Genomic DNA, 72,089 nt, shown 5'->3' with positions numbered 1-72,089 from the left:
TTATGGCAAACTCTATATCTGCATTTAAAAGGGGGCTTAGATGCTTTCCTTGCGTTGAAAGACATCCATGGCTACAATTACTAGGTAATGCCCAGTGATGTTGATCCAGGGATTTTATCTGATTGCCATCTGGAGTCGGGAAGGAATTTTTCCCTTTTGGGGCTAATTGGACCATGCCTTGTAAGGGTTTTTCGCCTTCCTCTGGATCAACAGGGATATGTGAGGGAGCAGGCTGGTGGTGTACTTTATACTCGGGTTGAACTCGATGAACATATGTCTTTTTTCACCCTAAATGACTATGTAACTATGTAAGAATCTTGATTAAGGGCAAAGACACAGAGCAGAGCACTTTTTGATCCATTTTCATTTTTAAACACACGCTTCCATTGACTTGCATTAAAATTGCAGTAAAATCACTACAAGAAAAATGTTACCGCAATTTAATGCAAGTCGATGGGGGCTTGTTTTAAAAATGAAAACAGATGGAAAAGCGATTTGCAGTGTGTCTCTGTCCTTATGGTGTGTCTCTGCCCTTATGGTGTGTCTCTCCCCTTATTGTGTGTCTCTGGCCCTATTGTGTGTCTCTGGCCTTATGGTGTGTCTCTGCCCTTATTGTGTGTCTCTGTCCTTATGGTGTGTCTCTGCCCTTATGGTGTGTCTCTGCCCTTATTGTGTGTCTCTGTCCTTATGGTGTGTCTCTGCCCTTATGGTGTGTCTCTCCCCTTATTGTGTGTCTCTGGCCTTATGTCTCTGGCCTTATGGTGTGTTTCTGCCCTTATGGCGTGTCTCTGCCCTTATGGTGTGTCTCTGCCCTTATGGTGTATCTCTGCCCTTATGGTGTGTCTCTGCCCTTACTGTGTGTCTCTGTCCTTATGGTGTGTCTCTGCCCTTATGGTGTGTCTCTCCCCTTATTGTGTGTCTCTGGCCTTATTGTGTGTCTCTGGCCTTGTGGTGTGTCTCTGCCCTTATGGTGTGTCTCTGGCCTTATGGTGTGTCTCTGTCCTTATGGTGTGTCTCTGCCCTTATGGCGTGTCTCTGCCCTTATGGTGTGTTTCTGCCCTTATGGTGTGTCTCTGGCCTTATGGTGTGTCTCTGTCCTTATGGTGTGTCTCTGCCCTTATGGCGTGTCTCTGCCCTTATGGTGTGTTTCTGCCCTTATGGTGTGTCTCTGCCCTTATGGTGTGTCTCTGCCCTTATTGTGTGTCTCTGTCCTTATGGTGTGTCTCTGCCCTTATGGTGTGTCTCTCCCCTTATTGTGTGTCTCTGGCCTTATTGTGTGTCTCTGGCCTTATGGTGTGTTTCTGCCCTTATGGCGTGTCTCTGCCCTTATGGTGTGTCTCTGCCCTTATGGTGTATCTCTGCCCTTATGGTGTGTCTCTGCCCTTACTGTGTATCTCTGCCCTTATGGTGTGTCTCTGCCCTTATGGTGTGTCTCTGCCCTTATGGTGTGTCTCTGCCCTTGTGGCATGTCTCTGCCCTTATTGTGTGTCTCTGCCCTTATGGTGTGTCTCTGCCCTTGTGGCGTGTCTCTGCCCTTATTGTGTGTCTCTGCCCTTATGGTGTGTCTCTCCCCTTATTGTGTATCTCTGCCCTTATGGTGTGTCTCTGCCCTTGTGGCGTGTCTCTGCCCTTATGGTGTGTCTCTGCCCTTGTGGTGTGTCTCTCCCCTTATTGTGTGTCTCTGGCCTTATTGTGTGTCTCTGCCCTTATGGTGTGTCTCTCCCCTTATTGTGTGTCTCTGGCCTTATTGTGTGTCTCTGGCCTTATGGTGTGTCTCTGCCCTTATGGTGTGTCTCTGCCCTTATGGTGTGTCTCTGGCCTTATGGTGTGTCTCTGTCCTTATGGTGTGTCTCTGCCCTTATGGCGTGTCTCTGCCCTTATGGTGTGTTTCTGCCCTTATGGTGTGTCTCTGCCCTTATGGTGTGTCTCTGCCATTATGGTGTGTCTCTGCCCTTATGGTGTGTCTCTGCCCTTATTGTGTGTCTCTGTCCTTATGGTGTGTCTCTGCCCTTATGGTGTGTCTCTGCCCTTATTGTGTGTCTCTGTCCTTATGGTGTGTCTCTGCCCTTATGGTGTGTCTCTCCCCTTATTGTGTGTCTCTGGCCTTATTGTGTGTCTCTGGCCTTATGGTGTGTTTCTGCCCTTATGGCGTGTCTCTGCCCTTATGGTGTGTCTCTGCCCTTATGGTGTATCTCTGCCCTTATGGTGTGTCTCTGCCCTTACTGTGTATCTCTGCCCTTATGGTGTGTCTCTGCCCTTATGGTGTGTCTCTGCCCTTATGGTGTGTCTCTGCCCTTGTGGCGTGTCTCTGCCCTTATTGTGTGTCTCTGCCCTTATGGTGTGTCTCTGCCCTTGTGGCGTGTCTCTGCCCTTATTGTGTGTCTCTGCCCTTATGGTGTGTCTCTCCCCTTATTGTGTATCTCTGCCCTTATGGTGTGTCTCTGCCCTTGTGGCGTGTCTCTGCCCTTATGGTGTGTCTCTGCCCTTGTGGCGTGTCTCTGCCCTTACTGTGTATCTCTGCCCTTATGGTGTGTCTCTGCCCTTATTGTGTGTCTCTGGCCTTATGGTGTGTCTCTCCCCTTATTGTGTGTCTCTGCCCTTATGGTGTGTCTCTGCCCTTATTGTGTATCTCTGCCCTTATTGTGTGTCTCTGCCCTTATGGTGTGTCTCTGCCCTTATTGTGTGTCTCTGCCCTTATGGTGTGTCTCTCCCCTTATTGTGTGTCTCTGCCCTTATGGTGTATCTCTGCCCTTACTGTGTATCTCTGCCATTATTGTGTGTCTCTCCCCTTATTGTGTGTCTCTGCCCTTATGGTGTGTCTCTGCCCTTATGGTGTGTCTCTGCCCTTATGGTGTGTCTCTCCCCTTATTGTGTGTCTCTGCCCTTATGGTGTGTCTCTGGCCTTATTGTGTGTCTCTGCCCTTATGGTGTGTCTCTCCCCTTATTGTGTGTCTCTGCCCTTATGGTGTGTCTCTGCCCTTATTGTGTGTCTCTGCCCTTATTGTGTGTCTCTGGCCTTATTGTGTGTCTCTGCCCTTATTGTGTGTCTCTGCCCTTATTGTGTGTCTCTGGCCTTATTGTGTGTCTCTGGCCTTATGATGTGTCTCTGGCCTTATTGTGTGTCTCTGCCCTTATGGTGTGTCTCTGCCCTTATTGTGTATCTCTGCCCTTATGGTGTGTCTCTGCCCTTATGGTGTGTCTCTGCCCTTATGGCGTGTCTCTCCCCTTATTGTGTGTCTCTGCCCTTATGGTGTGTCTCTGCCCTTATTGTGTATCTCTGCCCTTATTGTGTGTCTCTGCCCTTATGGTGTGTCTCTCCCCTTATTGTGTGTCTCTGCCCTTATGGTGTGTCTCTGCCTTTATGGTGTGTCTCTGGCCTTATGGCGTGTCTCTGCCCTTATGGTGTGTCTCTGCCCTTATGGTGTATCTCTGCCCTTATGGTGTGTCTCTGCCCTTACTGTGTATCTCTGCCCTTATGGTGTGTCTCTGCCCTTATGGTGTGTCTCTGCCCTTATGGTGTGTCTCTGCCCTTGTGGCGTGTCTCTGCCCTTATTGTGTGTCTCTGCCCTTATGGTGTGTCTCTGCCCTTGTGGCGTGTCTCTGCCCTTATTGTGTGTCTCTGCCCTTATTGTGTATCTCTGCCCTTATGGTGTGTCTCTGCCCTTGTGGCGTGTCTCTGCCCTTATTGTGTGTCTCTCCCCTTATTGTGTATCTCTGCCCTTATGGTGTGTCTCTGCCCTTATGGTGTGTCTCTGCCCTTATGGTGTGTCTCTGCCCTTATTGTGTGTCTCTGCCCTTATGGTGTGTCTCTGCCCTTATTGTGTGTCTCTGCCCTTATGGTGTGTCTCTGCCCTTATGGTGTGTCTCTGCCCTTATTGTGTGTCTCTCCCCTTATTGTGTATCTCTGCCCTTATGGTGTGTCTCTGCCCTTGTGGCGTGTCTCTGCCCTTATGGTGTGTCTCTGCCCTTGTGGCGTGTCTCTGCCCTTACTGTGTATCTCTGCCCTTATGGTGTGTCTCTGCCCTTATTGTGTGTCTCTGGCCTTATGGTGTGTCTCTCCCCTTATTGTGTGTCTCTGCCCTTATGGTGTGTCTCTGCCCTTATTGTGTATCTCTGCCCTTATTGTGTGTCTCTGCCCTTATGGTGTGTCTCTGCCCTTATTGTGTGTCTCTGCCCTTATGGTGTGTCTCTCCCCTTATTGTGTGTCTGTGCCCTTATGGTGTATCTCTGCCCTTACTGTGTATCTCTGCCATTATTGTGTGTCTCTCCCCTTATTGTGTGTCTCTGCCCTTATGGTGTGTCTCTGCCCTTATGGTGTGTCTCTGCCCTTATGGTGTGTCTCTCCCCTTATTGTGTGTCTCTGCCCTTATGGTGTGTCTCTGGCCTTATTGTGTGTCTCTGCCCTTATGGTGTGTCTCTCCCCTTATTGTGTGTCTCTGCCCTTATGGTGTGTCTCTGCCCTTATTGTGTGTCTCTGCCCTTATGGTGTGTCTCTGGCCTTATTGTGTGTCTCTGGCCTTATGATGTGTCTCTGGCCTTATTGTGTGTCTCTGCCCTTACGGTGTGTCTCTGCCCTTATGGTGTATCTCTGCCCTTATGGTGTGTCTCTGCCCTTACTGTGTATCTCTGCCCTTATGGTGTGTCTCTGCCCTTATGGTGTGTCTCTGCCCTTGTGGCGTGTCTCTGCCCTTATTGTGTGTCTCTGCCCTTATGGTGTGTCTCTGCCCTTATTGTGTATCTCTGCCCTTATGGTGTGTCTCTGCCCTTATGGTGTGTCTCTGCCCTTGTGGCGTGTCTCTCCCCTTATTGTGTGTCTCTGCCCTTATGGTGTGTCTCTGCCCTTATTGTGTATCTCTGCCCTTATTGTGTGTCTCTGCCCTTATGGTGTGTCTCTCCCCTTATTGTGTGTCTCTGCCCTTATGGTGTGTCTCTGCCCTTATGGTGTGTCTCTGGCCTTATTGTGTGTCTCTGGCCTTATGGTGTGTCTCTGCCCTTATTGTGTGTCTCTGCCCTTATGGTGTGTCTCTGTCCTTATGGTGTGTCTCTGCCCTTATGGTGTGTCTCTGCCCTTATTGTGTGTCTCTGCCCTTATGGTGTGTCTCTGCCCTTATGGTGTGTCTCTGGCCTTATTGTGTGTCTCTGCCCTTATGGTGTGTCTCTGCCCTTATTGTGTATCTCTGCCCTTATGGTGTGTCTCTGCCCTTGTGGCGTGTCTCTGCCCTTATGGTGTGTCTCTGCCCTTATGGTGTGTCTCTCCCCTTATTGTGTGTCTCTGCCCTTATGGTGTGTCTCTGCCCTTATTGTGTGTCTCTGCCCTTATGGTGTGTCTCTGGCCTTATTGTGTGTCTCTGGCCTTATGGTGTGTCTCTGGCCTTATTGTGTGTCTCTGCCCTTATGGTGTGTCTCTGCCCTTATTGTGTATCTCTGCCCTTATGGTGTGTCTCTGCCCTTATGGTGTGTCTCTGCCCTTGTGGCGTGTCTCTCCCCTTATTGTGTGTCTCTGCCCTTATGGTGTGTCTCTGCCCTTATTGTGTATCTCTGCCCTTATTGTGTGTCTCTGCCCTTATGGTGTGTCTCTCCCCTTATTGTGTGTCTCTGCCCTTATGGTGTGTCTCTGCCCTTATGGTGTGTCTCTGGCCTTATTGTGTGTCTCTGGCCTTATGGTGTGTCTCTGCCCTTATTGTGTGTCTCTGCCCTTATGGTGTGTCTCTGTCCTTATGGTGTGTCTCTGCCCTTATGGTGTGTCTCTGGCCTTATTGTGTGTCTCTGGCCTTATGGTGTGTCTCTGCCCTTATTGTGTGTCTCTGCCCTTATGGTGTGTCTCTCCCCTTATTGTGTGTCTCTGCCCTTATGGTGTATCTCTGCCCTTACTGTGTATCTCTGCCCTTATTGTGTGTCTCTGCCCTTATGGTGTGTCTCTGCCCTTATTGTGTGTCTCTGCCCTTATGGTGTGTCTCAGCCCTTATGGTGTGTCTCAGCCCTTATTGTGTGTCTCTGCCCTTATTGTGTGTCTCAGCCCTTATTGTGTGTCTCTGCCCTTATGGTGTGTCTCTGCCCTTATGGTGTGTCTCTGCCCTTATTGTGTGTCTCTGCCCTTATGGTGTGTATCTGGCCTTATTGTGTGTCTCTGCCCTTATTGTGTGTCTCTGCCCTTATGGTGTGTATCTGCCCTTATGGTGTGTCTCTGCCCCTATGGTGTGTCTCTGCCCTTATGGTGTGTCTCAGCCCTTATTGTGTGTCTCAGCCCTTATTGTGTGTCTCTGCCCTTATGGTGTGTATCTGGCCTTATTGTGTGTCTCTGCCCTTATGGTGTGTATCTGCCCTTATGGTGTGTCTCTGGCCTTATGGTGTGTCTCTGCCCTTATGGTGTGTCTCTGTCCTTATGGTGTGTCTCTGCCCTTATTGTGTGTCTCTGCCCTTATGGTGTGTCTCTGCCCTTATGGTGTGTCTCTGCCCTTATGGTGTGTATCTGGCCTTATTGTGTGTCTCTGCCCTTATGGTGTGTATCTGCCCTTATGGTGTGTCTCTGCCCTTATGGTGTGTCTCTGCCCTTATGGTGTGTCTCTGCCCTTATGGTGTGTATCTGGCCTTATTGTGTATCTCTGCCCTTATGGTGTGTCTCTGCCCTTATGGTGTGTCTCTGCCCTTATTGTGTGTCTCTGCCCTTATTGTGTGTCTCTGCCCTTATGGTGTGTATCTGCCCTTATGGTGTGTCTCTGCCCCTATGGTGTGTCTCTGCCCTTATGGTGTGTCTCAGCCCTTATTGTGTGTCTCAGCCCTTTTTGTGTGTCTCTGCCCTTATGGTGTGTCTCTGCCCTTATGGTGTGTCTCTGCCCTTATGGTGTGTCTCTGCCCTTATTGTGTGTCTCTGCCCTTATGGTGTGTATCTGGCCTTATTGTGTGTCTCTGCCCTTATGGTGTGTATCTGCCCTTATGGTGTGTCTCTGGCCTTATGGTGTGTCTCTGCCCTTATGTTGTGTCTCTGGCATTATGGTGTGTCTCTGCCCTTATTGTGTGTCTCAGCCCTTATGGTGTGTCTCTGCCCTTATGGTGTGTCTCTGTCCTTATGGTGTGTCTCTGCCCTTATTGTGTGTCTCTGCCCTTATTGTGTGTCTCTGCCCTTATTGTGTGTCTCTGGCCTTATTGTGTGTCTCTGCCCTTATGGTGTGTCTCTGGCCTTATGATGTGTCTCTGGCCTTATGGTGTGTCTCTGTCCTTATGGTGTGTCTCTGCCCTTATTGTGTGTCTCTGCCCTTATGGGCAGCCTCTAGGGCTGAAGACACTCCAGAGGTTCCTTGGCTTTGCCAATTATTATAGAAAATTCATCAAGGGATTCTCTTCTGTGGTGTCACCTCTCACGGAACTAACCAAGAAGGGAGCAGACACTTATAACTGGTCAGCTGAAGCGTATTCAGCCTTTTCCTCATTGAAAACGTTGTTTGTTTTGCTCCCATTCTACGGCATGTTGATGTCTCTTTTCCCTTTATTGTGGAGGTGGATGCATCAGAAGTTGGGGTTGGGACTGTACTGTCTTAACACTCTGGTCTTCAGGGCAGATTGCATCCATGCACATTTTTCTCTCGGAAGTTTTCCCCCTCCGAGTGTAACGATCAGTGTAACACAGAGAGGGTCTGATTACTGGTGAACTGCAGTCTCACCAGGAATACAGAATATACCCGATTATTGGTGATCTGCAGTATCACCGATAATCAGATATATCTACTAACCTCTGGACACCAAGGGGAACAAGTGAGTGTTTAGATGCAACAGTATACTTTGAGTATTTCACCAGAAGAATGTTCCTTCCTATGGCCTAGACTCTCCAGGAGGGAGGAGCTAGGCTAAGAGTAGGAAGGTCAGAGCGTGAGTGACACCCGAGAGGGAGGGTGTCACTAACAGGACTGGGAACTGCCTCTAACTGTAAGGCCAGTTCTCGAGGTCGGCAAGCCAGGTCGTAAACACACAGACAGATAAGGTACAGAATCAGGATGCAAGTACAGAGTCCAGGAACGAGCAGAGTTTGGCAACAGGATATCAGAAATAGCAAGGTACAAGATCAGAGTTCAGAGGAATAGTCAGGCAGGCAGAAGGTCATAACAAATAATACAAGTCAATGTCCCTAATGCTAAGGTGTGAACGCCTTGATGTCAACACTTTTGGAAACTATGCTAGAACACAGATACAGACAAGGTCTGAGTGCTACCACGTTGTGATCGCAACGGCAGACAACCAGAGAATGCCCAGCACCCAGTATATATAGTGAGGTACTCTCCAGCACCTCCCTAAGTGCTGGACCAATGGCAAGTGGTGAAAATGTCAGCTGACCGGCCTGGTCAGCTGACCCTTTTCTGGCTGTCATATAAGCTCTGCCTCTGAGCGCGCGCGCGCGTCCTTCTGAATCTGTGTGGTCTAGCAGTCCCAGCCACACCAGACATGTCTTGCAATGTGATTCTTGATTCAAGCGCGGGGACCGCCGCCCCGCTCTCTAAGGGAGCGGCGGTTTCCCCGCGTCCGGCTGCACTGTCAGCAACTCTGCCATCCGTGCAATCTGCTGCCTCCAATGCGGACTCCACCGCTCTGCCCATGCGGCATGCGGCGGTTTCTCCGCGTTGTGCCGCCATGTTGGGCGTGGAAACAGCCGCCTCACTCTGAGCCCCTGCGGCGGCTTTTCCGCGTTTCCTCACAGTACCCCCCCCCCAAGGAGTGGACTCCGGACAGCTCCTACCAGGCTTCTCAGGATGCAATGCATGGAACTCCCTTCTCAATTTGTCAGCATGCATGCGACACTCAGGTACCCATGATCTCTCCTCGACACCATACCCTTTCCAATGAACCAGATATTGTACTGAGTTCTGAACTATGCGAGAGTCTAAAATCTTTTCTACTTCGTACTCAGGTTGGTCATCAATCATCACAGGAGGAGGAGGAGTGGGACCCACATGAACTGCTGGCTTAAGCAGGGACACGTGAAAAGATCACACGCCGCGCATACTGGCAGGGAGGTCAATGGCATAAGTGACATCGTTGATCTTTCTGGTCCCTGGGAATGGACCCACATACCTGGGCCCCAACTTAGCTGAGGGCTGTTTCAAGGTCAAGTGACGTGTGGACACCCAGACTAAATCTCCTGGCAAAACCCTCCACTCCAATGAACGTCTCTTGTCAGCTTGACCTTTTTGACTTTGAAATGCCTTCTCCAAATTATTTTTCACAATCCACCATGTATCTTTAAATGATCTTTGCCAGGCCTCCAGAGCTGGAAACGGAGTGGAGGCGACTGGCAATGGGGAGAATTTAGGCAATTTCCCGGTCCCTACCTGAAATGGACAAAATCCTGAAGAGGAACTTTTTAAATTATTGTGCGCAAATTCTGCGAAGGGTAAGAACTTAACCCAATCATTCTGCGCTTCTGCAACGTAACACCTTAAAAACTGTTCCAATGATTGGTTGACTCTTTCCGTCTGACCATTGGTCTGTGGGTGGTAGCCCGACGAAAATGACAGTTCCATGCTCATTTGGTGACAGAATGCCCTCCAAAATCTGGAAACAAATTGGACTCCCCTATCTGACACGATGTTTTCCGGAATGCCATGCAATCGGAAAACGTGGATGATGAACAGATCGGCCAATTCCTGGGCCGAGGGGAGTCCTTTCAAGGGCACAAAATGGGCCATTTTACTAAAACGGTCGACCACCACCCAAATGACCGACATGCCCTCAGACTTGGGGAGCTCACCCACAAAATCCATGGACAAGTGGGTCCACGGCTCACTCGGGGTGGGCAAGGGCTGCAATTTTCCCACAGGTGCCAGTCAGTAGGGCTTACTCCTCACACACACCGCACACTCCCTAGCAAACTCTTTGCAATCGGCTGCTAGAGACGGCCACCAAGCGCATCTGGCTACCAGGTCCTGTGTTCTGGAGGCCCCAGGGTGTCCCGCATTTCTGTGTGAATGGAACATCTGCAAAATTTGAAGGCGGAATGGCAGTGGGATGAACATAACCCCTTTGGGCTTCCCTTCTGGGATGTCCTGCTGAAAAGGACCTAAAGTCTCTGTCCAATCTTCCCAAGTCTCAGTTGTAGCTAGTACCAGTTTCTGGGGAACAATGGTCTCTGGGGGGGAGGGCTGTGCTGTCTCTGGCTCAAAGCATCTAGACAGGGCATCTGCCTTAATGTTTTGCTCCCTGGGGTGTACGTAATTATAAATCTGAATCTCGAGAAGAACAATGACCATCGGGCCTGACGGGGGCTTAATCTTTTAGCTCCCTCAATGTATTCTAAATTTTTGTGGTCAGTGTAAACTGTAATCGTATGTTCAGCTCCTTCCAACCAATGACGCCATTCTTCAAAGGTCAGTTTGATGGCCAGGAGCTCCCTGTTGCCTATATCGTAGTTTCTCTCTGCCGGAGAGAACCTACGAGAGAAGTAGGCACATGGGTGTAGTCTGCCCTGTAACCCTGACCGCTGAGACAGCACAGCCCCTACCCCAACCTCTGAAGCGTCCACCTCAACAATAAAGGGATAGGAAGTATCAATGTGTCTCAGGATGGCTGCCGAGCAAAACAAATCTTTCAAAGTGGAGAATGCATGCAACGCCTCTGGAGGCCAGTGGGTAGTATCTGCCCCTTTCTTAGTGAGACAGGTGAGGGGTGCAACAACAGTGGAGTACCCCTTTATGAACCTTCTATAGTAATTGGCAAAGCCTAGAAATCTCTGAAGAGATTTTAACCCCACTGGTTGAGGCCATTCCAACACAGCAGAAACCTTGGCAGGATCCATGGACAGGCCCGAGGTGGAAATAATGTACCCTAAAAAGGTGACAGATGTTACTTCGAAAATGCATTTCTCCAACTTGGCATAAAGCATGTTCTGTCTCAGTTTATCCAATACAAATTTGACATGTGCCCTGTGCTCGGAGAGGTTGTTAGAAAAGATAAGTATATCATCTAGATATACCAACACAAACTTGCCCAAAACCTCCCTGAATACCTCATTGATCAATTCCTGAAAGACGGCCGGGGCGTTACACAGCCCGAAGGGCATCACCAGGTACTCGTAATGCCCGTCAGGCGTGTTAAAGGCCGTCTTCCATTCATCGCCCTTTCTGATCCGCACCAGGTTGTATGCACCCCGTAAATCCAACTTTGAAAAGATCTTAGCGTCGGTAATCTGTGTAAACAAGTCATCTATCAGGGGCAAAGGGTAGCGATTCTTCACTGTGATTTTATTCAGGCCCCGGTAATCAATGCAAGGCCGCAGGCCTCCGTCTTTTTTCTTAACGAAAAAGAAACCTGCGCCAGCAGGCGACCGGGAAGGGCGAATGAACCCCTTGGCCAAATTTTCACGAATGTATTCCTGCATGGCCACTTTCTCTGGTCCAGACAAATTGTAAAGATGACCCCTAGGGGGCATACAACCAGATCGGAGATCGATGGGGCAATCAAATGGGCGATGTGGAGGTAACTTATCTGCAGCCTTGGGACAGAACACATCAGAATACTCGAAGTATTGTACTGGTACCCCCTCCAACTGGATCTTGGTCTGGCCCAATGTCACTCTCCCTAAACACTGCTGAAAACAGCGATCTGACCAACTAGTTAGCTGACCGGTAGCCCAATTAATCTGTGGAGAGTGTAAGTGTAGCCATGGCATGCCAAGGATGACTGTGGAGGTGGTCATGTGTAACACAAACAACTGTAGTCTTTCTGTATGTAACACCCTTATTATTATTATTATTATTATTATTTATTTATAAAGCGCCAACATATTCTGTGGCGCTGTACAATGTAAGAAAACAAACAAGGGATACATAATGATACAGACAATGATATACATCAAATATGAACACTGATACAAGATACAGCACTGCTGATTACAACTTGATTTAACATGATGACTAAAATGTATAAATGTCTAACAGTGTGCAAGCAATTGAATTAATAACATTCCATGACACAAAAGGGTGAGAGCCCTGCCCTTGCGAGCTTACAATCTAAAGGAATGGGGTGGAAACAAGAGGTGGGGGAAGTATACAGTATATGTACAGGCAGTGCGTAATTAGGTTATTTAGTGGGTGCATGGCCTAAGCTAGATAATATGCTTGTCGGAAAAGGTGGGTTTTGAGGGAGCGTTTAAAGATTTCAAAGGTGGGAGAGTGGCGGATGTGTTGTGGAAGGGCATTCCAGAGGAGGGGTGAGGCACGTGAGAAGTCTTGTACACGTGAATGTGAGGAGGTAATTGTAGAAGAGGATAGAAGAAGCTCGTGTGCAGATCTGAGATTGCGGTTGGGTTGGTATCTGGAGACTAGTGAGGAGATGTACAGGGGAGAGATATTGTGGAGAGCTTTGTAGGTTATGGTTAAGAGTTTGAACTGAATCCTCTCATTAATTGGTAGCCAGTGAAGAGCTTGACAGAGAGGGTCAGCAGAGGAAGAGCGAGAGGAGAGATGAATGAGTCGAGCAGCAGAGTTCAGTACAGAATTGAGCGGTGTTAGTCGGTTAGTTGGAAGTCCACCAAGCAATATATTGCAATAGTCCAATTGAGATATAATAAGAGCATGTACTAACATTTTGGTTGTGTCATGGGAGAGAAAAGGTCGGATACGTGCTATGTTTTTCAGTTGGAAATGGCAGGAGCTGGTTAGGGAGTTAATGTGAGGAGTAAATGAGAGAGAAGAATCAAATATTACCCCCAAGCACCGTGCTTTGGGAACTGATGTTATAGACGTGTTGTTAACATTTATTGTAATATCAGGCAAAGGGGTGGACAGGGATGGTGGAAAGACTATTAGTTCAGTTTTATTCATATTAAGTTTTAAGAAGCGAGAGGACATGAAAGAGGAAATAGCGGACAGGCAGTCGGGAACCCGTGTGAGGAGGGAGTTAAGGTCTGGGGCCGAGAGGTATAGTTGTGTATCGTCTGCATATAGGTGGTATTGGAAACAAAATGAGCTGATTAAGTTACCAAGACCGTGCATGTAGATGGAGAAGAGGAGAGGACCGAGGACAGAGCCTTGAGGTACCCCTACAGACAGAGGATGTGAAGACGAGGCCTGATCTGAATAAGAAACAGTGAAAGACCTTCCAGACAGGTAGGAAGATATCCAGGAGAGAGAGAGGTCCTTTATTCCTATAGATGAAAGGATCTGTAGGAGTAGAGTGTGGTCGACAGTGTCGAATGCTGATGACAGATCTAGAAGGATGAGTATGGAATAATAGCCTTTGGATTTAGCTGTGAGGAGATCATTAGCTACTTTGGTGAGGGCTGTTTCTGTGGAGTGGTTTGGCCGGAAGCCAGATTGGAACTGATCGAGCAAGGAATTTGCAGATAAATACTGACTTAGTTCAGCATAAATGTGGCGTTCAAGTAATTTAGATGCAAATGGAAGAAGTGACACTGGGCGGTAGTTAGCAAGTTCGGTGGGGTCTAGAGATGGTTTTTTAAGTAGTGGTGTTACAACAGCCCTCTTGAGTGAGGATGGAAAAATTCCTGTGGAGAGGGATAGGTTAAACAGCAATGTTAGGGCAGGGATGAGGGATGTGGATAGCTGTGGAATGAGATGTGATGGGATAGGATTCAAAGAACAGGTAGTTAGATGGGATTTGGAGATAAGGGAAGAGAGCGAATGTTCGGAGAGTGGAGAGAAACTGGAAAGAGAGCAGTCAACAAGAGGAGTGGAGATGGAGTTTGATGTCTGCATGGAAAACACACTACGGATTTTTGCAATTTTATCTGTAAAGTATGTTGCAAATTCTTCAGCTGATAAGCATGAAGAAGGAGGAGGGGGGGGGGGGGGTGAACGGAGAAGGGAGTTGAAAGTACTGAACAGGCGCTTTGGATTGTGCAAGTGGGAGGATATGAGGGAGGAGAAGTATAATTGTTTTGCAGAAGAGAGAGCGGTTTTAAACTTGTTCAACTCTTTTTTGTAAGTAATGAAATCCTCATTAGTATTAGTTTTTCTCCAACGGCGTTCAGCTACCCTAGAGCACCCCTTTAGCTGTTTAGTAGCTTTGGTCAGCCAGGGTTGGCGACTGACACGGTGCGGGCGGACATTGGTGAGGGGTGCGATTTCATCCATGACTTGCGTGATTGAGCAATGATAGTGTGCAGCTGCTGAGTCAGGGTCAGTGGATGGTTGTGTGAGGAGAGGTGCCAAGGCATCAGAGACAGATTGCATGTCTATGTTGCGGTAGTTCCGGCGTGTATATGAGCGTGGTTGAGGCAGGGTGGTAGGAAGAGAGGAGGAGAGAGAGAAGTTTAGTAGGTTATGATCAGAGAGCGGGAGAGGAGAATTAGTGAAATCAGTGATAGAACAGAGACGAGTGAATATGAGGTCAAGTGTATGACCATTAGAGTGAGTTGGAGCAGTGGACCACTGAGACAGGCCGTAGGAGGAAGTAAGTGACAGAAGTTTAGTGGCGGCAGAATTGTTGGTGTCAACATGAATGTTAAAGTCGCCCATAATGATGGTAGGGATATCGGAGGACAGGAACTGGAGGAGCCATGCAGAGAAGTGATCTAGAAAGAAGGAAGCAGGGCCAGGAGGGCGGTAGATTATTGCGATCTGGAGGTTAGAGGGAGAGTATAGACGGACTGCATGGACTTCAAAGGAAGGTAGAGAAAGAGAAGGAATGGGGGTGAGTGGCTTGAAGGAGCATCTATCAGAGAAAAGAATGCCCACACCACCGCCATGTTTATTCCCACTTCTAGGCGTGTGACTAAAGTGGAATCCCCCATAAGAGAGGGCGGCAGGTGAGACCGTGTCAGAAGGCGTCAGCCATGTTTCTGTGACCCCAAAGAAGGTGAAGGCGTTGGAATTGAAAAGGTCATGGATGAAAGGAAGTTTGTTGCAGACTGAGCGGGCATTCCACAGAGCAGCAGAGATAGGTGGGGGAGGAGGGGGGAGAAGAGGAATATTAATAAGGTTGTGGCAGTTTCGGTGTGCATGTGGTTGGCTGTTTGCAGTGCGATTAGTGTGGAAGAGTGAGGAGTGAGCCGGCAGAGAGGGTCCGGGGTTTGGTGAAATGTCACCTGCAGCAAGGAGTAATAGGAGGCAGAGAGAGCGGAGGATAGGGTGGGATTTAGATTTATGGGTAGTTGGAGTATGAAATGTATAGCGCGTTTGTATGAATAAGAAAGCTTCGTGAGAAGCAACCTGTGGAGATGATAAAAGAGAGGGAGAAATGTAGAGCGTGTTGCTGACAGCAGGAGGATGCAGTGAGTGTACAGATTTGAGAATAGCAGGGGAAAGCAGGCTAATCATGAAGAGCAGAGACAACATTATTGCACTAACCGTGAATAAGATTGCCAAAGTCTTGTGTCTGTTCCTTCTGGTCTCTGCTGACTTAATTCTGGTGTAATTCGGTCATTCTCTTTGTACTTAGAAACCGGTGTACTTTGAAATACCGGTGCATAAATCGACCAAGGTCTAATCGACTTAGAGTTGCATTTATATAGTAAGCCTGATAAGCCTATGCTTAGCAGGCCTGATTGTAGCCTGACTGATGCAGGTGAGGGAATGAGCTCAGCCTGTAGCAGATCACAGTAACTCAGGTAATTAAGCAGGAAGCTGCTTGATTGTCTATAGGTGTTGGGGCCAAATTAGCATGGAGCCAGAGGAGAGCAGACTAATTCATGGAATATACAAAGGCAGTCACTTAGCTATAGTAAAATGCAAAGTATTACAGCACTTCAGAATATTCACAGATTGCAGTAAAATCGATAATTCACATAAGCACAGATCATACCATAAGAGTTAGATTGCGTTCACAGAAGGATTGCAGTAAAATCGATAATTCACATAAGCGCAGATCATACCTGTAACACAAAAACATGATGTCAGTCCAGAGAAGTAGATTGAGGGTAGAGGTGCATGGTGAATGTCTTAATTCTGGTGTAATTCGGTCGTTCTCTTTGTACTTAGAAACCGGTGTACTTTGAAATACCGGTGCATAAATCGACCAAGGTCTAATCGACTTAGAGTTGCATTTATAAAGTAAGCCTGATAAGCCTATGCTTAGCAGGCCTGATTGTAGCCTGACTGATGCAGGTGAGGGAATGAGCTCATAGTAACTTTGACCTCTGGTGTCTGGGACAGCGGATGATTACTTTGCAGGGGGGAATCATCTACTGCCGTTACCTGAATGGGTGGTTTTACTGGGGTGAACGGAATGCCCAATCTCTTTGCAAATTCAAAATCCATAAAATTAGCTGCAGAGCCAGAATCAACAAAAGCCTCAGAAATCTCAGTTTTATCTTCCCATGTTACTGTACAGGGAAGGAGTAATCGTCTATCTTCTAGGGGTAAAAGCTGCGTGCCTAGGGTGCTACCCCCTACAACTCCTAGGCAGTAGCGTTTCCCGGCTTGTTGGGGCAATTACGTACTCTATGACCCCCCTCTGCGCAGTAAAGACACAGCCGTTCAGACATCCTGCGTCTTCGCTCCACTTGGGATAATTTTGACCGACCAATTTGCATTGGTTCGGGTGGAGGCGAGACAGGAGGAGGTGGAATTACTGGCGGCGCAGCGTAGGACACCATTCTTACATGACTACTACCCCGGGTCTGTTTCTGATAGCGCAGTCTGCGGTCGACGCGAATGGCCGATGAAATAGCCTCATCAACTGTCTTAGGTTCAGGCAAACTTAGCATGAGATCTGAAACCTCGTCTGACAATCCTGATAAGAAACAATCTAATAGGGCATAGGTGTCCCATCTGGCTGAAAATGACCACCTCCTAAATTCGGCTGCGTAGTCTTCGACCGGACCCTTGCCTTGACGCAATAACTTGAGCTTCCACTCAGAGGTCGCGACAAGGTCTGGGTCGTCGTAAATTACTGCCATGGCTTTAAAAAATTCATCCACAGAAGAGAGGGCTACATCTCCAGTGGGCAAACTGTACGCCCACGTCTGAGAATCGCCTGATAACAAAGTTTTAATAAATGTGACCCTTTGGGCCATAGTTCCTTAAGATCGGGGTTTCAACTCAAAGTAAGATAACACTCTACTTCTAAAATTTCGGAAGTCTGATCTGTGACCAGAAAATTTCTCAGGTACAGGCAAACGCATATCAGAGCTAGGAGGGGATCGCACCTCATCTACTGACGTCTGGAGGGTTTGTATAGACCCTGATAGGGCATCAATTAAGGCTTTGTGATTACCCAGCACTTGGTTGATGTTATCCACCGAAGTGGCAAGTGCGCCCAGACGGTCAGTGCGTGCGTCCATATTGTATTGGTCTGCCGTTCTGTAACGATCTGTGTAACACAGAGAGGGTCTGATTACCGGTGAACTGCAGTCTCACCAGGAATACAGAATATACCCGATTATTGGTGATCTGCAGTATCACCGATAATCAAATATATCTACTAACCTCTGGACACCAAGGAGAACAAGTGAGTGTTTAGATGCAACAGTATACTTTGATTATTTCACCAGAAGAATGTTCCTTCCTATGGCCTAGACTCTCCAGGAGGGAGGAGCTAGGCTAAGAGTAGGAAGGTCAGAGCGTGAGTGACACCCGAGAGGGAGGGTGTCACTAACAGGACTGGGAACTGCCTCTAACTGTAAGGCCAGTTCTCGAGGTCGGCAAGCCAGGTCGTAAATAGTGTTGGGCGAACAGTGTTCGCCACTGTTCGGGTTCTGCAGAACATCACCCTGTTCGGGTGATGTTCGAGTTCGACCGAACACCTGATGGTGTTCGGCCAAACCGTTCACGTGGTTCGGACCCGAACGTGCTCTGATTGGCCGAACGGGTCACGTGGTTCGGGTAAATAAATACCCGATCCACGTCATTTCTCCGCCATTTGTCTGTGGGTTTAGCTTTGGGTATGCAGGCAGGGTAGTTCTCTCTCCAGCCAGGCTAGCCAGGGTCCCCCCAGTCATTGTGTCGCTGCTGGGAACAGTAGTACACTGCTCACCCACACTATATAGCATTGTGTTTACTGCCACTCTGTGTACACCGTTCACCCACCACTGTATGGCATTGTGTTTACTGCCACTCTGTGTCTCTGCTGGGAACAGTAGTACACCGCTCATCCACCACTGTATAGCATTGTGCTCTGTGTCGCTGCTGGGAACAGTAGTACACCGCTCACCCACCCACCACTGTATAGCATTGTGCTCTGTGTCGCTGCTGGGAATAGTAGTACACCGCTCACCCACCACTGTATAGCATTGTGCTCTGTGTCGCTGCTGGGAACAATAGTACACCACTTACCCACCACTGTATAGCATTGTGATCTGTGTCGCTGCTGGGAACAGTAGTACACCGCTCACCCACCACTGTATAGCATTGTGCTCTGTGTCGCTGCTGGGAACAGTAGTACACCGCTCACCCACCACTGTATAGCATTGTGCTCTGTGTCGCTGCTGGGAACAGTAGTACACCGCTCACCCACCACTGTATAGCATTGTGCTCTGTGTCGCTGCTGGGAACAGTAGTACACCGCTCACCCACCACTGTATAGCATTGTGCTCTGTGTCGCTGCTGGGAACAGTAGTACACCGCTCACCCACACTATATAGCATTGTGTTTACTGCCACTCTGTGTACACCGCTCACCCACCACTGTATAGCATTGTGTTTACTGCCACTCTGTGTCTCTGCTGGGAACAGTAGTACACCGCTCACCCACCACTGTATAGCATTTCTGTACTGCCACTGTACTGCTGCCAGTCAGCGTGTACTTTAAGGATAAGTGAAATGAAGAAGAAATCCTGTGAAAGAGGGAGGGGCAAGGGAAGAGGTGTTTCCCCTGACGGTTCACGTACAGGCCACAGTGGAGCACCGAAGAAAACCCACTCAATACCGCCCATGTTGTCCAGGAAATCAACCCTCACAAATCCAAAAGAACAGGACCAGATAATTAATTGGATGACCTCTCAAGCGTCCAGCAGTGGGTTAAGCAGCACCAGCACATCACGCACGAGGTCCGGGTCCTCATCCAGTTACAAGGAGCCAGTGGGCACAAAGCTGACACAACCGGCAGTGACACCACGCACACAACTGCCAAATAACCAGTCCGAAGAATTTCCTCAGGACACAATGGGGTATTCGCAGGAGCTATTCCCAGCCCAACAAACTTCCACCTTTCAAAGGTCAATGGAACAGCCAGAAATGTTGTGCCCAGATTCACAACCATTTACTGTGGGAAATGCACCGTGCACTGAAATGCAAGGCGAGTCCGAGGACTTTGAAACCCAAATCCCAGAGCAAGTTGGGCAGGAGGGGTTTCAATTGCAGGAGGTCGGCCGACAAGATCTGGAAGACGACGTTGGAGTGAGCTGCGCAGAGGTTGTTCTGGGGAGCTCTACTCCACGGCGGCGGCCCACTATCACATATGACGAGTTTGAGGAGATGGAAGAGGAGGGTTTGGACAATGTGGACACAGACCCAGAATTTGTATGTGAAGGAGAACATCGCCGTCGTAGAAGCACAGATGAGTCTGTTGAAGAACCCACTGCTGCACAAGTTCGCCTTGTGCCACAAGGTAGGCGGCGCGAAATTTCAGGCACCACAAGCGTGGAAGTTCAAGTGAGACGCAAAAGAGGCGCAAACAGAAATCGCCAGGAAGGCAGGTGCTCCAAAGTCTGGCCTTTCTTTGAAGACTGCAGTGAGGATGGTACCATGGTGATTTGCAAGGTGTGCAAGACCCGCCTGAGCAGGGGGAAATATATTAACAACCTCTCCACCACCAGCATGACCCGCCACATGGTATCCAAACATCCCACTCTGTGGGCAAACGCGGCAGGACAGGGTACCAGCAACACTGCCTCCCTTGGGGTCACCAGACTCACCACCAGACCTTCCTCAGCAGCAGCAGAAGCCCAGCCATTGCGTGGTTCACAACAACATTCACAAACATCAGACGACGCTGACACTGTCACTTTCCGGAATAGTGCTCTTGAGGTCTCCCAGTCTTCATCAAACACAACAACCAACAGCCCTTCAGTGTGCAGCCCTACGGTTCAGTTGTCTGTCTCGGAGATGTTGGAGCACAAGAGGAAATTGCCAGCAAATGACCCCCGGGCCGTGGCACTAACAGCCAGCATAGCCAAGCTTCTGGCCTGCGAAATGCTGCCATATCGAGTGGTGGAGACAAACAGCTTCAAGGGCATGATGTCAGTGGCCATCCCACGTTACGTGGTTCCCAGCCGCTACCACTTTGCGCGCTCTGCAGTGCCTGAGTTGCATGAGCACGTGGTCAGCAAAATAACCCGAAGCTTGAAGAATGCCGTTGCCTGCAAGGTTCACCTCACCACTGACACCTGGGCGAGTGCGTTCGGCCAGGGTCGATACATCTCCTTTACCGCGCACTGGGTGAACCTTGTGGAGCCTGGCAGCGATTCCTCACCTGCTACGGCGCGGGTGTTGCCCACGCTGCAAACAGCTGCACCGCCGTCCCTCCCACTGGATAACAACAGCAGCACCTACCTCTCTGACTCCTTCTCCTCCAACACATCTCAAAGCTGTACCTCATCCGGAAATGCTAACCCAGCAGCAGTAGGATCGTGGAAGCAGTGCAGCACAGCTGTTGGCATGCGTCAGCAAGCGTTGCTGAAGCTGATCTGCCTTGGGGATAAACAGCACACAGGGGAGGAAATTTGGAGGGGAATAAAGGAACAGACGGATTTGTGGCTGGCACCGCTGGACCTGAAACCGGGCATGGTTGTGTGTGATAATGGGAGTAATCTCATTCGCGCTTTAAGGTTGGCTAAGCTGACACACATCCCTTGCCTGGCGCACGTGATGAACCTAGTAGTTCAGCGGTTCCTGAGGACATACCCAGGTGTGGCCGATCTTCTGTTGAAGGTGCGACGAGTGGCCAAACATTGTAGAAATTCCAGTACTGCTTCGGGGGCACTCGCCAAGATGCAGGAGCGCTTCAATCTCCCCCACCATCGCTTGCTGTGTGATGTCCCTACGCGCTGGAATTCTACGCTGCACATGCTAGCCCGCTTTTGCGAGCAGAAGAGTGCAGTGGTCCAGTACATGACGGCGCAGTACCGAGGCGCATCCGGACAGCTGCCAAGCTTCTGTGGATCCGATTGGGCCAACATGTTGGACCTCTGCCAAGTCCTCCAAAATTTTGAGCAATCCATGTTGCTTGTGAGCAGTGACAACTCTTCAGTCAGCATTACCATACCACTGCTGTGTTTACTGAAGAAGTCAGTGTTGAAAATCAAGGAAACAGCCGTCATGATGCAACTGGGGGAATCTGAAGGAGAAAACAATCAGCGTGATGATACCAACATCAGGCCATCTGCCTCAGGAAACGCTGGCCCCAGCAGCTATGACGAAAAAGAGGAGGAGGAACAGCTGGAGTTGGAGCAGGAATTTCATGCCACCACTGACGAGGGCCAGAGCGGTGCACGTTGGACTTCCACAATTCAGCGCGAATGGTTAGCAGAAGCAGACCAGGAAGAAGGTGGCAACTATGATGCATCACAACTATCACAACGCTCACAAGAGGATGATGAGGATTCTGGTAGGACTCTGGCACACATGGCTCAATTCATGCTAGACTGCATTGAACGCGACCCACGCATTGTGCGCATTCTGGACAACACCAATTACTGGGTTTATACCCTTCTGGATCCACGGTACAAACACAATGTTCCAAAACTGCTTGAAGAAAGAGTCAGACAGGTCAAAATGGAAGAATACCAGCAGGCCCTTGTGGAGACTTTAGAGAGGAGATTGACATCCTCCACTGGCGCACGGAAGGGGTTGTTCCGAGTGTCTAGAACCCTCCCCCGGGCCAGGGGCGTAGCTTGGTGGGGGCATTGTTTTGTTTCTATTAAATCTCCTCTCTCTGCCTGAGATTCTGCCGAGAGTGCAGTGCCAGAGCACGTCATTACGTGCTGCACGCAGCTTACATGTGCAGGGATGAGGTCACAGGAGCCCCGGGAAGTTTGAGTCAGGTCTGGCTGGAATAGATCACGCTGGGACTTGGAGTGCTGATGATCGGACTGGCACGAGCATACAGGTGCCTGATTGGTGGAGAGCCGACTCCCATGTCTCCCCGAGTGTCTCTTTCTTTCCTCTTCCGCCCCCCCTATACAGATGCTGCCTCTTCTCTCATTGCCGTAGTAGCATCGAGTAGCTGTCACATCATGCTGCCTAGCGCGGGTGGCTTGAATACAGCATATGAAGCAGCCAGCCAGAACGGGACAGGGACTCTCTGCTCACATGCCAGGCATTCCTTTGTGTGAGCCAACTCCAGAGATTCATTCACCTCTCTTCAGCTCAACTTTTTTCATTAACTCCTTCACTGCTGGTAAGGAGTTAAGATATTTGCACAGCTCACTTTGTGTTTATGGTGGGGGCAGGAGTGTTACTGGGGGGGGGGGGGAGTTAGGGGATTACTGTTACTGGGAGGGTTACTGTTATTGGGGGGGGAAGGGGGGGAGGAGATGGGGGGAAATTACTGTAGCTGAGAGGGTCTCATGGTCCATAACATACTGTACGTGTACTTGTGCGATAAAATGCTAAATGCTGGAAGAATCCTGCAGGGACAGGGGTCAGACAGTCAGGAATGGAATCACAGAATGTATGTATGACATATACACATACTGTACATACATTCTCTTTCGCTTACTGACCCTGTCTCTGATGCTTCAGGCTTAAAGCTTTTAGCATTTTATCACACATGCAGCAAGTCAATATCCCAGTATCTGGGGGAGGGAGGGGGGTAGGAAGCTCTATACAGTGGCTGGATAGAGTACTGGTTAAGGACTCTACCTCTAACAGGAGACCTGGGTTCAAATAAATCTTTGCTCGTCCTGTTCAGTAAGCCTGCACCTGTTAAGTAGGAGACCCAAATAACATGTCCCAGTGCCTGCAGCTCTGGCGCTTTGAGTCCGACAGGAGAAAAATGTGATATAAATGTTCTCTGTCATGTCTCTGTATTTATAGCACTGACATCTTCTGCAGCACTTTACGGAGTACATAGTCATGTCACTGACTGTCCTCAGAGAAGCTCAGAATCTAATCCTACCACTGTCATAGTCTAATGTCATCCCATATTATTATGTATTTATATAGCACTGACATCTCCTGCAGCACTTTACAGAGTACATAGTCATGTCACTGACTGTCCTCAGAGGAGCTCACAATCTAATCCCTACCATAGCCATAGTCTAATGTCCTACCATATTATTATTATGTATTTATATAGCACTGACATCTCCTGCAGCACATTACATAGCACATAGTCATGTCACTGACTCTCCCCAGAGGAGCTCACAATCTAATCCTGTCATAGTCTAATGTCCTACCATATTATTATTATTATTATTATTATTATTATTATGTATATAGTACTGACATCTTCTGCAGCCCTTTACAAAGTACATAGTCATGTCACTGATTGTCCTCAGAGGAGCTCACACTCTAATACTACCATAGTCATAGTCTAATTTTTTACCATATTATTTTGTATTTGCATAGCTGCACTGATGACCACGCTCACATTCTGATGCCGGGCCATGCCCCTTTTTGCTCTTTGCCACCATGGGGGGCGCATAAACTGTCTTTGTCCCCGGGTGTTGAAAGCCCTAGCTACGCCTCTGCCCCGGGCCCCCTGCATCGAGACAGTATGTGTGTGCGGCGAGGTCTCACGCTTGCGGGTGCCTTGCTTGCTGCGGGTGGCGGGCGTACGGGCACCAGGCAGACCTGCGGGGGAAGAGAAGACTTTCCACTTATGGTGCCTGGATCCTGCGCAGCTTCTATGTACTTCCTGTCCCGGTCGGCGTCTGTCACTATGGTAACAGTGTCCCCTGTGATGACGTAACCGCATGTCATCACAGGGGAAGCTCTTACCGATGGGACGTGCGCCGGGAGAGGCTGAAGATAGAAGTTGTGTGCGGGATGAAGGCAGGTAAGTGGAAACGCCTCGCTTCCCCCCGCCTAACCTAACCAACCTATACTGGGACATAGACCTATCTAATCTATACTGGGGACATATACCTATCTAATCTATACTGAGGGCATATACCTATCTAACCTATACTGGGGCCATATTCCTATCTAAGCTATACTGGGTCCATATTCCTATCTAAGCTATACTGGGGGACATATACTTATCTAATCTATACTGGGGCATATACCTATCTATCTAATCTACACTGGGGGGGGGGAGTGCAATTTAGCCTAGAAACTGCTAGTATTTGGCTCCACCCACACCATGTTTTGGCCACGCCCACACACCGCTTTCAGGAATCCCCCCTTGGAAATCCTGGATTTGCCCCTGTCCTCCCCCTCCTCTAGCCAGTTGTACGCCGACAGACTGACTTCCGCAAACCCAGGACGACCAGGAGGGCAGCAAACAACACAAGCCGCAGCTAGTGCCCAAAAGGGAATGGTATCGGCAGTGTCCTTGAAGTGGGAAAATTTTCTGACACCCATGCAGCAGCCCACAGAACAGCAAGCGTGCAGATCCACCTCCAACACCGATTGCCTGGAGAAGATGGTCAAGGACTACATGTCAGATGGCGTAGCTGTGTTGAACAATCCATCTGCACCCTTCAACTATTGGGTATCGAAGCTAGACACCTGGCACGAACTGGCAATGTACGCAATAGAGGTGCTGGCTTGCCCGGCAGCCAGCGTTATGTCGGAACGCTGTTTCAGTGCTGCCGGAGGCATCGTCACAGATCGGCGTATCCGCCTCTCCACAGAAAATGCAGACCTTCTGACTCAAATTAAAATGAATCAATCCTGGATTGGAAACGACTACGCAACACTCCCGGACCCCAACCAAGTAACATGAACAATGAACATCTGTGATGGGTTAGCGTTTCCGGTCCCTGTTTATTGAACCTCTCATCTGTATTACATTTATGACTGCATGGCGACAAAATGCAAATTGCTATCCGCACGCTTCTTGTCCTCATGCAAGGCCTGGGTTGTTGTGTCTCAAAGTGTGGCCTTCTCCTCCTGCGCCGCCCTCCTCCTGTTCCATCACGTGTGCTGCTGCTGGGTTAGCGTTACCGGTCCCTTTTCCTGGAACCTCTTATCTGTATTACATTTATGACTACATGGCGACAAAATGCAAATTGCTATCCGCACGCTTCTTGTCCTCATGCAAGGCCTGGGTTGTTGTGTCTCAAAGCGTGGCCTTCTCCTCCTGCGCCGCCCTCCTCCTGTTCCATCACGTGTGCTGCTGCTGGGTTAGCGTTACCGGTCCCTTTTCCTGGAACCTCTTATCTGTATTACATTTATGACTGCATGCCGACAAAATGCAAATTGCTATCCGCACGCTTCTTGTCCTCATGCAAGGCCAGGGTTGTTGTGTCTCAAAGTGTGGCCTTCTCCTCCTGCGCGCCCTCCTCCTGTTCCATCACGTGTGCTGCTGCTGGGTTAGCGTTACCGGTCCCTTTTCCTGGAACCTCTTATCTGTATTACATTTATGACTGCATGGCGACAAAAAGCATGTTACCTGTGCAAAGAAAACAGACATTTCCCGCATTTAAAAGACAGTTTTCCCTTTGAAACTTTAAAATCGATTTTCTCAAAAACTATAAGCTCTTTTTGCTAATTTTTTCCCCTCTTGTACCCACTCCCAAGGTGCACATACCCTGTAAATTTGGGGTATGTAGCATGTAAGGAGGCTTTACAAAGCATGAAAGTTCGGGTCCCCATTGGCTTCCATTATGTTCGGAGTTCGGCTCGAACACCCGAACATCACGGCCATGTTCGGCCTGTTGGGCCCGAACCCGAACATCTAGATGTTCGCCCAACACTAGTCGTAAACACACAGACAGATAAGGTACAGAATCAGGATGCAAGTACAGAGTCCAGGAACGAGCAGAGCTTGGCAACAGGATATCAGAAATAACAAGGTACAAGATCAGAGTTCAGAGGAATAGTCAGGCAGGCAGAAGGTCATAACAAATAATACAATTCAATGTTCCTAATGCTAAGGTGTGAACGCCTTGATGTCAACACCTTTGGAAACTATGCTAGAACACAGATACAGACAAGGTCTGAGTGCTACCACGTTGTGATCGCAACGGCAGACAACCAGAGAATGCCCAGCACCCAGTATATATAGTGAGGTACTCTCCAGCGCCTCCCTAAGTGCTGGACCAATGGCAAGTGGTGAAAATGTCAGCTGACCGGCCTGGTCAGCTGACCCTTTTCTGGCAGTCATATAAGCTCTGCCTCTGAGCACGTGCGTGCGTCCTTCTGAATCTGTGTGGACTAGCAGTCCCAGCCACACCAGACATATCTTGCAATGTGATTCTTGATTCAAGCGCGGGGACCGCCGCCCCGCTCTCTAAGGGAGCGGCGGTTTCCCCGCGTCCGGCTGCACTGTCAGCAACTCTGCCATCTGTGCAATCTGCCGACTCCAACGCGGACTCCACCGCTCTGCCCATGCGGCATGCAGCGGTTTCTCCGCGTTGTGCCGCCATGTTGGACGCGGAAACAGCCGCCTCACTCTGAGCCCCTGCGGCGGCTTTTCCGCGTTTTCTCACACCGAGAGAAATTATGATATTGGAAACCGAGAGTTATTGGCCATTAAACTCGCGTTTGAGGAATGGCGTCATTGGCTCGAAGGGGCAGAACATATGATTACGGCCTATACTGACCACAAGAATTTAGAATATATTGACGGGGCCAAGAGACTTAGCCCCGACAAGCTCGCTGGTCTTTATTCTTCTCAAGGTTCAGATTCATAATTACCTACAAACCAGGAAGTAAAAACATCAAGGCAGATGCCCTGTCTAGATGTTTTGAGCCCGAGACAGTGCAGCCACCAACTCCTGAGAATATCCTGCCCGCGAAAGTTGTCTTAGCAGTCACCGACACATGGGAGGATTGGTTGTCTACTCTGGGTCCCTATCAACAGGACATCCCCGAGGGGAAACCAGAGGGGGTTCTGTTTGTGCCACTTGCAACTGTTACAGTTGTTTCATGGGCATAAGAATGCAGGGCATCCAGAGGTGGCTAGAACGCAGGATTTGCTTGCTAGATGCGTCTGGTGGCCGTCCCTGGTCTCAGATTGTAAGGAGTTTGTCAGAGATTGTTCAGTCTGTGCCAGAAATAAACCATCCAGACAGGCTCCGGTGGGTACGCTCCAGTCATTGCCAGTGCCAGAGCAGCCATGGACCCATCTATCCATGGACTTTGTGGGCGAAATTCCTAGATCTGAGGGTAAAACTGTCATCTGGGTGGTAGTCGACAGGTTCAGCAAAATGGCTCATTTTATCCCATTGGACGAATTTCCTTCAGCTCAGGAACTGGCTGATCTCTTCATTCATCACATTTTTGGGTTGCATGGGATACCAGAAAATGTGGTGTCAGATAGGGGAGTCCAATTCATGTCCAAGTTTTGGAGAGCATTTTGTCATCATCTGGGAATGAACCTGTCATTCTCATTAGGCTACCACCCAGACTAATGGGCAAACCGAAAGTGTCAATCAGTCACTAGAACAGTTCCTTAGGTGCTATGTGGCCGATGCTCAGTTGGAATGGGCACAATTCCTACCATATGCGGAATTTGCTCATAACAATCTTAAAAGTTCCTCTACGGGATTCTCTCCTTTCCAGGTGGTCTTGGGGAGATCTCCTAAATTTTCCCCATTACCAGTGGTGTCCTCTTCCCTTCCTGCAATGGAAGATTGGCAGAGATCTTTTAGGGAGATCTGGACTATGGTTAAAAGAAATCTGGAAAAGGCTTTTTTAACCCAGAAAGCCCGATAAGAAGCGGTCTGCAAAATGGGTATTTGATCCTGGGGATATGGTGTGGGTTTCAACCCGGCATCTAGCGCTGAGACAGCCTTCAGCCAAGCTGGGTCCTAGATTGATAGGCCCATACCCTGTGTCCAAAAAGATTAATGATGTGACCTATTTGATCGCTTTACCATCTAATATGAAATGCAGAAAGTCTTTTCATGTATCACTTTTGAAGCCAGCTGTGCATGTGGATTCCTCTCCCCCCCTGTAGTGTTTGATGGCGAGCCTGAGTACGAGATTGAGCAGATTTTGGATTCTCGTCGGGTACGCAATTCTGTGAAGTACCTGGCTCATTGGAAAGGGTATGGGCCTGAGGAGAGATCCTGGGTGCCAGATCATAGCATGCATGCTGAGGAATTAAGGCAGAAGTTTCATAAATTACATCCTGAAAAGCCGTGTGGTACGTGTCCGGAGTCCACGCCTCAAGGGGGGGGGGGGGGTACTGTAATGAATAGCAACATGGCAGCGGCAGTGGATGGTGTTACCACCGCAGCTGCTTCTGATTCACTGCCTGCCAGTCTTCCCGCACCTCGGGCGTCTAGCACGCCGAGGACGAGTGCCTCTGCTGCTTACAGGGGTGCAGGGAGGAATAGTGCTTTGGCAGCGGCGGTGGATGGCGTTTCCACTGCAGCTGCTTCTGATTCTCTGCTTGCCAGTCTTCCCGTACCTCGGGCTTCTGATACGCCAAGGTCGAGTGTCTCTGCTGCTCACAGGGTTGCATTGGCGCATTAGGATCTTTATGCCAGGAGGAGGTGCGTCAGCTGACCGACTGGTCGGCTGACCGGCTGACGTCATCGGGTACGCTCGCCGCTGCTGATTGGGGGAAATGCGGAGGGCGTGCCTCAGGGATCTCCTCCGCTTCTTAAGCACGGCGGATTCAGTTCCAAATTGTCTGCTGTTGCGAATACTTCGTGTTAGCGCTCAGACCTTAGATATATCCGGTGTGCTTTGATCCGGGAGAAAACCGGGGATTTCACACAGTATAGGATTGAATTGATAGCCTTAATTATAATCATTTATTGTATTATCTGTTATGACTCTTGCTCGTTCTGACTATTCTTACTCTCAGTGATTTTGTGCTTCTACCCATCTGATCTGGTTGCCGACTCTGCCTGTTATAACCTTCTTGTCTCTGCTTTCTGACTTTGTACCGTATCTGCCAGTCTGTTGCCAATCTCTTCTAGTCTGACTACTCTACTCTAGTGTTGGGCGAACACCTGGATGTTCGGGTTCGGGCCGAACAGACCGAACATGGGCCAGATGTTCGGCATGTTCGGCCCGAACCCCGAACTCAATGGAAGTCAATGGGGACCCGAACATGCCGCAATACGGCCCCCTATGGGGTCGCAGGCATAAGGGGGAGCATGCCCCGATCGCGAGGGGGGGTCGGAAATTCCCCCCACGCCCTCCGCTAGCGCTCCCCCCTCTGCCCGCTTCCCCATAACAAAAGTTTGTTGAAAGTTAATACTAGTACCGGTGGCTGGCTGCTGGCAGTGGAGTGAGTGAGGAGGAGGAGTCCGCCTAGGAGAGTGACGCGTTGAGGCCGGGCAGCGGGCGGTTCAGCGGTAGTACCCTTGTGGTACTTCCGCCCTTTCTCTGACCTCACGTCCTCCACGTGATGACGCATACGAGGGTACGCGTGACGCGTACCCTCGTATGCAGAGGACGTGAGGTCAGAGAAAGGGCGGAAGTACCACAAGGGTACTACCGCTGAACCGCCCGCTGCCCGGCCTCAACGCGTCACTCTCCTAGGCGGACTCCTCCTCCTCACTCACTCCACTGCCAGGCCAGCAGCCAGCCACCGGTACTAGTATTAACTTTCAACAAACTTTTGTTATGGGGAAGCGGGCAGAGGGGGGAGCGCTAGCGGAGGGGGTGGGTGGAATTTCCGACCCCCCCCCACGATCGGGGCATGCTCCCCCCTTATGCCTGCAACCCCATAGGGGGGCCGTATTGCGGCATGTTCGGGCGAACAGGGCCCTGTTCGGCCGAACAGGGGCCCTGTTCGGCGGGCATTAAATAGTTCGGGCGAACCCGAACTAAAAAGGCCGAACACCATCAGGTGTTCGGCCGAACTCGAACATCACCCGAACAGGGTGATGTTCTGCAGAACCCGAACAGTGGCGAACACTGTTCGCCCAACACTACTCTACTCTCACCAGAGGGGCCTATTCTCTGGTGATGGGTTTGGGACTGTTAGTGCCCACCAGCTCCTCTGGTGAGGCATTGTCATACCTATCAGTACTATTGTTGCACCAAGCACTACACCTGTTACACCATCTGTATTTGCTGTCACGACAGCTTCTGATATACCAGTATTATAGGTGATTCTGCACATCACCTTATAATCAGGTATATATCTGCATTATAGGTGATACTGCAGATCACCTAATAATCAGAATTCTGTCTCTTGCTGACACAAATCACTGCACTCTGCCCTTATTGTGTGTCTCTGCCCTTATGGTGTGTCTCTGCCCTTATGGTGTGTCTCTGCCCTTATGGTTTGTCTCTGCCCTTATGGTGTGTCTCTGCCCTATGATGTGTCTCTGCCCTTATTGTGTATCTCTGCCCTTATGATGTGTCTCTGCCCTTATTGTGTGTATTTGCCCTTATTGTGTGGCTTTGCCCTTATGGTGTGTCTCTGCCCTATGATGTGTCTCTGCCCTTATGGTGTGTCTCTGTCCTTATGGTGTGTCTCTGCCCTTATTGTGTGTCTTTGCCCTTATGGTGTGTCTCTGCCCTTATTGTATGTCTCTGCCCTTATTGCATGTCTCTGCCCTTATTGCATGTCTCTGCCCTTACTGTGTGTCTCTGTCCTTATTGTGTGTCTCTGCCCTTATGGTGTGTCTCTGCCCTTATGGTGTGTCTCTGCCCTTATTGCATGTCTCTGCCCTTATGGTGTGTCTCTGCCCTTATTGTGTGTCTCTGCCCTTATGGTGTGTTTCTGCCCTTATTGCATGTCTCTGCCCTTACTGTGTGTCTCTGCCCTTATTGTGTGTCTCTGCCCCTATGGTGTGTCTCTGCCCTTATTGCATGCCTCTGCCCTTATGGTGTGTCTCTGCCCCTATGGTGTGTCTCTGCCCTTATGGTGTGTTTCTGCCCTTATTGCATGTCTCTGCCCTTACTGTGTGTCTCTGCCCTTATTGTGTGTCTCTGCTCTTACTGTGTGTCTCTGCCCCTATGGTGTGTCTCTGCCCTTATGGTGTGTTTCTGCCCTTATTGCATGTCTCTGCCCTTACTGTGTGTCTCTGCCCTTATTGTGTGTCTCTGCCCCTATGGTGTGTCTCTGCCCTTATTGCATGCCTCTGTCCTTATGGTGTGCCTCTGCCCTTATGGTGTGTCTCTGCCCTTATGGTGTGTTTCTGCCCTTATTGCATGTCTCTGCCCTTACTGTGTGTCTCTGCCCTTATTGTGTGTCTCTGCCCTTATGGTGTGTCTCTGCCCCTATGGTGTGTCTCTGCCCTTATTGCATGCCTCTGCCCTTATGGTGTGCCTCTGCCCTTATGGTGTGTCTCTGCCCTTATGGTGTGTCTCTGCCCTTATTGTGTGTCTCTGCCCTTATGGTGTGTCTCTGGCCTTATTGTGTGTCTCTGCCCTTATGGTGTGCCTCTGCCCTTATGGTGTGTCTCTGCCCTTATGGTGTGTCTCTGCCCTTATTGTGTGTCTCTGCCCTTATGGTGTGTCTCTGGTCTTATTGTGTGTCTCTGCCCTTATGGTGTGTCTCTGCCCTTATGGTGTGTCTCTGCCCTTATGGTGTGCCTCTGCCCTTATTGCATGTCTCTGCCCTTATGGTGTGTCTCTGCCCTTATGGTGTGTCTCTGCCCTTATGGTGTGTCTCTGCCCTTATTGTGTGCCTCTGCCCTTATGGTGTGCCTCTGCCCCTATTGCATGTCTCTGCCCTTATGGTGTATCTCTGCCCTTATGGTGTGTCTCTGCCCTTATGGTGTGTCTCTGCCTTTATGGTGTATCTCTGCCCTTATTGTGTGTCTCTGCCCTTATTGTGTGTCTCTGCCCTTATGGTGTGCCTCTGCCCTTATGATGTGTCTCTACCCTTATGGTGTGTCTCTGCCCTTATGGTGTGTCTCTGCCCTTATTGTGTGTCTCTGCCCTTATGGTGTGTCTCTGCCTTTATTGTGTGTCTCTGCCCTTATTGTGTGTCTCTGCCCTTATGGTGTGTCTCTGCCCTTACTGTGTGTCTCTGCCCTTATTGTGTGTCCCTGCCCTTATGGCGTGTCTCTGCCCTTACTGTGTGTCTCTGCTCTTATTGTGTGTCTCTGCCCTTATTGTGTGTCTTTGCCCTTATGGGGCTTGATTCACAAAGCGGTGCTAACCTACTTAGCACTTCTAAAGTCTTAAGACGCGCTAACCAGGGTGCTAAGTAGGTTAGCACCGGATTTCTCAATCAGATCGCGCGCTAACTTTGCGCGCGCAAAGTTTTACGCGCTCAAAGTTTTACGCGCGCTAAGTCCCATAGGCTTTAATGGGCACTTCGCGCGGAGCGCCCTGTGCTCTGTGCAGTACGAGCGTAAAGTTTTGCGCGCATAAAGTTTTGCGCGCGTAAAGTTTTATGCGCGAAAAGCTTGTTTAGACGTGCTAAGGGGGTTTTCACAGGCGTGCTAACAGTTCACCGCTTTGTGAATCAAGCCCATGGTGTGTCTCTGCCCTTATGGTGTGTATCTGTCCTTACTGTGTGTCTCTGCCCTTACTGTGTATCTCTGCCCTTATTGTGTGTCTCTGCCCTTATGGTGTGTATCTGGCCTTATGGTGTGTATCTGCCCTTTTGGAGTGTCCCTGCCCTTATGGGGCTTGATTCACAAAAGAATGCTAACTGATAGCACGGCCGTTTGTGCATGAAAATTCGCGTTTGCGCGCGAAAACGTTATTGGATCGTGTGAAAATTTGCGATCGCGCTAAACTTAAAAATTCACGCGAAAACGGCCATGCTATCAGTTACCACTACTTTGTGAATCAAGCCCTTGGTGTGTCTCTGCCCTTATTGTGTGTCTCTGCCCTTATGGGCTTCGAGTGACTCGTAGGGGAAAAAGTGTAAGGGAGGCTAGTCCTGAGTTGTCTCTCCCTAATAAATATGCTTGTTTGCGTGATTTTAGGGATTATGATTCTTGAGTAGCAATGTTGCAGCAGGATATGTCCCTCAGCAACCAAGGGACAGACTCAGTGGCGTAGCATTAGGGAGTGCAGAGGTTGTGACCACACCAGGGCCCTCCCTCAACTACAGTATTAGCTCTTTATTGGTCCGGTGCTGGTAGTAATCACTTTGATAGATGCTTTGAATAGTAGTAATCATTACCAAGCTGTTCCCCATCCCCTTCTTGTACCTCTGACACTGTGGATGTCCTTGGCAGGTTTTAGCGCTCCGTATCAGTTTGTTATGTACAGAATCCTGGAAGGTCCAACTTAAAACTTGCACCTTAGCTACACCACTGGACAATCCCAGGGTGTGGAGTCTATTGAGTATGGATTCTCAACAGCACATGCTGCAAGTGTTGATGGGCCGTCACCCCTAATGGGTGGCAGACTACTTTGCTGCCTGGTGCTCCCTATGTCACAAGCCCTAGGACTACCCCACCAGAGACAAGAATAACAGGGATAGGGAAGGCTAATAAGTACCGAAGTGCTAGGACTGACTGGACGGGACAGACTGGACGGGACAGACTAGATGGGACAGACTGGATGGGACAGACTGGGCAGGACAGACTGGACAGGACAGACTGGATGGGACAGACTGGGCAGGACAGACTGGACAGGACAGACTGGATGGGACAGACTGGGCAGGACAGACTGGATGGGACAGACAGGATGGGACAGACTGGGCAGGACAGACTGGGCAGGACAGACTGGACGGGACAGACTGGACGGGACAGACTGGACGGGACAGACTGGATGGGACACACTGGATGGGACAGACTGGGCAGGACAGACTGGGCAGGACAGACTGGATGGGAAAGACTGGGCAGGACAGACTGGATGAGACAGACTGGACAGGACAGACTGGATGGGACATACTAGATGGGACAGACTGGATGGGACAGACTGGGCAGGACAGACTGGACAGGACAGACTGGACAGGACAGACTGGACGGGACAGACTGGATGGGACAGACTGGACGGGACAGACTGGATGGGACAGACTGGAAGGGACAGACTGCACGGGACAGACTAGACGGGACAGACTGGACAGGACAGACTGGGCAGGACAGACTGAATGGAACAGACTGGGCACGACAGACTGGATGGGACAGACTGGACGGGACAGACTGGACGGGACAGACTAGATGGGACAGACTGAATGGGACAGACTGGGCAGGACAGACTGGACAGGACAGACTGGACGGGACAGACTGGACAGGACAGACTGGGCGGGACAGACTGGGCAGGACAGACTGGATGGGACAGACTGGGCAGGACAGACTGGATGGGACAGACTGGATGGGACAGACTGGGCAGGACAGACTGGGCAGGACAGACTGGGCAGGACAGGCTGGATGGGACAGACTGGGCAGGACAGGCTGGATGGGACAGACTGGGCAGGACAGACTGGGCAGGACAGACTGGATGGGACAGACTGGATGGGACAGACTGAACAGAACAGACTGGACAGGACAGACTGGATGGAACAGACTGGACAGGACAGACTGGATGGGACAGGGACTGACAGGACTCACTGGACATGGCTGAACTGATAGGGATGTACTGACAGTGTTGGACTGGCATGACAGGGCAGAGAATGGCGTGAACACAACAGAACTTGATGCAACAGTACCAAGCAGCAATAGATCTGGATTTAAATACCCTGACCTTCGCGCCAGTGCTGTGGCCACGCCCCTGTCACACGCACTAAGGAGCTAAGAGGCACGTGCACCTAGTGAGACGCCACCATGCCACCCGAGGATGCCGATCCCAGAAGACTGTTGGGGCGGCGTCCAACAGCAACTGAGGAGTTGCCGCTGGATTCCAGGAGTGGTAAGTGTGACATTTGCAGTGTGTTGTCTTTCAGATGCTCGAGATCGGCATGTAGTGACAGATTATTGGGTGGGGCTGGGGAAGACCTGGCATTCATGCTACACAGTTCTCTAAAGGTCAGAGCTCCCATAAGCATGCTGACCATTGGCATGTGTGTGAAACTGCCATTATTGCTCATTTTAGCAAGGGTTTATGGGAAATATATGATAAAAACACACGAAAAGCAGTTTATGTAATTTGTGCATTTTTTTAGACTTTAATAGTTTTGTACAGATAAAACATATTATTCTATAAATGCAATATTCCGAGAAGATTATCTGGGCAAACAGGAAAAAAAACTAAAAAAAAACTGAAAACACTGAAATTAGAAAAGTAGGACATTAATGAATTAGAGTCTAAGTTTCTGCCCCAAAAGCAGGTGTTGTAAAATGAGATTTTACAAGGTTCAAAATTAAAACAGAGCAAGGTTTATACATAAAAGAACATCTGCATGCTGCAGACTCTCGCATGGCTGCATCCACCCGCCATCTCCTCTTATACACTTCTGCATATCTCCGAGCGGAAGTGATACGTAGCCCCATCGCATCTAGAGATGAGCGTAATGACTTAATTACGATTTCGTGAAATTTCTCGTAATTAGTGTAATTACGATTATGGCTGTAAGTACATAATCGTAATGAAGAAGGATTTCGCGAAATTCCGCGTAAGCGTAATTTTCGCATTACAGTGGGTATCGTGAAGTTACGTTTGCCTTGCATGCAACCGTTTGTAAGCGTAGTTACATAACGTAATTTCGCGATAGTTCATATTACTGTAAGCGTTAATTTTCGCGTCGTTTTCGCGTTATGGTGGGTATCGCGAAATTACGTTTGCCTTGCATGCAAACGTTTGTAAGCGTAGTGTACACCCTTGAATTGCGCATGCTTAGTTTTTACATTATTTAACGCGAAAAAGCGTTTATATGCGAAAATTTGTTAGCGTTCATCTGACTACCGCTGATTCGCTTCTGATTGGCTAATGCGAACAAGTAATTTTTTATAGCTAACAAGTAATTACGAAATTCGCGAAATTATGAAGAAATGCGAAATTACGTTATGGTTTAACGCGAAATTACGTTATGGCTTAACGCGAAATTACGTTATGAACGAAACGCAAAATTACGCGTTGAAAATTACGCTTACGGTATTTTCAATCACGATTTTAATGGCAATTACGCTACCATAATTTCGCATCGTAATAGCAAATTTCGCATGCGTAATTATAGTAACGCAAAATTTCGAAAATTTCGGCTCAACCCTAATCGCATCCCTTCGGCAGCGCACAGTGCACAGCAGCGCACAGTGAGTAACTTCGGCACCGTCAGAAGACGGAACTGAAGTTACTTTTAAAACATAATAATGGAAGCCGAATTATTTCATTCCCCCACTATCCATGACGGCCTGGAGGGGGAATAGTAATTAATACAGCCGGGACTTGTGCAGCAGCAGGATCAGCCATATACCGGCTGATCCTGACCGCCCAAGTCTCCAGCGCCGCTCTCTCTCGTACGCCTTTAAGCCACCACTAAGCAAGAAAATACTAAAAATAGTTTTCACAGTACTTTTTCACCTGCTTTTTCACTCTTTCAGTTGCAAAGTGCTGAAAAGGTATTTTTAGGAGAAGATAAAAAAAGTGTCTACTAGAAAATTTTCAGGGTAGTAACGTATCATGACAGCAGCTATTCCATAAAAAAATTGAGTAGCTTCCACTTGACACCTGTGCTAATCAGATCACTCAAATGTTAATTGTTTAAGCAAAAAGGCTATGCTGTGACCAACATGTCTAGGCAACCATGATACAACAAAATGACAAATGGAGTAAGCACATGGCCCGGCCTGGTATATGAGTGATATCTCTGCAGGTCAGGACAGTGTTCCTTTGCTTCCAGATATATGCTTGGTGTGATTTGACTTCTTAAAACAGAAGGTACTTGCGATAATTCAGCTTCAAGTGAACATCTGGTTACCCACAATACACCGCTACTGAATATGCAAATTATCTCCTTATGCCTCTGTAGCCAGGTTTGCATCCAGAACTGCTGGTGTACAGCATAGAGCCATATCAATACCTGCCATGTACTGAGGAGTTCAACACACACAAGCAATAGAACACAGAGCAGTACATGCATCCAGCTACATTTAAGTGGTCAGCAGGTGCTCGTCAGCCAATCAGGATGCACTGTCATACACCCTTTACCTGCCATACCACATCTAGCAGCCATTAGCATTCAGGTGGGAGGCTTCAGTTGGACGCCATCGGGTTTTCTGGATGTGAGAGGTCCAGGCCCACCTGCACTCCCCTCCAGGTATCGCATGCTGGCCTTGGGGCCCCGGCCAGTGAGAGAGGTCCGGAGCCCCTGGCCATTGTGCGAACCAATCGTGTGTTTTTAATCGTTTTCTTTCAGCTCTAGGACATGGCAGACAGGTGAGCGGTTAGGGAGGGACCCCTGTGGGAGGGATGCCTGCACGGGGCGGTCCTGCTAGCGACTACATTCTTGCGATGGCATCCAACTGAAGCCTCCCACCTAAATGCTAATGGCTGCTAGATGTGGTATGGCAGGTAAAGGGTGTATGACAGTGCATCCTGATTGGCTGACGAGCACCTGCTGACCACTTAAATGTAGCTGGATGCATGTACTGCTGTGTTATATTGCTTGTGTGTGTTGAATTTAGCATTCAGTATGGAGGCAGTGTTGGTGGGTTTTCTGGATGTGAGAGGTCCAGAGCCTGGGTGTGAGAGGTCCAGGCCCACCTGCACCACCCTCCAGGTATCGCATGCTGGCCTTGGGGCCCCGGCCAGTGAGAGAGGTCCGGGGCCCCTGGCCATCGTGCGAACCAATCATGTGTTTTTAAATGTACTGAGGAAGACCAAAAGTTCGAAACAGGCTGTCTACATGTGGGATGGATGTGGCTCTGTAAAATTTTAAGCTATAGGCTTGCTATACACCAGCAGTTCTGTATGCAAGCCTGGCTACAGGGGCATAAAGAGATAATTTGCATATTCAGTAGTGGTGCATTGTGGGTAACAACAAATGTTGACTTGAAGCTGGATTATCGCAAGTACCTTTTGTTTTAAGAAGGCAAATCCCACCAAGCATTGCTTTCTAGTTGGAGGGCTATTCTGTCTCTTTTAGTCCCCTGTACTTCCGAGTGGTTTGGGTCACCCCAAGCTCCTTGGTTAGTCTGTCTTCCAGAAGAATGGACACTTTTGAGGATGGGGAAATTTGAACAACCATCCTAAAATGGGGAAAATGAGATGGAGTGTTCAACAACATTCCTTATCAATATACTAATGGCCTCAATTCACTAAGCTTAACTCCTATCTTTAATAACTCTTCTGAGCTCTTTTACAGTTATCACCATGATGATATAATTGTGATAACTGTAAAACAGCTCGGAAGAGTTATTAAAGACAGGATAAGGTTAGTGAATCGAGGCTAATGTTGTCTTACCTTGGCTAGTTTGCCTACATATTTTAGAGTTAGACACATCCCTTCAGCCCCACACTTAAAAATCTCATCTGCATAGTAGAACCAAATGCCTACAGTTTGACAAAAATAAGCCAATTTCCTTTACTTACAAGACGCTTTATTGTAACTGAGCCTTGTCATTAGAGGTAATATATTTCATCATTTAGCTCTTTGTGTGTTTTGAACATAACCATTTTGAATGAAGAATGATTTGATGATCTTGCGACTCTTCAAATGCTTCCCTGAAAAGTTTCAAGACTTTTATTTTCAGTGCGCGAGTCCTTATACCGTATATCAGTGGGTTCAAGAGTGGTGGAAATACCACGGGCATTATAGACATTGTAATATGAACGCCAAGGGAAAGTTGAATATCACCCAATCGGTACCTGATAACAATGAAGAAAACCCCAATTAAAAAGACGGCGAAGTTGATTAGGTGTGTCACTAGTGTGTGGAAGGCCTTCTGACGGGACTCTTTTGAGAGTTTTAAACAGGTGAGAAAAATCTTTAAGTAGGAAAATACAGTGACTACGATGGTGACAGTAAGATAGGTGGTCATTATTGTGCCTGTGAAGAATCTATTGGCAGTGGAGTCAACACAAGACAGGGTAACAATAGACATATTTTCACAAAATATATTGTTAATTTTGTCTCCACAAAGTGGAAGAATCCATATGAGAAAGAGGAGGATGGCATCGAGCGTAAAGTTGACTACCCAGCAGCCAGCAAGGATCTTTATAACCTTCTCATTTGTCATCAAAGTCTTATAGTGTAGAGGATGACACACGGCCAAATACCGGTCACAGGCCATGACGGTGAAAGTGCACATTTCATAAACGCCAAACAAACCCATGGTCAATCCTTGAACAATACAGAGAGCATGAGAGATGGTCTTTGTTAAGGAGATCAGGTCAATTATTAATTTTGGAAGGATGGCGGAAGAGCCAAAGAGTCCGTTGAGGACCAGGTTTCCGATGAGAATGTACATGGGTTCATGGAGGCTTTGTTCAGTGACCACCACATATACAATAACAGTGCTTAAAGTCATAACGAAGAAATAAACAATACCTGCTAAGGCACAGCATAAATATCTTAGTCCTTCCATCTCTGCAAGTCCTAAGAGCACCAGAGTGCTGATGTTGGTTGTGCTCACCATGTTACTAATCTTTGGGTTGAAATAGCAATTCAAATTTCTAAATAGTGAAAGCAGAAAGTTCTCTCCAGGAATTCAGCTTCCATGATGGGTAACCAGTTGGCATGATGGTCCAGTAGGTATGAACACTAGTTGTAACACTCTCACCTTGATGCTCTAGGTTCTCAGGTTAAAATCTTGAGTGCTGAGGAAGATGCCATCTCACTAAGATTATAAATGCAAAAGTTTGGATGTTTAGATGTTTGTTACTCAATCACGCAACAATGGCTGAACGGATTTGAATGAAATTTGGCACACACATAGTACATTACCAGGAATAACATATAGGATACTTTTTATCTGCATAACCAAAAAGTGGGCAGAGAACAATACAAATTTCACTGAAGAAATGTAAACTGCAGCCATTATTAGACTGTAAATGGTAGGGTTCTTAAACTTTGCACAGTTGGTCACAGGGTGACCAGGATTAATATTCAGAAATGTGGGTGGAGCCTACAAAAGCCAATCAAAATTCACCTATTGATTTTCAAGGGAAATATGTAATTGATGCCATTCATGCACTGTTAATGGCACAAGTGTCAAACATGGTTTAGTTGGTCATTGGGTGACTGGGGTTCAAATTCAGGAAAGGGGTGGAGCCAGAGACAGCCAATCAGATTTGTTTAATTTCAATGGGAAAATACAAATTATTGATGCTAAGGACCCCAAAGCTCACAGACTTGGTCATTAAGTGTTTGTGTGTTAGGGTTAGAAATAGTGGGCAGAGCCAACAACAGCCAAATACATACCTGGGCAATGCCAGGTCATCAGCTAGTTGCTATATAAATAGATAATAATAAAATTGTAGGCTAGCGGTATTAAACTATGAATGTGGTAGATATTTGATTGTGGGCTCCTCAGAGGACAGTCAGTGATATGACTCTGTACACTTGTAACTGTAACACTTTAACACTTTTGCTTTGTAAAGCGCTGCAGAATATGTTGGCGCTATATAAATAAAAAATAATAATAATAATATCCTTGTAGTCTGTAAAGTGTGAAAGATATCAGGGCTACCTGTATATACATACATAATAATAATATAGTAGGACATTAGACTATAACTATGGTAGGATTAGATCTGTGGACAGTCAGTGACATGACTATGTACTCTGTAATGTGCTGCAGAAGATGTCAGTGCTATATAAATACATAATAATAATATGGTAGGACATTAGACTATGACTATGGTAGGATTAGAGTGTGAGCTCCTCTGAGGACAGTCAGTGACATGACTATGTACTCTGTAAAGTGCTGCAGAAGAGGTCAGTGCTGTATAAATACATAATAATAATATGGTAGGACATTACACTATGACTATGGTGGGATTAGATTGTGAGCTCCTCTGAGGACAGTCAGTGACATGACTATGTACTCTGTAATGTGCTGCAGAAGATTTCACTGCTATATAAATACATAATAATATTATAGTAGGACAGTAACGGGTTCCCGACAGCTGCTACGCATATCTACGCCCCTGTGTACGTTACTTCAGCACTAGGGGTGTAGATTCATATTTGTTTGTTTACCTCGCCGTTCCCGATCGCTGTTCCCCTGCCATTCGTTTCCATCACAACCGTGCTGCTCATTGATCGGTGAGTGGGAACAGATCGTTCCCAAACCCGATCACAGTGCCTGTGATGAATGAAAGCCGACATCAGCGAAATGCCAGCATTTATTAACAAAGTGAAAGTAAACAGATATACTTACTACCTCCTTTCTGCTGTTTACAGTGCAAGGGAACAAAGTGTGGCGGCACCTTTTCTTTTTTTTTTTTTAAAACAGGTTTTGTTGAGTTTGCTCATATTAACCTCCCTGGCGGTACAATAAATCCGCCAGGGGGCAGTGCAGCACTTTTAATTTTATTTTAAAGCATGTAGCTAGCCTAGCGCTAGCTACATGCTTCCCCCCTCCCTTCGCTATCCCTCCCACCCCTCCAATCGCCGCCGGTGCTTTTACCCTGCAGGGAATCCCATTCTGAACGGGATTCCCTGTATGGGCTTCCCCGTCGTCACAGCGACGATCGCGATGACGTCATCGATGTCGTGACGTCAGCAGGTGTTCCGATCCACCCCTCAGCGCTGCCTGGCGCTATTTGGCCAGGCAGCGAAAGGGGTCTGGGGGGGGGGCGCGGCGGATAGCAGCGGCGATCGTTATGGACATACAGCTAGCAAAGTGCTAGCTGCGTGTAGCAAAAAAAAAAATTATGTAAATCAGCCCAGCAGGGCCTGAGCGGCACCCTCCGGCGGCTTACCCCGTGTCACACACGGGGTTACCGCCAAGGAGGTTAAGGCATAAAAAACAATAGTTAGCAATATCAGAAAGATACAAAAGAGACAAACTATATATTTTTTTCACCTCCCTTAACCCCCTAACCCTCCCCCCCTGAGTCACTTCTGAGAACACTTCTCCTATAATCTATAACTGACCAGTTTTAGGGATTAGTGTCTGGAAGGTACTTTAAATGTACCTGGAGCAGTCCAGATAGAAAGAGTAAACAAAATCGGCACTAGTCGCTGATGGCAAACAGGTGGGGGTTGGTGGTTAGTCTGATGTGCCTCCGGACGGTTAGATTCAACAAATCACCAGGGAAGTAAAAAGAAGAATCCGGGCACCATCAACTGCGATCCCCACACTTTATTTCATCCCCACAGATAAACAGATACAGGTGTAGAGGGCTGATCTGACAGCCGTTTCGCAAGCAAACACGTCTGCTTCCTCAGAGACAACAAGCCCCTCGTGAAATGACACATTATATACAATAGTACCAAACATAATTGCAAGGAGTAGAGGCGGCGCCCAGAGAGAGGGGGCTGGTTTACTCACCGTACTGTCATATCAGCTGATTACCGGGCATGTATCCATCCGATAGTTTGCCCCGAGCCTCCGGCGCGCACTGCAGATTAGCTCCGCCCCTTTCGGGGCAGGTACATCCGGGAGTTTCCTCCAATCTGAGCCACTCGCGTCACTCGCGTAGTGACCTCATTCTGCGTGCAACCACCGGGGGTATCAACCAGCTTACCTCCGCGTTCCATCCAGCTAGTTGCCTGGGGGATGCGTACATGACGTCGGCGGTCCCCACCTCCTCCTGCAGACAGAGAAAAAAGACACGGACATAAATATACTGAATAAATCCTTACAAAAGCAGTGTATAAATACATAACAAACACATCATTAGCATATAAGGACAAGCCTAAAAGGGAACCTTCGCGGACCTTCGCGGAAGGTTCGGTTCGCCGAAAAGTTCGCGAACCGCAATAGACTTCAATGGGGATGCGAACTTTGAAAAATAAAAAAAATTATGCTGGCCACAAAAGTGATGGAAAAGATGTTTCAAGGGGTCTAACACCTGGAGGGGGGCATGGCGGAGTGGGATACATGCCAAAAGTCCCGGGGAAAAATCTGGATGTGACGCAAAGCAGCGTTTTAAGGGCAGAAATCACATTGAATGCTAAATTGCAGGCCTAACATGCTTTCAAACATCTTACATGTGTATACATCAATCAGGGAGTGTAATTAGAGTTCTGCTTCACACTGACACACCAAACTCACTGTGTAACGCACCGCAAACAGCTGTTTGCATTGTGACGGCCATGCTGGACTGGTGCGCACTGTGGCGAGAGTGTAGGCAGTGGCGGTTTTCACGCCCATATGGTGGCCGGGCTGTGGTAGCTCAATGATAGAACAACAGTGACTGTCCAGCTGATCAAATTTGGTCTGTCCACAATGAAGCAACGACCTTATTATCTTCTTGTATGTAGGTAGGCATAGGTAGGTGTCCCAGTAGTTAGCTAGGCATAGGTAGGTGTCCTAGTAGTTAGCTAGGCATAGGTAGGAGTCCCAGTATAGGTAGGTAGGCATAGGTAGAAATCCCAGTATAGGTAGGTAGGCATAGGTAGGTGCCTCAGTAGTTAGCTAGACATAGGTAGGAGACCCAGTAGTTAGCTAGGCATAGGTAGGAGACCCAGTATAGGTAGGTAGGCATAGGTAGGTCCCCTAGTATAGGTAGGTAGGTATCCCCGTATAGGTAAGTAGGTGCCCCAGTAGTTAGGTAGGCATAGGTAGGTGTCCCAGTATAGATAGTTAGGCAGGGCCTGGCTGGCACAGTAATAACAATTACTAAGGTCCAGCTGCAACAGATAGGGCTGTATAATTCAGTGAGCAACACACACAAAAAAAAAACACACATCAGGAAAACATTAGAGCTCTCAAAAGAGCTATTGAGGGGTGCTATTTTAGCAATAACAATCAGCCAGGAGCAAGCCAAGAGCCTAACTAATCTTTCCCTAGGAGAACAAGTCTGCAGCAGCTGTCCCTAGTCTGTCTAGCAGGCACACGAGTGAGTGTAAAGGCCGGACCCTGCCTTATATAAGGGGGGGTGGGGCTCCAGGGCTTAGTGTAGCCTGAATGGCTACAATGTGCCTGCTGACTATGATGCAGAGGGTCAAAGTTGACCCTCATAGTGCATTATGGGGCTAATCGAACTTCCGCAAAAGTTCGCTTGGTCCAGGCGAACGCGAACCCCCAAAGTTCGCCTGGAACCGTTCGCCGGCGAACCGTTCGCTACATCTCTAATCTGCAGTGCATAAATTTACCGATATTAAAGGTGACTCCACCCACACATATCGATTTCCCCGGAATGAACTGGCTACAGTGAGTACAATTATGGCATTTAAAATTGCCCCTTGGTCTCAACTGTTCCTGCCAGTTCCGTTCTCGTGGGACCCGAAACTCGCAACGCACCACCGTATCACCGATCGTACGAGCTCGTCTGAACGAAATCAGTGGTCTGTCACCCAGGGCCGATCCCAGACCAGGACTCTCCCTCAAGTCAGACCAATTTTTGAGAATACTAGACCTTATTCTCTCTGACATCGGGGAAAAATCAAATACAAAGGGGGCAACCTGTTTAGTGGTCCTAGATACAGAAAAGCCTCTTTTTACACCTTTTTTATTTTTAAGTAGCTGTAAACGTTGAAGTCCATTGGCTCTATTATATGCTTGAATCAAAAGGGGTAGCGGGTAACCTCTAGCCAGCAGTCTATAACCTAATTCCCTGCTCTGTACCTCAAAATCCTCTTGCCTAGAGTTATTCCTTTTAAGTCTCAAAAATTGACTATAGGGAATAGAGTCGAGAACATGGCGTGGGTGATAACTTGAATAATGGAGTATGGAATTAGTTGCTGTTGTCTTTCTAAACCCCCTACTCAACAGCCTATCCCCCTCCGGGTAGATTACCAGATCCAGAAACTCTAAGTATATTTATGTCCGTGTCTTTTTTCTCTGTCTGCAGGAGGAGGTGGGGACCGCCGACGTCATGTACGCGTCCCCCAGGCAACTAGCTGGGTGGAACACGGAAGTAAGCTGGTTGATACCCCTGGTGGCTGCACGCAGAATGAGGTCACTACGTGAGTGACGCGAGTGGCTCAGATTGGAGGAAACTCCCGGATGTACCTGCCCCGAAAGGGGCGGAGCTAATCTGCAGTGCGCGCCGGAGGCTCGGGGCAAACTATCGGATGGATACATGCCCGGTAATCAGCTGATATGACAGTACGGTGAGTAAACCAGCCCCCTCTCTCTGGGCGCCGCCTCTACTCCTTGCAATTATGTTTGGTACTATTGTATATAATGTGTCATTTCACGAGGGGCTTGTTGTCTCTGAGGATGCAGGCGTGTTTGCTTGCGAAACGGCTGTCAGATCAGCCCTCTACACCTGTATCTGTTTATCTGTGGGGATGAAATAAAGTGTGGTGATCGCAGTTGATGGTGCCCGGATTCTTTTTTTTACTTCCCTGGTGATTTGTTGAATCTAACCGTCCGGAGGCACATCAGACTAACCACCAACCCCCACCTGTTTGCCATCAGCGACTAGTGCCGATTTTGTTTACTCTTTCTATCTGGTTTGCATACATTTATTCCGGAATCAGAGCACAGATGCAGAACCCTGGGACATCTAAGGAGGAAAGACCTGGAACGTCTGCAATTGAGACTTCAACAGGTATCACCATTGTCCAGGAAGGGAGGAGTGATTGGCAAACATTTTTGACAGATACAGTGCAAGGATCAGCGTCAAGTAAGGCGCTGGCTGTGAAGGTGGTGGAACAGAAAGTACGTAAACTGTCCGAGAAAGAGGTTCAACTATTCTAGACAGTAGCCACTTTGAAACGTTATGATGACAAACAAATTGCGGCTAGAGGTTTCAGGAAATATAGTGAGGCCATAGAATATCAAGATGATCAGGACTTCATGAAGCTTTGGCAAGCTCAACAACTTGATAACGCTTTGAAATTACAGAAAAATAGTTCTTAATAGGAGTGAAGTGGAGTATAACAAACTTGTGACGGAATTGGAGGAATCCAAGAATGAACTGAGCCAATTTACTTCACCAGAGCTCTACAAGGAGACCTTATCCAAAATTGATTCTCGTATAGGATCTCTGCAAAACAATATTAAGGAAAGGAAGCTAAGAAAATTTAGAAGGGACCAGGACGACTTCAGTAAGGGTCATATCTTTGATTGGGGACAACCACAACATACAGCAAGGAAAAGACCAGTAGGGAATAAAGGAGGCCAAAGAAAGAGCCACGGCTACTGGACAACAGAGTCAGGATCTGATACTAGCCCGGAAAGAGGAAATAAAAAACCATCTAAAACGCCTGAGAAACCAACAACACCACAAGAATGTGCTGGGGCCCCTTTAGGAGGCGAATCCGCCGAGGAAGGCGACACTCCAAGAAGGAAAATGGACAAGAGAGTGAGATGGCAACAAAGAACCCCTGGTAGGAGATATTGGAGAAAGAAGTAGAGGGTAACTACAGGGAGGATGACCTCCAAATTATTAACATCTCAGGGGTTCCTCTACTTAATGGTTGTGAATCTCTACTCAAGAAAGGTTTGAACTTTGCCCCCAAGTGTGATTTGATAGGTTTGCATTTGAGGTTGACTGGTTTAAGGCGGTTCGCAAACTGAACATCACCTCTATTTTTAATACTAACACTTCAAGCGAAAAGCATATGGACAAGGTTGTACCGGTGGCTGGAGGCCTGGGAGAATTGGGATTTATCCCGAACCCCGTAGACCTTCAAGCATTGGAGGATTTGAATTCCCTCTGGAGAGAATCTAATGGGGATGAAATGGACATCCACATGGAGTCACTAGAGGAGGAGAAACCACAATTTATTCCCTGTAAATCTACCAAAGCCTTTTTATCCACCCCTGGGTCTAAAATTGATCAATTTGACATTAAAGTCAGGAATGACCTTAAAGCCCTGATTTACCCACAGGCCAGTAATAACCTCACGCCAGTTGAATTAAGAGCCCTGAATTGGCTTAAAAGACACCCTCAACTGATTTTTAAAGAAGGCGGACAAGGGGGGCAACCTGGTGGTCATGTCCAAGGAAGGCTATATGAGGGAGGCTCTGAGGCAGTTGGAGGGACCGGATGGGTTCTATGTTAAATTGAATAGGGATCCCACTTTTCAATATAGGAGAAACCTACAGGGTCTCCTACACAGGGGGGTCGAGCAGGGATGGCTCTCCCGAAAATTGGGGGAAGGACTTTTACCGGATTATCCTAAGAAACCTGTCTGGTATTTTCTCCCTAAGGTACACAAAAATCTTGAGAACCCACCCGGCCGTCCAATTGTCTCTGCACGAGGGTCAGTCACAGAACCCCTGTCAAGGTACCTTGATTATTTGTTGAGACCATTTCTAATTAAAATTCCTTCCTATTTAGTGGACACCTTGGCAGTACTGAGATGGCTGCCTGAAGTGAAATGGAGGGACGAGTACCATCTCACATCGATTGATGTTGAAAGCCTGTATACACGGATCCCCCAGGACAAAGGAGTCGAGGTGCTGGTGGGTTTCCTCGCGGACCAGGGTAAAGACGTCGATTGGGCTAGGTACGTGGGGGATTGTCTCTCCTACGTCCTTGGCCACAATGCTTTCCTTTTTAATGGTTAAATCAATAACGGTATGCACACCTTCACAATAGCACATGTACATATAATACAGGAGGGTGCTCAGTAAATTAACCAGACCTAAAACTAGGTCTTACAGAATCCTAATAAAGAAAAATAACTGGCACACCACACAGTTGTAATGCTGAATTCGTAAATATATTGTAAGCATGAAAGTCAAGTGCAAAAAGTGGGCTTATCAAACAATCAATGAGTAGCCCAAATAGTGGCACAATGTATAACACAATATACAATACAGGCAATTACAGCAAAAGGGATCAGGAGACAATCCAATGCATGTGAACAGACAGCTGCCTAAATACAGCAATGAATCTCAATAGCAGATGTCAGCCCAACGGCAGACCACAATAGAGCACAAAAGACAGCGTAATGGCAAAGACATGGATTGTACAGTTTGCATAATAAATTACCCTGACAGCGCTGTTTCGCAGAATAGCTTTATCAAAGGGTAGAGTTAGGGTCCCCAAGGAGTGGGGACCCTAACTCTACCCTTTGATAAAGCTATTCTGCGAAACAGCGCTGTCAGGGTAATTCATTGCTGTATTTAGGCAGCTGTCTGTTCACATGCATTGGATTGTCTCCTGATCCCTTTTGCTGTAATTGCCTGTATTGTATATTGTGTTATACATTGTGCCACTATTTGGGCTACTCATTGATTGTTTGATAAGCCCACTTTTTGCACTTGACTTTCATGCTTACAATATATTTACGAATTCAGCATTACAACTGTGTGGTGTGCCAGTTATTTTTCTTTATTAGGTTCCTTTTTAATGGTGCCTGGTACAGGCAGGCCTCTGGCATGGCGATGGGGACCCCTGTGGCCCCCACCTTTGCTAATATCTTTCTGGGGGTTTGGGAAAATAAGTACATCCTTACTGATGATAATCCCTACCGCCACGCCATCGTCTCCTGGTCCAGGTACATGGACAACGTCCTCCTGGTCTGGCGGGGCAGCCAAACCCAGTTCCTGGAATTCGTGGACTGGCTTTGTTTTAATGACCTCAATATGAGATTTACAGGCGTATGGGGGGGGGGGGGGAAATCTCTAGAGTTTCTGGATCTGGTAATCTACCCGGAGGGGGATAGGCTGTTGAGTAGGGGGTTTAGAAAGACAACAGCAACTAATTCCATACTCCATTATTCAAGTTATCACCCACGCCATGTTCTCAACTCTATTCCCTATAGTTAATTTTTGAGACTTAAAAGGAATAACTCTAGGCAAGAGGATTTTGAGGTACAGAGCAGGGAATTAGGTTATAGACTGCTGGCTAGAGGTTACCCGCTACCCCTTTTGATGCAAGCATATAATAGAGCCGATGGACTTCAACGTTTACAGCTACTTAAAAATAAAAAAGGTGTAAAAAGAAGCTTTTCTGTATCTAGGACCACTAAACAGGTTGCCCCCTTTGTATTTGATTTTTCCCCGATGTCAGAGAGAATAAGGTCTAGTATTCTCAAAAATTGGTCTGACCTGAGGGAGAGTCCTGGTCTGGGATCGGCCCTGGGTGACAGACCACTGATTTCGTTCAGACGAGCTCGTACGATCGGTGATACGGTGGTGCGTTGCGAGTTTCGGGTCCCACGAGAACGGAACTGGCTGGAACAGTTGAGACCAAAGGGCAATTTTAAATGCCATAATTGTACTGACTATAGCAGTTCATTCCGGGGAAATCGATATGTGTGGGTGGAGTCACCTTTAATATCGGTGAATTTATGCACTGCAGATCAAAATTTGTAGTGTATGTGGTGGTCTGTCCCTGCGGCCGTTTCTACATTGGGGAAACTACACGACAAATGTGTACCCGCTTTCAGGAACATTATCATTCCATCGAAACCGGTAAGGGTGCTACAAGACTTATTGCCCATGTTAGGGAGTCCCATGGCAGTAATGCCAATGTTCTGAGGTTCTGTGCCCTAAAATTGGTGGATATCCCTCATAGAGGTGGGGACAGGGAAAGGAATCTTTGTAGAGAGGAGGCAAAATTGATATCAATTACAGATGCTTGTGGCAATCTGGGATTGAATGAACGTAATGAGCTGCACTGCTTTTTGGAAAAATACTAGTCTCATAGACCTCGGTTTTAGGTATGGGGCTGGACTGATCTTCTCCTGATTTCTGATGTCTAATGTATATATACCCCTTTATTTCTATATTTGTATAGTTATATGTTCTAGTTAGGAGTTAGTAGTGTTTCTTGCCTCCAACTTTTACTTTTAATTTACCGAAGGGATTGGTCAGCGAAGCTTCCTAGAGATCTGTGAGTCTATGGTACTCCTGCTGGTGGCTGGCCCGCTTCTTCCTCTGCAATTGCTTAACTTAAATTGAAATATGAGATGTTGAGAAAATTATTATTTTTTTAACTTTTCCCTTTTAGGCTTGTCCTTATATGCTAATGATGTGTTTGTTATGTATTTATACACTGCTTTTGTAAGGATTTATTCAGTATATTTATGTACGTGTCTTTTTTCTCTGTCTGCAGGAGGAGGTGGGGACTGCCGACGTCATGTACGCGTCCCCCAGGCAACTAGCTGGGTGGAACACGGAAGTAAGCTGGTTGATACCCCTGGTGGCTGCACGCAGAATGAGGTCACTACGCGAGTGACGCGAGTGGCTCAGATTGGAGGAAACTCCCGGATGTACCTGCCCCGAAAGGGGCGGAGCTAATCTGCAGTGCGCGCCGGAGGCTCGGGGCAAACTATCGGATGGATACATGCCCGGTAATCAGCTGATATGACGGTACGCTAAGTAAACCAGCCCCCTCTCTCTGGGCGCCGCCTCTACTCCTTGCAATTATGTTTGGTACTATTGTATATAATGTGTCATTTCACGAGGGGCTTGTTGTCTCTGAGGAAGCAGACGTGTTTGCTTGCGAAACGGCTGTCAGATCAGCACTCTACACCTGTATCTGTTTATCTGTGGGGATGAAATTAAGTGTGTGGATCGCAGTTGATGGTGCCCGGATTCTTCTTTTTACTTCCCTGGTGATTACCTAGAGCAGTGATGGCTAACCTTGGCACTCCAGCTGTGACAAAACTACAAATCCCATCATGCCTCTGCCTCCCCGAGTTATGTTTAGAGCCATCAGAGTATTGCAATGCCTCATGGGACTTGTAGTGCCACCACAGCTGGAGTTCCAAGGTTAGCCATCACTGACCTAGAGTTCCCCCTATGTCTTCCAAGCAGTACCAGGAAGTGTACAAAGTCTCTCATCAGAGCCTCAATCTGTTGTGATGTAAACTGATGTGTGGCGGCATCTTGTGGTCAAAAAGTAAAAATGCACCCACATACCTTTTTATATATAGAAATACATAAAAAATTGTTAATTTTTAACCCCTTACGCCCGTACTCTATAGTTACCAAAAAAAAAACACTTGCAAAAAGATAAAATAAAAAATACACCATTTAGGAAAAAAAATACATAGTTACCTTATGGACTTTTTAATATGTGGGTATTTTACAGGGTTTTTTTGCAAATAAAGGCTCATAATTATTGTATAGTAAAAAATAATATAGAAAATCACTAAACAGAAAAAAATTACACATTTATTTCCAGATAAAATATTATTGCCATACATTGTACCAGGGACACAATTTAAACGTGGTAATAAGTGGGACAAATAAGCGAATAAAACCTGTGGGTTTTATCTATCGTAGCACATTTTATTTTATAACTTCAATGGCTGAAAATTGAGAAATAACGTTTTTTTTTTCGTAGTATTCCCTTTAAAATGCATATATAGTAAAATACTTAATAGGAAAAAGTACCACCCCCCAAAAAATGGGAGGAGCGTGATGTGAAAATTGCTCTGCTTGCTTTAAGGGAAAAAAAAACCTGTGGTTGGAAAGTGGTAAAGCTTTGACTATGGTAGAGATTAGATTGTGAGCTCCTCAGCTAACAGTCAATGACATGACCAGAAGCGTCACTAGGGTTGGTGTCACCCGATGCAGAAACTCATGGTGTCACCCCCTCCTACCTCATGAACCTCCAAACTTCACCAGGTAGTAACGTTGTTTGTTATAGGGGGGTGTTAAAATGTTCACCATGTGGCCCTGGTGGCCTCTGAACTCAGTTATAAGCTCAACAAGGAGCAGCCAGAAGGGAGTAGAGCAGGAGAGAGAAGTCTATCAGACAGTAGCCTGGTCAGTATTTACATAGCCTTCTCCACTCTCCCTTAGCCTGGAGCTTGGTGTCACCCCCTCTGCTGCTGACACCTGGTGCGGTTCGCACCTACCGCACCCCCCTAGTGACGCTACTGGACATGACTATGGACTCTGTAGTGCTGCTAAAGATGTGAGTGTTACATACAGTAAATACCTAATAATTATATGGTAGGCCAGGGCATTAGGCTTTGACTATGGTAGGACTAGATTATGAGCTGCTCTGAAGCATACATGCAAAAAGGGCATCTGGAAAAAAGGGCGCGGATATAGACAACATTTTAAGATATTAATATCTATAACAATTTTTTATGGTTTCTAAATCATAATCTAAAATCAAGTATGCATATGTTGAAATAATGGTAATTAAATTGTAAAGTGTTGTCTATAACCATAAATTGATATTTACACTTGTATGAAGCATAAGACAGAAATTGTAAATATTACAGATATTTTTACTGTAACTATACCTAATCCTACTTTCACACAGAACCCTACCTGTAGTTATCCTTTAGAGCTAGTCCACACTAGGTCCGGAAACGTATCCGTGGCTGTGTTTTTCAGCCCTGATGAAAGCCCTGATGAGTCCCGGATAGTATACTAATGTTAAAAATAGCAGGCGTCCTCACCCAAGAAAAAAACGGATCCATCTGCGTTTGCAGGGACCCGTTTTCAAAACCTGAACGGAAGGACTGGAATTGCTGCATTTTTACGGACCACGGATACACGGATGGGTAGTGAAAAGCAATGAGAAAGCGCATCTCCATCTCCACCACAGGCAAAATAACACCAAAAAGTGATGAGAAAACGGATAGCCTGAACTTTATTATTGACCCAAAAAATCCTCCCACTACCTTCCTAATGATAGAGACGTTTTCTGTCCGTTTTTTGGGCTAAAAAACTGAACGGAAACTGATGCAAAACTGATGCAAAATTGATGCACTTTTTATGAAAACTGATCAGTTTGCGGTCTGGTGGTACTTCCCCTGATCTTCCCCTGATCCCGGACTGCAGTGTCTGTCCTGCAACCGTGCCTAGTGTGGACCTAGCCTTACCCTTAGACCTCTCCTGGTGGTGCCTAACCCTAAGACCCCTGTGGTGGTGCCTAACCCTAAGACCCCTGTGGTGGTGCTTAACCCTAAAAATCCACCTACTTCACTGCAAATAACATGAATATAAAAAGCTACATATTTCTAATAGTATAAAATGCCTTACAATAATGTACACATTAAAAAAATCATAAAATAACGGTAATATAAAAAACAGTATATTAGATTTTAAATGTGAAAACTATAATTTACGCATTGTAATTCTGAAAACATATTTTAAAATGCTAAAATAAGTTCAAACGATAGCCAAAATGAATTTCTAAATGATATTTGTTAGAAAATGTATTTTGTAAACAAAAAATTTGATTACACGGTCCCGGGAAAAATCTCTTTAACGGGCGTCCTAATTTTTTCTTTGGCGCCCAATAGCCGATATTTTGCATTGGAGCCCTTTTGTCCATTAGCCATACGGGCCCTTTTTTCCTGTTTCCTGTTCCCGTCAGTGACATGAGTATGCACTCTGTAAAGTGCTGCAGAAGATGTCACTGCTATATAAATACATAATAATAATAATATGGTAGGACATTACACTATGCTCTCATAATTTCTCGTCTGGACTACTGCAACGTACTACTTTGTGGACTACCGTCTAACAAACTGGCCCCGCTCCAGTCAGTACTGAACTCAGCTGCTCGTCTCATTCATCTCTCTTCTCGATCTTCCTCTGCCGACCCTCTTTGCCAAGCTCTTCACTGGCTCCCAATTAACCAGAGGATTTAGTTCAAACTCCTAACCCTAACCTACAAAGCTCTCCACGATCTCTCTCCCCGGTACATATCCTCATTAATCTCCAGATACAAACCCAATCGCAATCTCAGATCGGCACATGATCTTCTGTTGTCCTCCTCTAGAGTCAACTCCTCACATTCACGTTTACAAGACTTCGCACGCGCTTCACCCCTCCTCTGGAATGCCCTCCCACAACACATCCGTCACTCGCCAACCTTTGTTACCTTTAAACGCTCTCTAAAAACTCACTTGTTCTGACAAGCATATGCTCTACCTTAGGCCGCTTCCCTTTGTACTAAGACCAAATTGCACTCCTACTAGGTGTCCTAAAACACACAGCCTCTATATATTTGCTGCATGCTACCCCTCCTCTTGTTTCCCCCCATTCCCTTTAGATTGTAAGCTCGCAAGAGCAGGGCTCTCTCCCCCTTTTGTGTCTTGGTAACCATTATACATTTTATTCATCATGTTAATTTTATCACTGTCATTACCAATTCTATAATTTGTATTTTGTATCATTCTTAGTATTTTGTCACTAATTATGTATCTTGTATATCAGTGTACACCATTGTCTGTATTATTATGTACCCCATGTTTGTTTCTTACTTTGTACAGCGCCACGGAATATGTTGGCGCTTTATAAATCAATAATAATAATAATAATAATAATAATAATATGACTATGGTAGGGATTAGATTGTGAGCTCCTCTGAGGACAGTCAGTGACATGAACTATGTACTATGTAAAGTGCTGCAGAAGATGTCAGTGCTATGTAAATACATAATAATAATATGGTAGGACATTAGACTATTACTATGGTAAGATTACTGTAGAATCTGAGCTCCTCTGGGGACAGTCAGTGACATGACAATGTACTCTATAATGTGCTGCAGAAGATGTCACTGCTATATACATACATACTGTAATAATAATATGGTAGGACATTAAACTATGACTATGGTAGGATTAGAGTGTGCGCTCCTCTGAGGACAGTCAGTGACATGACTCTGTACTCTGTACAGTGCTGCAGAAGATGTCAGTGCTATATAAATTCACAATAATAATATGGTAGGACATTAGACTATGACTATGGTAGGGATTAGACTGTGAGCTCCTCTGAGGACAGTCAGTGACATGCATATGTACTCTATAAACTGCTGCAGACGATGTCACTGCTATATAAACACATAATAATAATAAAGGACATTAGACTAATACTATGGGGTAGTGACTAGATTGTGAGCTCCTCTGAAGTACATAATTACATGAATTTTTCAATGTACTCTGTAAAGCATTGCAGAAAAAAATCAGTGTTATGTACAAACATAATATTAATATATGTGGAGGATGCCATATTCATTTTCCTTTTATTATTATTATTTAGTATTTATATAGCGCCAACATCTTACGCAGCGCTGTACAGTGTATATTGTCTTGTCACTAACTGTCCCTCAAAGGAGCTCACAATCTAATCTCTACTATAGTCATGTGTATGTATGTATCATGTAGTGTATGCATTGTAGTCTAAGGCCAATTTAGGGGGAAGCCAATTAACTTATCTGTATGTTTTTGGGATGTGGGAGGAAACCGGAGTGCCCGGAGAAACCCCACGCAGACACGGGGAGAACATACAAACTCCTTGCAGATAGTACCCTGGCTGGGATTCCAACCTGGGACCCAGCGCTGCAAGGCAAGAGCACTAACCACTACGCCACCGTGCTGCCTTTAAACAATATCAGTTGCTTGGCTGTCCTGTTGATCTTCTGCCTCTAATGCCTGGAACACAACATGCAATTTCCCGTCAGATTGATCGAACAGACAGATTCTATATAGATTTTATATAGAAGTGTTTAAAAAATTGTTCAGAAAAGCAATCGGTAATCAGATTGGACCTGTTGGAAATGATTCGTGGTTCAAACACTATTGCCTACAACAGCAGGAGCAGGAAGACATTAGCAGGACCCCAGGCAACTGGTAGGGCTCGTTCACCCCTAGGGTGTTTTGCATTTTTTTTGAGCGCTAGCGATTTACAAAAAACACCCTAAAATCGCTAGTGCAATGAATCCTTATAGGATAGTTCATATCCGAGCATTTCGCCTGCTTTCCGCTCAGCAAAGCGCTGCATGTACCATTTTTATGGCGATTTTGCTACAATGGAAGGTATAGGAAAAGCGCAAAACGCTCACAAAAAGGCTTTGTTTGCGCTTTTAAGAATAAATACATTGTATTGATTATTTTCCGGGTCACAGAGTTCACTTCCTGACTTGCGTCAGGAAGTGAAAAAATAGAATCGCTCTGCAAAAGCACTTTGAAAAGCGCTGTACACAAAATCGTAGCGTGCACTGGAGCGCCGGGAGGGGGGAAATCACAAAATCTCAAAAACGCTGGCATTTGCGGTTTTAATTTTAGGGGGGGAACAAAGCTGTATTGTTTAAAAGGAAATAAATATGGCCTATCTGGGGCATATGTGTTCTCATGAGAACAGCACACACATCGTGGTACAACATCACTTTCATGAAAATACATACTGTAATTATGCAAAAATGGGCATTCTGATGCAAAAACTATTTCAAAAGGAAAGTGCTGTAGATGATTTGTGTCTCTGAGTGAGGAGGAGAGACTACGGCAGAGGCTCAGCAGTCTGTCCCCCAGGAGAGGTACATCCTGGTGTCAGGGAAAGAGATGACAAGGACATAACATGTAACACACATGGTACCTGTCACTCCAGTATCCCAGCATGCATCTCACAGACTTATCCTCCCGCTCTGCATTTATATGCTTACATTATACCCCAGAGGAGGCTGATCCTCTGCACAGAGAATGAACAGGAGAATAAATTAGAGAATGCATATTCTGGCGTCAAGGGAAAAATCTACACCAGTATCACTTTAGCTAATTTGTAAATCAAACAATCAATGACCCTCTCCATTCAGACACTCACAACAAGCTGGGACTCTATTAATGATAAAAATAACTTTGCTATTAACTGCTAAATTCAGCGCAAATTTTAGCAAAATTACGCAAACATTATATGCAAATTACGCAAAATTACGAATTGATTACACAAAATTGACTGAATGCCCAAATTGTAATTATGTATGGCTGTAATTGTGAAAATGCTTGGGAAACTTGGGAAAAGAGTTATTATAATTATCAGATGAAAATCATCACTACTCTGGGGAAGTGGTGAATACTGACGCGGTTCTGTGGGGGGACATCTTGGGCACCCCACAATAGATCCGTGGCACGTGCTATGGATCTTTGGTGCTAGCGGCGCTCCTGCCAGCCATTGTGATTGAATAGCACTGCTTCTTCAGTAGGTAGTGCTGTTACTTATCGAGTTTGATAGGAAGTGTGGGTTGGTGGCTCTTGGTTTATGGTTGCTTTAGGTCTACTGGTTACAGGGCTGGTTCTCTCATGAAGCAAGGTGAAACACTTGCATCAGGCGCAGAGATTACAGGAGCGGAATATTTGTGCTGTGTTTACACTAACAGCATGCAATGAGAGTAAGAGGAGAAGAGAGACAAAAGTGTAACGATCGGTGTAACACAGAGAGGGTCTGATTACCGGTGATCTGCAGTATCACCGAGAATACAGATATATACCCGATTATTGATGATCTGCAGTATCACCGATAATCAGATATATCTCTAACCTCTGGACACCTGAGTGATAAGAGTGTTTTGGTACAACAGTAATACTTTGAGGATCACACCTGGAAGACAGGTGCAAGAGCAGATAGGAATACTGCTCGGCAACTGGTTCCTTCCGTAGTCTGGACTCTCCACGGGGAGGAGTCAGACTGACAGTTGGAAGGACAGAACGTGAGTGACACCAATGGAGAAGTGTCACTGACAGATCTGCGAGCTATCTCCTAACAGGAGAGATAGTTCTCGAGGTCGGACAAGCCAAGTCGTAAACACACGGACAGATAAGGTACAGAGACAGGAGGCAGGTGCAGAATCCAGAGACTAGCCGAGGTTTGGCAACAGAGTATCAGAATGAGAAAGGTACAAAATCAGAGATCAGAAGAATGGTCAGGAAAGCAGAAGGTCATAACAATTAATCAACAATGCCTAAGCTAAGGTGTGAATTCCTTGGCCATCAACACCTTAGAAACTGATCTAGAATATAATACAGATAATAACAGACTTCCTAGACTAAGGTGTGAGATCCTTGGCCATCAACACCTTGGAAACTGTCTAATAACACAGATACTGACAAGGTCTGAGTGCTACCACGTAGTGATCACAACGCTAGACACCAGAGAAAGGACCAGCACCCAGTATATATACACCAGCGCTCACTAGCGCCTCCCCTAAGTGCTGGACCAATGGAAGTTGCTGAAATTGTCAGCTGACCGGCTTGGTCAGCTGACTCCCTTCTGCCTGTCATAAAGGCCCTGCCTCTCTGCGCGTGCGCACGTCCTCCTGAGCCAGTGTGGACTATCAGTCCCAGCCACACCAGACATGTGTTGTAATGTGTCAGCCTGTTCAAGCGCGGGGGCAGCCGCACCGCCAACCGAGCATGCGGCGGTTTCCCCGCGCTCAGCCACTGTGTAAGTAGTAGGCCTATGCGTACTGACTGCCGCATCGGACGCGGACTCCGCCGCCGTGACCGCTGGGCATGCGGCGGTTTCTCCGCGTTCCGTCCCGCTAGTGGATGCGTGCCTAAACACTCCAGATGCCATGCTAGACGCGGAATCAGCCGCCTCACTCTGAGTATTTGCGGCGGCTCTTCCGCGTTTTCTCACAGTACCCCCCCCCCTGAGGAGTGGACTCCGGACAACTCCTACCGGGTTTCTCAGGATACAAAGCGTGGAATTCCTTTCTCAATTTGTCCGCGTGCATGTGACATTCAGGTACCCATGTTCTTTCCTCTATACCATACCCTTTCCAGTGAACTAGATACTGTACTGAGTTCTGTACCAACCGTGAGTCTAAAATCTTTTCTACTTCGTACTCAGGTTGGTCATCTACCATCACAGGAGGAGGAGGAGTGGGACCCACATGGACTGCTGGCTTAAGCAGGGACACATGAAAAGATCTAACCCCACGCATGCTGGCAGGAAGATCAATTGCATAAGAAACATTGTTGATCTTCCTGGTAACTGGAAAAGGACCCACAAACCTGGGACCCAACTTGGGCGAGGGTTGTTTCAGGGCCAAATGACGGGTGGACACCCAGACCAAATCTCCTGGTTGGAACTTCCACTCTAAAGAACGTCTCTTGTCAGCTTGACCTTTCTGACTTTGAAAAGCTTTTTCCAAATTATTCTTTACAATCCCCCAATTATCCTTAAATGATTTTTGCTATGCCTCCAGAGCTGGAAACAGAGTGTAAGCTACTGGCAATGGGGAGAACTTGAGTAACTTCCCAGTAACCACCTGAAATGGAGAAAACGCAACATAACATCTTAAAAATTGTTCCAATGACTGATTCACTCGCTCAGTCTGACAATTGGTCTGTGGGTGGTAGCCCGATGAAAATGACAGTTCCATGCCCATTTGACGACAAAATGCCCTCCAAAATCTGGAAATAAATTGAACTCCCCGATCTGACACTATGTTTTCCGGAATACCATGTAGTCGGAAAACGTGGATGATGAAAAGATCGGTCAGTTCCTGGGCCGAGGGGAGTCCTTTCAAGGGCACAAAATGGGCCATTTTACTGAAACGGTCAACTACCACCCAAATGACCAACATGCCCTCAGACTTTGGAAATTCCCCCACAAAATCCATGGACAAGTGGGTCCACGGGAGGGTTTACTTTTTGCACATACTGCACACTCTCTTACATACTCCTTGCAGTCTGTTGCCAATGAAGGCCACCAAGCACACCTAGCGACTAGGTCCTGTGTTCTGGAGGCCCCAGGATGTCCAGCATTCTTGTGCGAGTGGAACATCTGCAATATTTGAAGGCGAAAAGGCAGTGGCACAAACATAACCCCCTGAGGCTTTCCCTCAGGAACATCCTGTTGGAAAGGGCTTAAAGTTTCCCTCCAATCTTTCCAAGCTTCTGTGGCTGCCAACACAACTTTCTGTGGAATAATAGTCTCAGGATCTGAGGGCTGTGCTGTCTCTGGCTCAAAGCATCTGGACAGGGCGTCTGCCTTAGCGTTTTTACTACCAGGAGTGTACGTAATTTTAAACCTAAATCTCGAGAAAAATAATGACCATCGAGCCTGACGGGGGCTCAATCTCTTAGCCCCCTCAATGTATTCCAAATTTTTGTGATCTGTGTAAACAGTAATAGTATGTTCTGCCCCTTCTAGCCAATGACGCCACTCTTCAAAGGCCAATTTAATGGCTAGAAGTTCCCTGTTACCTATATCGTAGTTTTTCTCTGCTGGTGAAAACCTACGAGAGAAATAGGCGCACGGGTGCAATCTGCCCTGTAACCCAGAGCGCTGAGACAGCACAGCCCCTACTCCAACCTCTGAGGTGTCTACCTCAACAATGAAGGAAAAAGAGGTGTCTACGTGTCTCAGAATGGGTGCAGAGCAAAACAACTCTTTCAAAGTAGAGAAAGCAACTCGAGCCTCAGGGGACCAGTGGTTAGTATCTGCCCCTTTTTTAGTGAGACTGGTAAGGGGTGCTATGACTGTGGAGTACCCCTTTATGAACCTTCTATAGTAATTAGCAAATCCCAAAATCTCTAAAGGGACTTCAGGCCCACTGGCTGGGGCCACTCCAACACAGCAGAGACCTTAGCAGGGTCCATAGAAAGACCCGAGGTGGAAATTATGTACCCCAAAAAGGTGACAGAAGTTTTCTCAAAAATGCATTTCTCCAGTTTGGCGTAAAGCATGTTCAGTCTTAGTTTGTTCAGCACAAACTTGACGTGAGTTCTGTGCTCGGAAAGGTTGTCTGAGAAAATAAGTATATCATCTAGATATACTAGAACAAATTTACCCAACACCACCCTGAATACCTTATTGATTCGTTCTTGGAAGACAGCCGGGGCGTTACACAACCCGCAGGGTATCACCAGATACTCGTAATGCCCGTCTGGTGTGTTAAAGGCCGTCTTCCATTCATCGCCCTTTCTGATTCGCACCAGGTTGTATGCACCCCGTAAATGCAATTTCGAGAAGATCTTAGCGTTAGTGACCTGCGTGAATAAATCGTCTATCAAGGGTAATGGATAGCGATTTTTTTACTGTAATCTTATTCAGACCCCGGTAATCAATGCATGGCCGAAGGCCTCCGTCTTTTTTCTTAATAAAAAAGAAACCTGCTCCGGTGACCGGAAAGGGCGAATGAATCCTTTGGCTAAGTTTTCACGGATGTACTCTTGCATGGCCACCTTTCCTGGCCCAGACAAATTGTAGAGATGACCTCTAGGGGGCATACAACCTGAACGGAGATCAATGGGGCAATCGAAAGGGCGATGTGGAGGTAACTTATCAGCAGCTTTGGGACAAAATACATCCGAAAACTCGGAATATTGTTCTAGTACTCCTTCCACCCGAATCCCGGTCTGACTCAAGGTCACCTTCACTAAACAATGCTGGAAACAATGGGCTGACCAGTTTGTTAGCTGACCCGTGGCCCAATTAAACTGAGGGGAGTGAAGGTGTAGCCATGGCATGCCAAGGATGACTGTGGAGGTAGACATGTGTAATACAAAAAACTGTAATTTTTCCCTATGCAGTACCCCTATAGTGACTTCCACCTCTGGTGTCTGAGACAGAGGATGGTTACGTTGCAGGAGGGAGTCATACACTGCCATAACCTGGATGGGTGGTTTTACCGGGGTAAGCGGGATACCCAATCTCTTAACAAATTCATAATCCATGAAATTAGCTGCTGAGCCGGAATCTACGAAAGCCTCAGAGACTTCAGATTTATTCTCCCATGTAATCGTACAAGGAAGAAGTAACCGTTTATCTTCTAGGGGTGAGAGTCGTACGCCTAGGGTATTACCCCCAACTACTCCTAGGCAGTAGCGTTTCGCAACTTTTTAGGGCAATTCCGCACTCTATGACCCCCCTCTGCACAATAAAGACACAACTGTTCCGAATTCCTGTGTCTCCGCTCCACTTGAGACAATCTGGACCGGCCAATCTGCATTGGCTCGGGTGGAGGTGAGGCGGGAGGAGATGGAGTCACAGGAGGTGCAGCGTAGGACACCATTTTAATGTTGTTTCTACCCCGGGTCTGTTTTTGATATCGTAATCTGCGATCAATACTAATAGCCGATGAAATGGCCTCATCGATAGTTCTAGGTTCGGGCTGACTTAACATAAGATCTGAGACCTCATCTGATAACCCTGATAAAAAACAATCAAAAAGGGCATAGGTGTCCCACCTGGCTGAAACTGACCACCGGCGGGCAGACTGTATGCCCAAGTTTGTGAATCGCCTGATAACAAGGTCTTAATAAATGTGACCCTTTGGGCCATAGTTCCTGAAGATCTAGGTCTCAACTCAAAGTATGATAACACTCTACTTCTGAAAATTTCGAAAGTCAGATCTGTGACCAGAAAATTTCTCAGGTACAGGCATACGTATGTCTGTGCTAGGAGGGGATCGCACCTCATTCACAGCCGTCTGGAGGGTTTGTAAAGAACTGGACAAGGCGTCAATCATCGTCTTGTGACTACCCAGCACTTGGTTGATGTTATCCACCGAAGTGGCAAGTGTGCCCAGATGGTCAGTGTGTGCGTCCATTTGGTTTTTGGTTCTGGCGTTCTGTAACGATCGGTGTAACACAGAGAGGGTCTGATTACCGGTGATCTGCAGTATCACCGAGAATACAGATATATACCCGATTATTGATGATCTGCAGTATCACCGATAATCAGATATATCTCTAACCTCTGGACACCTGAGTGATAAGAGTGTTTTGGTACAACAGTAATACTTTGAGGATCACACCTGGAAGACAGGTGCAAGAGCAGATAGGAATACTGCTCGGCAACTGGTTCCTTCCGTAGTCTGGACTCTCCACGGGGAGGAGTCAGACTGACAGTGGAAAGGACAGAACGTGAGTGACACCAATGGAGAAGTGTCACTGACAGATCTGCGAGCTATCTCTTAACAGGAGAGATAGTTCTCGAGGTCGGACAAGCCAGGTCGTAAACACACGGACAGATAAGGTACAGAGACAGGAGGCAGGTGCAGAATCCAGAGACTAGCCGAGATTTGGCAACAGAGTATCAGAATGATAAAGGTACAAAATCAGAGATCAGAAGAATGGTCAGGAAAGCAGAAGGTCATAACAATTAATCAACAATGCCTAAGCTAAGGTGTGAGTTCCTTGGCCGTCAACACCTTGGAAACTGATCTAGAATATAATACAGATAATAACAGACTTTCTAGACTAAGGTGTGAGATCCTTGGCCATCAACACCTTGGAAACTGTCTAATAACACAGATACTGACAAGGTCTGAGTGCTACCACGTAGTGATCGCAACGCCAGACACCAGAGAAATGACCAGCACCCAGTATATATACACCAGCGCTCACTAGCGCCTCCCCTAATGCTGGACCAATGGAAGTTGCTGAAATTGTCAGCTGACCGGCTTGGTTAGCTGACTCCCTTCTGCCTGTCATAAAGGCCCTGCCTCTCTGCGCGTGCGCACGTCCTCCTGAGCCAGTGTGGACTATCAGTTCCAGCCACACCAGACATGTGTTGTAATGTGTCAGCCTGTTCGAGCGCGGGGGCAGCCGCACCACCAACCGAGCATGTGGCGGTTTCCCCGCGCTCAGCCACTGTGTCAGTAGTAGGCCTATGCGTACCGACTGCCGCGTCGGAGGCGGACTCCACAGCCCTGACCGCTGGGCATGCGGCGGTTTCTCCGTGTTCCGTCCCGCTAGTGGATGCGTGCCTAAACACTCCAGATGCCATGCTAGACGCGGAATCAGCCTCCTCACTGAGTATTTGCGGCGGCTCTTCCGCGTTTTATCACAAAAAGCAAGGTGAAGAGGTCATCATTGGGGAAATGTAGCTTGTTGTGCTGTGTGAGGAGTCTGATAGTGAATGAGGAGGGGTAAGGGGAAGGCAGGAGAGCAGCAGTGTTTCATTTGACTTGCACAGCAGAAGGGAGGAGGTGGCGCCGCTGTCCTTACTGAGGAGGAATGGAGTGGCTCACTTCCATCCCCTAATTCCTCCCTCCATCCCTATGCAGAGTCTTGATAAACGTGTAGGTTACTCACCCAGCTCTTGGCATTCTGCTGACAAGATTTCCCTTTAATCTTAAACTACCAAACACTTGGAGGCACCTCTAGATACTTAGTATTAGGTTGCCAGAAGTACCCTCAATATCAAAGAGCACCTGTGGCTAACTCCGCTGGACAGGGGAAGTAGGGGAGAGGTGACAGCATACTTATGGTGTGGGGGGTTTTGTGTTCATGGAGCGTGAAGTCTAGGGTGCTGGAACATTTGTGCCTATAGGTTCCTGGGATTTAAATCTGGTCCTGGTTGATACACAAAGCTGGGGGTTGATGCATGAAGTGGTGGTAATATTGCGGTGCACAAACATGGCAATATTACAATTACTTCCACCAGCAGGTTCTTGAGAGTTACGATATTAGCATGATCCACTGTACTCAAGCAGTGTTGGTATGGTAAAGCATGTTAGTGTTACTCGAATACCACGGGTTGCGTAACTCACGGTAACCTGCTGCCAGTAGTAACAGAAGTAATTCCACAGCAATATTACTGCAGCGTCATGCATCATCTTTCTGGTCACAGATAAAACATTGCAGATGTGTGGTTACACAACTAGAAGCTTGATTTTCATAAGATTGGCTTACTGGTATAATATGATCGTACAGCAGGAGAGACTGGCACCGCTTTCAAGGCTGTACCCGAATTAACTATTTGATAAGATGTGCAGAGCTCCGCAATGTGGACAAAATTTCACAACATGCATTCAAAACAGGTACAGCAAAGGAGGGCGTTAGCTTCAGTATAAATGATATGTGCACAAATGATTCCCTACTACTTCCCCACGGCTGCGATGTGCCCTTAGGGGGAAGACCTAACCACTAGTCTAACAGTGAAGCATTTCCAACAGTGAAGCAAACAGTGAAGCTAAAAACTAATCTAATAGTGAAGCATATACGAACAGTGAACCCTAACTAATCTAACCTAATGCCCCTTTGTAGCCCATATTTTTTATTTGGCTACAATGCTTTTGATACTGCTACTAAAGAGCATCCTTTTTATAAAATAAAACTAGTTTTTCGTCTACACCAAGCACCTTTTGTAGCCAAATTTGGTACTTTGGCTACATCAAGCGACCTTTGTAGACAAATTTGGAATTTTGGATACACCAGACACCCCTTTTAGACGAATTTGGAATTTCGGCTACACCGGACACCCTTTGCAGCCGAATTTGGCATTTTGGCTACACCAGGAGCCCTTTGTAGATAAATTGGAATTTTGGATACACCAGGGGCCCTTTGTAGACAAATTTGGAATTTCAGCTTCACCAGGCGCCCTTTGTAGATGAATTTGGCATTTCGGCTACACCAGGCATCCATTGAAGGCAAATTTAGCTTTTTCCGTCTATATCAGGTGCCCTTTATTCCAGGTGCCATTTCCAAATTTACGCGTTCACGGACGACTGGTAGTGGTGGCTGAGTCTTGCAGAGTGTGATTGAGGGTTTTGAGTGTGGAGTCGCACTTGCTTGGCTTCCATCAATTTCAGATGGTCAGGTGTGCAGATCTAATAGTCCCGGACACCATGGGACTCAAACTGTGGCAAATGAAGAGAAAGATCCGCACCACCTTCAGAAAAGCTTAGTCTGTTTTATTGGAAAAAAAACATACAAATTTAAAAAGAACTTTAAGGCAGGACAGTCCACTGTTTCGGGCTCCTGCCCATCTTCATGCTGCCTAGTTCTGAAGTAACATACAAAAACACCAACATATATACAGAGAAACAACCAATCACTGAGTATATACTAATTAGAGGACCTGATGGGAAACAGCCTATTTACATATCTAGTCACACCTCCAACTCCCCCATTGGTGGATCTGAGCAAGATCCAAACATTCAAAAAATAACTGTCAATAATGGCTGAATAAAAAAATATCAAAATCAGGCATGCCTCTAAGATGTATTGGCAAGATATCAGCCAAAACGCCATGGTGGAATATGCTGAATAGCAGAAAAAAGAAAAAATCCAAAAAGTAACATTTTATTAAAGAAAACAAAACATCAAAATCCGCATGGAAATGACACATAAACGCATCAATACGACGCGACGCCATACCCGCATACGCGTATAGATGACGTAATAATGCATATCCTCTATCTAGACCACTGACGATCAAAAATACGCATCTATGCCGGACGTATATACACATGAGACAAGCGCTCAAAAAATGACGCATAAACGTATAGAAAATTACGTATCAATAAAACAATCGCCTAGAAAGTGCCACATGAACGCGTCCTAACTATACGCAATCTTTGCGACTAAAAATACGCGTAAAATTAACCAAACACCAAAAAATGCCGAAAAAATGCCGAAAAATGCCAAAAAAATGCCGAAAAAATGTCAAAAAAAGCCGAAAAAATGTCAAATAAATGCCAAAAAAATGCCAAGAAAATGCTGAAAAAATGCCAAAAACATAAAAATGCCATATATGAAAAAATCATGCCATATATGAAAAAAATCAATTCAGCACTTTCCACCAATGGTATATCAGATGATTGGTAGTATAATAAAAAATATCCAATAAAAGAAAGCTAATAAGGCCTATAAATATCTATGAGTCTATCAGTATCACCAATCTAGTCTCAAATCATACTCTTTATTTAACCCACTATTCACAGTGTCAAGTTCTCTGATCCATTTAGATTCTAACTTCAATAATCTAGACAATCTATCACCCCCTTTATTATCCTGTTTAACCCCATCGATGACACAAACCCTAAGCTGACTAACATTGTGTCCAAAGGTAGTAAAATGCTCTGAAACGGCCTGATCCATATTCTTTTTGCGAATGGTAGATTTGTGCGAGGCCAAACGATCTTTCAATCTCTGTGTCGTTTGGCCAACATAGCACTTACCACATGGGCATTTAAGCATATAAACCACCCAACGAGAATCACAAGTGTACCTATCTCGTATGGCATATCGTTTACCACTCATAGGGTGAAAAAAGGTATCACCCTTAATGAGGCTATTACAAATATGATATTGTAAACAGGGAAAAATGCCACATTGCTTTGGTTGTTTATTAATACTGATATCAGAATGAACCAATTTACTCCTAAGGGAGGGTGCTCTTTTGTAACAGAACATAGGGGGGCGATTAAATTCCTTAATATAAGGTAATGAATCCCTAAGAATATTCCAATGTCGTTTAATACAACGTTCCACTTGACTACTGACTACACTATAAGTGGAAACAAATGCAACCCTATCTTGTTTGTCTTGTCTACCAGAGCCTCTCCTTCTCCTACCCCCACCTGGTCTATTATCAAGTTGGTTAAGAAGTAATTTGGTAGGGTATCCCCTTTGCTTAAAGCGTGACTAGGAAATCGTGGGTGACATTGGACCTGCATGCAAAGACACTGGCAGAATATCATCGAGCAGGTGTTATCCCACGGTCAAGTAGATCACATGTGGCTCCTTTCCTTTTTTCAGATGATGTGGAGTTTACCAATGTGTGGGCGAAAATATGGAATAAAGCCTCTTTTGACTCGATGGTCCATATGGTAGCTCGTATACACCGAGAACTTCCTAAACTGGAGATTAAAATGAGTATGTTGGAATCTGAGCTTAAAGATATCCTCAGTGATGATGACTTTCAGGTTTATCTGGAGACTTTAGACACCAAAATGAAGTCTTTTGCTGTTGGTCTGGAGGACTCTAAGAGATCTAAGTTTAAAAGGGACCGAAATGACTATACTAATGGCTATGTTTACAGCTGGCAGAGGCGGACCCTTCCCGGCAAGAAACCGTTCCAACCATCCCCTAGAGGGAGAGGTAGACCGGGTAACATTAAAAAGAACCGTAGACCACAGCATCAATCTGGTGTAGATACATCTGGAGGATCATCTTCTGATTTTTTATCCTCCCGGGACCACTCTCCAGAAACAACAAACGTAAGAACAGACGAGGTGGTAAGAAACACAGGAGGAAATATAATCAAACAGAAGAGTCCAATGCAACTCAGGAAGCGACCTTGACACCCTCACTGGTCGTGAATATCTCTAAGTATCCATTAAAAGATTCTGAGAAGAAGGTTCTCGAATATGGACTTTCTTTTTGCCCAACTAGTTTTCCGGACTTTTTTTCACTGGATGTCGAACTAAATCGTTTTTTCAGAACACTGAAACTAAAAAAATTTTTCGGGACTCCCCGATCTGAGAGTATTTTTCACTTCACTGCTCCTGCCCGAGATGAATGTCTTACATTACAGGGTTTGGGCCTTAGGAATAAAAGTGCATTTACCCCAAATAGTCACCCGGCCATTGATTTATTTTCTAAAAGGGTCATGGGGGATATTGGTAAGGTTGAGAAGATAGTGAGAACGGGAAAGCTAGTTGTGAATCATAATTTGAGTTCAGATGAAAGGAATGCCATTAGATCTTTAGAACAGAATTTACAAATCATCATTCGCCCAGCGGACAAGGGAGGAGCAGTGGTCATACTTGATAGGGATTATTATATCCAGGAAATTGAGAAACAATTATCTGATGTTAGAGTGTATTGCAGGTTGGATGGTAATCCGATTGTTTCCATCATGGGCAAAATTGATGTTTTAGTTAAACAAGCCCATGATAGTGGATTAATTGGTGATGATTTATCTAAGTTTCTTATCAATCGGTGCCCATCCACTCCATTGCTATACACTTTACCAAAAATACATAAGAATACTCTTTTTCCCCCAGGACGACCTATTGTTGCTGCTACTAATTCTGTTTTTTCTCCCTTAGCCTCTTTTCTTGATCGAATTCTCCAACCATTTGTTTGTAGCCTGCCATCATTTATTAAAGACACTGGGGCCTTTTTGGAAGAGATCGGTAAGTTTACTGATGTTGAAGATCATTGGTTGTTGGTGACCCTGGATGTTGAGAGCCTCTACACCTCCATCCCACACGATGGGGGTGTGGAGGCTGTCGAGCATTATTTGTTCACATCGTCTGATTTTGACGACTCTCAAAGGGCTTTCCTGCTGGCGCTCTTGAATATTATTTTGAGAGAAAATTATTTTCTTTTTGATGGGTCTTTTTATCTTCAATGCAGGGGAACAGCGATGGGGTCAAGTGTGGCCCCTGTCTATGCTAACCTTTTTATGGGTCTTTATGAAGAAGCCTTTGTCTATACCAATTCTTTTTTTCAGAAATATGCCAGATGTTGGCTTCGTTACATAGACGATGTTTTTTGTCTGTGGGCGGGGCCACACTCGGCCCTAGTTGATTTTGTCAGTTCCCTGCATTTGAAGTGTCCATTCATTAAATTGACCATCAATTATCATCAGTTGATGATTTCTTATTTAGACACCATGGTTATCAAGGAAGATGGACACTTGGTGACCGATCTTTTTCGTAAAGAGACCGACAGGAATGCTATTTTACATTTCAGGAGTTTTCACCCGCAGCACATGATCCATAATATCCCTGGTGGACAGTTCCAACGGGTTGACAGAATTGTCAGCCAGGAGGGCAAACAAGACTTGAGGTTGTCCGAAATGGTGGTACGCTTTAAGCAAAGGGGATACCCTACCAAATTACTTCTTAACCAACTTGATAATAGACCAGGTGGGGGTAGGAGAAGGAGAGGCTCTGGTAGACAAGACAAACAAGATAGGGTTGCATTTGTTTCCACTTATAGTGTAGTCAGTAGTCAAGTGGAACGTTGTATTAAACGACATTGGAATATTCTTAGGGATTCATTACCTTATATTAAGGAATTTAATCGCCCCCCTATGTTCTGTTACAAAAGAGCACCCTCCCTTAGGAGTAAATTGGTTCATTCTGATATCAGTATTAATAAACAACCAAAGCAATGTGGCATTTTTCCCTGTTTACAATGTCATATTTGTAATAGCCTCATTAAGGGTGATACCTTTTTTCACCCTATGAGTGGTAAACGATATGCCATACGAGATAGGTACACTTGTGATTCTCGTTGGGTGGTTTATATGCTTAAATGCCCATGTGGTAAGTGCTATGTTGGCCAAACGACACAGAGATTGAAAGATCGTTTGGCCTCGCACAAATCTACCATTCGCAAAAAGAATATGGATCAGGCCGTTTCAGAGCATTTTACTACCTTTGGACACAATGTTAGTCAGCTTAGGGTTTGTGTCATCGATGGGGTTAAACAGGATAATAAAGGGGGTGATAGATTGTCTAGATTATTGAAGTTAGAATCTAAATGGATCAGAGAACTTGACACTGTGAATAGTGGGTTAAATAAAGAGTATGATTTGAGACTAGATTGGTGATACTGATAGACTCATAGATATTTATAGGCCTTATTAGCTTTCTTTTATTGGATATTTTTTATTATACTACCAATCATCTGATATACCATTGGTGGAAAGTGCTGAATTGATTTTTTTCATATATGGCATGATTTTTTCATATATGGCATTTTTATGTTTTTGGCATTTTTTCAGCATTTTCTTGGCATTTTTTTGGCATTTATTTGACATTTTTTCGGCTTTTTTTGACATTTTTTCGGCATTTTTTTGGCATTTTTCGGCATTTTTTCGGCATTTTTTGGTGTTTGGTTAATTTTACGCGTATTTTTAGTCGCAAAGATTGCGTATAGTTAGGACGCGTTCATGTGGCACTTTCTAGGCGATTGTTTTATTGATACGTAATTTTCTATACGTTTATGCATCATTTTTTGAGCGCTTGTCTCATGTGTATATACGTCCGGCATAGATGCGTATTTTTGATCGTCAGTGGTCTAGATAGAGGATATGCATTATTACGTCATCTATACGCGTATGCGGGTATGGCGTCGCGTCGTATTGATGCGTTTATGTGTCATTTCCATGCGGATTTTGATGTTTTGTTTTCTTTAATAAAATGTTACTTTTTGGATTTTTTCTTTTTTCTGCTATTCAGCATATTCCACCATGGCGTTTTGGCTGATATCTTGCCAATACATCTTAGAGGCATGCCTGATTTTGATATTTTTTTATTCAGCCATTATTGACAGTTATTTTTTGAATGTTTGGATCTTGCTCAGATCCACCAATGGGGGAGTTGGAGGTGTGACTAGATATGTAAATAGGCTGTTTCCCATCAGGTCCTCTAATTAGTATATACTCAGTGATTGGTTGTTTCTCTGTATATATGTTGGTGTTTTTGTATGTTACTTCAGAACTAGGCAGCATGAAGATGGGCAGGAGCCCGAAACAGTGGACTGTCCTGCCTTAAAGTTCTTTTTAAATTTGTATGTTTTTTTTCCAATAAAACAGACTAAGCTTTTCTGAAGGTGGTGCGGATCTTTCTCTTCATTTGCCAGAGTGTGATTGAGGGTGACAGCCATCTTTTAGCTTAAATACGGCTGCTCCTCCTTTCAAGTTTGGTGGAAAACCCATCAGGAACTGTCTCTGCAGGCATGCTGTGGGGCCGGTTCCTGACACAGGCAATCACCAATGCAGAGGTCCATGTACAGAAGCACAAGGAATCAGTCATTTTTCTTGCTACAGCTAACATCTGTTTGTGAAGAGAGTGAACACTGAACGGCAGTGATAAGGGAATAGCAGCTGTAGAGGATATACTGTGTATATGCAGTGGTTGCACCCAGCACTAGCTGTACAGTGATGTGGGAGGGTGAATTGTGCTTTTTTACATGAATGACATAACTTTAGGAGAAAGGTAGGCAGGAGAACTATATTGGCAATAAGGAGTTAGGAGACAATAAGGAGTTAGGTTTTTTTTTCCTTTTTCCATTCCATTTTAATATGGTTTCCAAAAATGAAGAAAACACTTACAGACTCAGATCGTACATAAAAATATTTAGGATTTATTATTGTAACCAAACACTCACTTGAGGTTGTGCAGTCTATCCTCTAGTTCTTTATCTTTTTTTGCCAGCTGGTAACAGTTTTCAGTGATGACTGCTTTAGCGATTTTGTCTCCAGCTGTAGTTTCCAGAAATATTTCAAGACATTCATTTTTAGGGCGTGAGTCCGTACGCCATATATCAGAGGATTAAATACTGGTGGGAACACCATAGGCGTTATAGACAGAAGAACATGGACTGTAAGTGACAGCTGGACATTTCCCAGCCTATATCTGATGACAATAAAGAAGATACCCACTAAGAAGATGGAAAAGTTGATTAGGTGCGTCATCAGGGTGTGGAAGGCCTTCTGACGGGACTCTTTAGAGAGTTTTGAGCAGGTAACAAAAATGTTCACGTAGGAAAAGATGGTAACAAGTATAGTAACAACAAAACACATGGATATCCCTGTGGCTGAAACTAATCTGCTAATAGAAGAATCAGAGCAGGACAGCGCAACAAGGGACATATTATCACAAAATATGTTGTTTATTTTATCCCCACAAAGAGTAAGGTTCCACGTTAGGAGAATTCCCGTAAGAGCCAATACAAAAGAGAAGATCCAACATCCAGCGATGAGCTTCATGGTCTTCTCTTTGGTCATCAAAGTGTTGTAGTGCAGAGGGTAACACACGGCCAAATATCGGTCACAAGCCATGATGGTGAAATTTCTCATTTCATACATG

General features: G+C 46.5%; 2 protein-coding genes across 2 annotated transcripts in view; both read right to left on the bottom strand.

Moving 5' to 3' along the window:
• Positions 1 to 38,394: 38,394 nt before the first annotated feature.
• LOC137544723 (olfactory receptor 4B13-like) lies at positions 38,395 to 39,387 on the bottom strand. The gene has a single exon (XM_068265816.1). The coding sequence runs from the start codon at positions 39,385 to 39,387 to the stop codon at positions 38,395 to 38,397; it is 993 nt and encodes a 330-aa protein (XP_068121917.1).
• Positions 39,388 to 71,410: 32,023 nt separating this feature from the next.
• LOC137544722 (olfactory receptor 4B13-like) overlaps positions 71,411 to 72,089 on the bottom strand; it is an 11,800-nt gene continuing 11,121 nt past the window's right edge. Inside the window, exon 2 of the mRNA XM_068265815.1 lies at positions 71,411 to 72,089. This exon is cut by the window's right edge and continues 350 nt beyond it. Coding sequence (XP_068121916.1) covers positions 71,411 to 72,089 — 679 coding nt within the window.

The sequence above is a fragment of the Hyperolius riggenbachi genome, chromosome 2 (assembly GCF_040937935.1).
Source record: "Hyperolius riggenbachi isolate aHypRig1 chromosome 2, aHypRig1.pri, whole genome shotgun sequence".
Lineage (NCBI taxonomy): Eukaryota > Metazoa > Chordata > Amphibia > Anura > Hyperoliidae > Hyperolius > Hyperolius riggenbachi.
Note: the sequence above shows the minus strand (reverse complement) of the source record. Positions and strands in the feature narration are given on the sequence as shown.

Bases quoted from the DNA above. Each gene is read 5' to 3' on its own strand.
- LOC137544723 (XM_068265816.1), bottom strand. From the start codon at position 39,387: ATGGTGAGCACAACCAACATCAGCACTCTGGTGCTCTTAGGACTTGCA.